Here is a 72,089-nt window from a genome sequence, read left to right on the forward strand (position 1 = left end):
TAGTCAATTTGGTATTGCAATAAAAGGAATGCTAGCAAGTAGCAACACAATCTCTAACACTCTAGTCGTTGTCTCTTTTCAGTTTATTTACAATTTTGTCACTAACGTATATTCTAAGACGATTCTTTAGATTGGCCAACGTAAAAAATAAATTTAACCCTCTTAATTACAAAAACGCCATCGCCTCACATTCTAAGACGATTCCAGATAATTGTCTTAGAATGTGCATCATAAAATCATAGTTTTTTAGTTGTGTTTCGTCGCAAATTACATTTTAACCTGGCCTAAGCTTTTTTGCTTTCTTAGTCCTTGTAAAATTTCACAAAATTATTAAGGTTGTGTTTGGTTCCAAAAAGAAAAAAATAAATTATAAAAAGAAAATGGAATTGGTACAGTTAAATCAATTTTTTGCAACAAAATTATTTTTTTAGACAACAAAATCAATTTTTTAGAAAAAAAAATCATTTTTCTTTGATTTTTAGAAAAAAATCAATTTTTAACCAAAGAATCGATGTTCTAGATAAAAAAATCAATTTTTTTACACAACAAATATTGTTTCTTCCCTCTGTCATCAAACAACACAACATATTATTTTGTTTCTTATTTTTTAAATTATTTATATTTTATTTTTGTCTATTTTATTTCTCACCTTTAAATCAAACACATCCTAAAATTTAGCAAAGAGTTGTCACGTGCGCGCATTCTTGGCTCCCGTTTAGTGACCACCGTCTTTCTTTCTCTTTTTCCAACTCTTACACTGTCCCATACCAGAGCTATCTATTCATCTGGACTCAACAGTTTGGTGGATGGCTTCTTCTTCTTCTTATTCTTTTTCTCTGCTTCGTTCCATTCCCATTTCCTTTCCGCACACCCAATGCGCTCTCAAATCCCAGCGCCTCTCGCTTCGTGCTTCGGCCACTCCGAGCCAGAAGGCTCGGTTCGTCGCTCGCCGCAAGGAGTCCCTTTCGGTTCGGCAACTGCAACGCCCCCTAAGTAATGTTAGAGCGATATTAATTATTTATTTAATTAATTAATGCTTTCCTTTTTCTTTTAATTAATTGATTCAGTTGCTTGTACAATGTTTACGTTTTAGTTCCTACATCCAAAAACTAATTGTTAGTCCTTGCAGTTGCACATACACTTTTAACTCGTTTAGTCCTACACATCCCCCTTTTTGGGTCTATTTGGATGAAAATCTCCATAAGATTTCTAGGAGAAGAAAACAAAAAAGGAAAAATGAAATAAGCTTCTCCGCATGCTAAAATTAGTTTGTGCTAAGTTAAAAAACAACTTTTAGAGAAGCTAATATGAGAGAACTTTTTCTATAAATTTGCTTATCCATAAGTTAATTTTAGCTTATAGAGAAGTTCATTTATTTTTATTTTAATTTTATTTTCTTCTCCTAAAAGTACTTGTAGAGAGGTTTATCCAAACAAACCCTTAATCTGTCTTGGTCTCTGCATTTTTGGATGGCATGGACTAAAACAGATTAAAGGGGGTGTGTATGTATAAGGACTAAAACGGATTAGTTTTTAGGTGGAAGGACTTAAACGTGAAGATTGTACATATAGGAACTACATGAGTAATTAAAGCTTTTCTGATTTTAAACATTTTTACTTGATTTTAAAAAACTGGTAATTTTGTTGTTTTATGATGTGTGTGCAGTTGAGTACATGCGGTTACCGGCGAGTCAGTATTCGGTGTTGGACGCGGAGAGGATTGAGCGGGTAAACGAAAACACGTTTAGGTGTTATGTTTATAGGTTCAAGTTCTTCAACCTTGAGGTTTGTCCTGTGTTGTTGGTGAAAGTGGAAGAGCAACCTGATGGATGTTGCATCAAGCTCTTGTCTTGCAAGGTGTCAAACTCGTGTACTTGTGTTTCTAAATTTGGTTTTTAGTGTACACGTTTGTTTAATTGTTTAGATTTCTTTGTCTGGCTTTTGGGGACAGCTCGAGGGCTCGGCAATGGTTGCTGCACAGAATGACAAGTTTGATGGTGAGTTTTGTTTGACGCGTATTGAATGTGCATAGTTTTAAGTTGTGGTTGTTGTTGTTGCCTTTTGATTAAGAGAATTGTGGGAAAATGCGGCAGATGCTGCTTCAATTGCAGTTGCAAAGGGGTTGTGGAGACCTTAAAATTGCAATATTGCAAGCTTCACTTGTTATTGTGGAGCACAATTTAAAACTGATAAATGATGTCTGATAGAAAGTGATTTTTTTTTTTTTTAATTTTCCTTTTGCAAGTGCGTTGAGAATAAATGATGCTGAATCCTTGTACAACATCTTCATACTTACTAAACGAAGAAAGTATTGAATGGATTATATGTTTTCAAAATATTAAAATCATTAACTTTTATACTCAATGCTTTCTTCATGAAGTAATAGGAGGAGATTGTGGGAGGATATAGGAGAATGCCAGGTTTAACTTGTTTATATGAGCTGTGTTATACACAATTTCTTGGAAACTGTTGTTCATGTCAAATTATTTGCCAAACAAAGCAAAAAATGGAACTACAGTTTGAATTGCTAAACTGGTATGGAAGCGGATCAATGCTTATTCTGCTCAGTACTGCTGTTTATTGTAGCTTATGGCTATTCATTGAAAGCAGTAAATGTGATGATTATGAAACTATTTGTATACTTCTATATTTACTGCAGAAGCCGAGGCAATTTTCTTGTACTCGTCAGTCTCTTGAGAAAAGGAAAATGAAAACATGTAGGGTGTCATGCTGTTTGGTTTATGCTACTTTCAGGAATGCCTTTTCAATACTTCAATATGGTAATGCAGCTCTAATGGTCAACCGGATATCATGTGATAGCAACGCTAACAAGTCATTGATGCAGCAACTCACATCAGACACTATAATTGAGGTAGTACTCTATTTCTATTTCATTTTCTTATGATTCTATATTTGTGGGATTCCAGTTAAAGGTGCCATTGGATTGCCATGTGGAATCCAGGTAAGCATTGAAATACCTTTTCCTTTCCAAGCAATACCAAAGCAAGCAATTGAATCAGCTGGGACTCAAGTCCTTGAACAAATACTCAGGATTATGCTTCCCCGTTTTGTGTCACAGGTTTGTTAAAGCTTACAATATTATATGCAAATTTGATTTTTATGATATGTTTGTCCTTTTTGGATAAAAGAAGAAATTTATTTGAATAAAAAAATTACTAGGAAATGGGAGGACAAAGAGCCCTCTTTAAACATAAGGAAAAAACCATAAAACAAACCAATTGAACAAAGCTGCCCAGCCCTTGACAGTTAGACTCCAAACTTGAAATGCCTAATTTTGTATCCCAAATCAAATGTTGTGTCACAGAAGCCTCCTTAAAAATATGATACTTAAGATCCAACCAAATGCCATTCGTGAAGAATTGTTGCCTCTTAATCAAAGCCATTAAAACTAATCATCATAAACTGATCTAGGGACCTAGGGATGATACATCCATCATTCACCAGAATTTCTGAATAGGAATTTCCATAAAGAAACAGTAGCTGAGCTGTTTAAAGAACAAGTATGGAGCTGATTGTGAGGAAATAACACATAATATACATCTGGGAAAGAAAGAATCTTATGCAGGCTATCAACATGCAACGAGTTGCTAGAATTAACTCTATTAAGAAGCAATGCAGTCCAAATAGTAGACTGTACCTGTGAGGGAGCTTTGGACCTTTGAAGGAGTATATCAAGAAGGAAAGGTGTTCAAAGAATTAGTGAGATTGGAGAAAAAAAAATTATTTCTGCAAAACCATTCCAAAACAGTTTTACATGGTTTGTGGTAAACAGGGGGGTACGTGGTATGAGACTTTTCAAGGTCAGGGGAATGGGGAGTTTACTTATTTGGTTCACTTTTTGGGATTGGAACTCATTTGGAATTGGATTGTTAGGCATTCATCTACTGTACATATATTATATGTAGTAAAAGTTAACAAAATATAAAACAATTTTAAAAATAGCACAATGCTAAAGTACCATTTTTTTACAGAGCTAAATTACTTCCGTTTAATATTTGATTTGATATGATTGAATGTAAAAAGGGAAATTAGGTATATCTTATGTAGGGATCTCTTTTCTGTTTCCTTAATTATCTTTTACCTATGATTATAAATAAATCAGTGTGTATGATAACAACACACAACTTTTGTAAACACTCCTATATGGTACCAGTAGATTAGGGTTTTTCCTTCAATCCCTTTGGCTTCACGGTGAGCAGTGCTGCCCACCCTCTCTGCCACCAATTGGCAGCAACACTGTCACCCCTTTTTCTAGCGAGCGACCTCTGACCATCGTCGCCCTTCTCCGGTGACCATAACCCCCATCAGCATGCCACCATATGCATGCCTCTAGTCTTTAATTAATGTTTTCTTTGTAGGGCAGGGTGGGGGCTTATTGTTTATTGTTTGTTTTTGTTCCTGCTCTTACAGGATCCCTTCCCTATATATCTTTATATCTTGTAGTACCTCTGGTAATTTTTATTAATATAAATTATCTTTGCATTTCAAGAAAAAAAAAAAAAACCATATGCTGCCACATGTGCTCCCACGCATGCTTCTTCTCTGTCTCGTGAGATTCACGCACCCTCCTTTCTGGTGTGTGATGCTGTTTTCCGGTGACCCACTCTCCAGCGACCTCTCCGTCGTGCCCTTTATCCTTTGGCGAACCCGTTTGGTTGTTGTTTGGACCTGTTTGGTTCCGTTTGGGCATTCTTTGGCCCCATTTGGTTGCTGTATTATCGCTGTTTGTTTGACTGGTTTCTTATGGCTTATTCAGATCCCGCCACGACAATGTTTACCAACGCCCCACTTATCCCATGTGAAAAATTAACGGGATTTGCCAATTATACTACCTGGGCAGCTGCTGTCAGCTTTGGTTCACTGAAAACAAACAATGGTGAAGGTTTAATGAATTTGCTAGTTCAATGATGAAATTTCAAATCCAAAAGTTCCAATATCATTTGTTAGTTTAATGATGTGACCAGAATAGTGTTGTCAAATGGCGGTTATGGTGGCACCATGGCGGTATGGTATGGCGGATTTTTGATAAAACGCCACCAAATAGCGGTGGTGTTGCGGGTTTCAAATGGCGGCCACCATAGGTTTAACAGTGGTGGTGGAATGGCGGTTACGGTGGAAGAAACGTTTTTTTTTTTGAAAATTTTCCCAAAATGACAAATTGGGCTGTCTTGGGCTGACCCAGCCCAACCCTAAACCCGGGTTTGGAATCAAAATGAGATGAGCAGCACGCACCAGCACGAGTTCTCTCACGGTGTCACTCGAAGTCGACGACGACAACACGCACCACGTGAGCACCACATACCATGCACGTGAGCAACGGACGACAACACGGCGGCGACCGGAAGGTGACACGATATAAGACAGACCCTGGTTGACTCTTTTTTAATTTTGGTTTTGTTTTTTTTGTTTCTGTTTGACACTCTTCTTTAATTTTTGGTTCTGTTTTTTTTTTTTTAATTGTTCAGCCCTCTTGGAGATTGCTTCAGCCGATATAGTGACTTCTTTAATCTACACACCTTATTTCTTCCAAGCTCTTCCTCAAATCCAGGGGGAAGACTCATAAACACTTCTTCCTCAAGTTCCTCAATCAAAAAAAACATTTTTGATATCAGTGTTGTTAAATGGCGGCGCCATGGCGGATTTTCGTGGCGGATTTTTGAAAACACGCCACCGAATAGCAGTGGCGTGGATAGCCATGGCGGTCGTGGTGGTTATGGCGGAAATGGCGGATTTATTTTGCTTTTTGTCCGCGGTAGAAGTTGGGCTGACCCTACCCAGTAATTCATTCAAAAGCAAGCCCTCCCCTCCCATGCAGCTGTGAATTAGAACGCAGCCTTCCAACTAAAAGCGCACCCAACCGCGACCCTCCCCTGCACCCAGCCGCGTCCCCCCCCCCCGCACCCAGCCGCAGCTGCGACACCCCCTGCACGCAGAACACAGCCAACAACGACTACCTACGGCGGCGACGAGCTCCGGCACGAACGGCGGTGACGCACCGGCACGAACGGTGGCAACAAGCAACCACACGAAGGTCAACATCGCGGGCAAAGTGGTGCGGGCCAACTTTCATTTTTTTTAATTTTGTTTTTGCTGTTTGACACCCTTTTTTTCTGTTCTAGCTTTTTTTTCCTTTTGCTATTTGACACTCCTTTTTACTTTTAACAGTCCCATTTTTTTTATTTTTCTATTTGACACCACAATTTTTTTTTTCTGTTCAGTCCTCTTTTAAATGACTGAACCATCATCCGATGCTGCTATTGCAAGTGCAACGAGGAAAAATAAGGCAGACCCAGGCTGAAAATATTGCCATTCACTAGTGGAAGGAGATACAAACACCATTGTTTGTAATTTCTGTGGAAAAATCACAAAGGGAGGAATAACAAGAGCCAAACAACACCTGGTTGGGAAGTCTGGTAACGTTGCAGCTTGCAAGAAAACTCCACCAAATGTAGTCGAAGAGTTGAAGGAATATATGGCTACCAAAAAAAGTGGGACCACTTACAGTACTTCTGGTAGTGGTAATATGACAAATATAAGAGATTTTGAATTTGGTGAACCAATTGGATGTGATGGAAGTGAAGAAGATGAGTTTGCGGACTCTTGTAATGTTGCTGCAAGTGCAAAGACAAAGTGTGGGACTAAAAAAGGACCAATGGACAAATTTTGTAAGAATCCAAAAAATGCAATCAATCGGAGAAAAATGGAGATGTTGTGGCAAATGAACATAAGAGAGTCAATGGATAAGAATGAAGTATTGAAGGTGCATCAACATATTGCTCGCTTTTGGTACCAAGCAGGCTTGTCATTCAACCTCATTAAATTGAAAAGCTTTGAGAATATGGTTGCAGCCATTGGTCAATATGGGCCACATTTGCCCATTCCTAGCTATCATGACATCAGAGTTCCACTCTTGAAGAAGGAAGTTGAATATACTGAAAATTTGATGAAAGGCCATAGGGAGCAATGGGTCAAGTATGGTTGTACTATTATGTCCGATGCATGGACTGATCGGAAACAAAGATGCATCATTAATTTTTTGATTAACTCTCAAGCTGGTACGATGTTTTTGAAGTCTGTTGATGGCTCTGATTTTGTAAAGACAGGTGAAAAGCTTTTTGAGTTGCTTGATGCCATTGTGGAGGAAGTTGGAGAAGAGAATGTTGTTCAAGTTGTAACCGATAATGGGAGCAACTATGTTTTAGCGGGTAAGTTGTTGGAGGAGAAAAGGAAACATATTTATTGGACTCCTTGTGCAGCTCATTGTATTGATTTGATGCTTGAAGATATTGGGAAGCTTCCCTTGATAAGGAAGACAATTAGAAGGAATTAATCTAGTTGGGTTTATCTATGCCCATTCTAGTACCTTAAGTTTGTTGAGAAATTTTACAAACAAGAGGGAATTGGTGAGACATGCTATTACTAGATTTACCACTTCTTATCTAACCTTGGAAAGGCTTCACAAAGAGAAAGCCAATATTAGAAAGATGTTTACTTCTAATGAATGGACCTTGAACAAGCTATCTAAGGAGCCTAAGGGAAAAGAAGCTGCAAAGGTTGTGCTCATGCCTTCTTTTTGGAATACTGTGGTTTACACTCTTAAAGTCATGGCTCCACTTGTGAAAGTGCTTCGTCTTGTGGATGGTGAAAGGAAACCAGTCATAGGCTATATTTATGAAGCAATGGACAAGGCAAAAGAAACAATTATCAAGTCTTTCAACAACAATGAAAGCAAGTACAAAGATGTGTTTGCAATCATTGATAAAAGATGGAATTGTCAGCTTCATAGGCCACTGCATGCAGCTGCCCACTTCTTAAATCCAGAGTTCTTTTATAACAACACTGACTTGGAGTTTGATTTTGAGGTCACCAATGGTTTGTTTGAGTGCATTAAGAAGTTAATTCCACAATTTGATGTGCAACAGAAAATTCTAACCGAGTTGCATCTTTACAAGATTGGTGCTGACCACTTTGGTTCCGACTTTGCAATGGCTCAAAAGAAAACCCATTCTCCTAGTAAGAAACTTATCATACTTTTTTTTTTATGTATTAGTGTTATAATTCAGAATTCTAAGTTATGCTCTTGGCTGGTAATTTGTATTGCAGCATATTGGTGGCGAATGTTTGGGTCACAAACTCCAAATTTGCAGAAGCTAGCTATTAAAATTTTGAGTTTGACTTGCAGTGCTTCAGGATGTGAAAGAAATTGGAGTGTGTTTGGGCAAGTAATTGTGACAAAACTCTAACTATACTTTTTAATTTTATTTAATTTTGATGATCAAGTTTTATTTGGAGTATATTTGAGATTGAAATCAACATTTATTTGTTATGTTGTAGATTCATTCCAAAAAAAGAAATAGGCTTGAGCACAAGAGGCTCCATGATTTGGTGTTTGTCAAATACAACCAACAATTGAAGCAAAGATATAATGCAAGAGATGAAATTGATCCAATTTCTCTTAATGATATTGATGTGTACAATGAATGGCTCGTGGGAGAGATGGATCAAGATGATGATAATGATGCTGGAAATGATTTGGTATTTGAAGATGATGATGCTCTAAATTTGGCAACTGTGTATCAGGCTTCGGGGGTTGGAGAGTGTAGGAAGTATACTAGGCGGAAAAAGCAAAAAACAAGTGTTGCTGCTGCCCAAACTTCTAAAAAACAGGCAATGGTTGTTGGATCTTCATCAAGGAAGCAAAAAGCAGTCCAAGAAAATGATGAGGATCTAGATTTTGAGGAGAATATTGATGTTGAATTTGAAGAAGAAGAAATCATGGTCAATTTTAAGGCGTCTGATGGGGAAGAGGGAGAGGGAGATGCTCCATTACCATGTGATAACAATGAAGATGATTATGTTGGGATTGGAGAAGATGATTAGAGCCTCAACCTTCACTTTGCACTTTGCATTATGTTTTTATCATTTTCTTATTTTGAACTCTTTAATGAGTTTATTTGGTATTGGTACTTGATTATTATATGAACTCATGAAACTTTTTTAGTTTATTTGAATGCAATCCTTTGTTTTTTTCAATTTCAATGAGTTTATATATATGTATTTTTTTTTTGTCCGCCATGACATCCGTCATTTTCCGCTACGCCATCCGCCATATTTTTATGGCGGATTTTTGACTTTCCACCATGAACCGCCATCCGCCATTAACAACATTGTTTGAAATCCAATTGATGTAAAGGCCAATTGAGATTGGCAGCAAGGAATAGAGTTGTTTCGGAGCATTTGGGGTATCTGACCAGTGGAAGCAAGACGCGGCTAAGTACTTGAATTGTAGTTTGTTGACTCTTCCTTTTGTGTATCTAGGCATACCTATAGGGGCCAATCCGAGGCGACGAAAGATGTGGGATACCATTATCCACAAATGTGAGAGGAAATTGGCAAAGTGAAAACAAAGACACATAAGTGACACTAATACAGGCCGTGCTTACATCAATTCCAATTTATTTTTTATCTTTTTTCAGGGTTCCAAAATCAGTGGTGGACAAGTTACTGAGGTTGCAGCGTAGATTCTTGTGGGGAGGTGGACCAGACCATAACAAGATTGCCTGGATTAAATGGGAGTCAGTATGCTTATCAAAAGAGAAGGGAGGTTTGGGCATTAAGGATATTGACACATTTAACCTTGCATTGCTTGGTAAATGGAAGTGGCACCTAATGCAAGAAAAAGGGGAGTTATGGACCAGAGTATTGGAATCCAAATATGGTGGATGGAGGAATCTTGACGAACCAGGGAGGGCAGGACACCAATCTGTATGGTGAAGGGATCTAAAACAAGCTTTTAATCACTCACACCAGGGAGTGATCATTCAAAATAACATGAGATGGAAGGTTGGAGGTGGGGATAAGATCAAGTTTTGGGAAGACAAGTGGTTTCACCAAGAGGACACACTAGCTGAAAGATATCCTAGACTGTATCTGATATCATCACAGCAGAATCACACTATCAGACAGATGGGATCTCACAAGGATATGGGGTGGGAGTGGAATTTCTTATGGAGAAGACCGTTGTTCGATAATGAAATTGATTCAGCTATCAATTTCCTAAGGGAGGTAGGAGGGAAGGGTATACAACAACAGGGAACTGATGTTTGGGAGTGGTCAGGTGATCCGTCAGGCAATTACTCTACACGCAGTGCTTATAATCTGATATGGGAGGACATTGCAGGAGACCAGCAGGAGGAATGGTGTGAGGAATTATGGAAGACAAAGATCCCTAGCAAAATTGCAGTATTTGCATGGAGACTATTCAGGGACAGATTGCCGACAAAGAAGAATTCACAGGAGACAAATGCAGATCCAGGATATGTTATGTCCTTTTTGTAGAAGTGTTGAGGAGGACGCATCTCACTTATTTATCCATTGCATAAAAATCCAACCAATCTGGTGGGAATCGATGTCATGGATGAATATTAAAGGTCTCTTCCCATTCAGCCCTAAACAGCATTTTCTTCAGCATATTTCTATCCAGATTGAAGGAATAAGGGCCAAGAGGTGGAGGTATTGGTGGCTGGCGGTAACATGGTCTATTTGGAAGCTCTGAAACAGAATTTGATGCTAACCGACTGTTCGAAGATGCTATTTTCTTAATTTGGACTTGGCTTAGACATTTCGAGAAGGATTTCACAACCCATTTTAATCAGTGGTCAAGCAATATCAGACATGGTTTTTTGTTTTTGTAGAGGGTAGTACAAATAGAACAACAATAGAGTACACCACATAAGTAGCTCTTCATTGACTACTTGTGGACTAGATGTAATGCTGTAATATCCCTTGTAAATTAGTACCTCTGGTACTCTATTTCATTTATAATACAATTAATTTTGCTGATAAAAAAAAAGAAGAATCCGTATAGAGTTAAGTTTAGCAACCGGAGCAAAAGTCTGCTGATAATCTACTCCATATGTTTGGGTAAATCCCTTTGCTACCAACCTAGCCTTGTACCTTGCTGCACTTCCATCCGTGTTGCACTTAATGGTAAAAACCCACTTACACCCTACTTGCTTTTTTATCATGGGGCAGGCTTACATTCTCCCAAGCACCATTCTTCTTAAGTGCATCCAGCTCCTCTAAGATTGCTAATTTCCAATTGGGATCATCTAGTGCTTCCTCAATGTTTCTAGGCACAAACAAATTTGTGATTTTACAGGTGAAGGCTTGGTGATTTTGTGAAAGGTTTTGGTAGGAAACATATTTGGAAATGGGATGGTTTGTGCTGGGTTTGGCTGGTTTTATGGGCAAATCAGTATTAGAAGTGGGAATTTCGGTGTTTCCTGGAAGTTCTTGAGGTATTTCTGCTGGGCCGTCTTTTGGGATTTCTGGTTGGCTTGATGCAGAAATGATGAACTGATTTCTGGTCTTTTTATGATACTTTCGAGCATAAACATGAAACTCCTTTTTTGACTGTGGTATTTCTTTCCCTGTTTGGGCTCCTCCTAAGTCTGGAACAGGGTTTCCCTTATCAATTTCAGGATCTGTTTCCACATTTATTTGATCAATTAAAGTTGTATCCTCATTGTGTAAAATAGGAGTGAGTAATGGTTCATGCAAGAAATTGACTTCATTTATGTTCTTCCCCCGAAGTGAATTATTTTGAAACTAATGTTGATGTTCCAAGAAGGTAACATCCATGCTAACATGAAGTTTTTTTGTGATAGGATTGAAACATCTATAACCCTTTTGGGTGGGAGAATAACCAATGAAAATACATTTTTCTGCTGTTAGGTCTAGTTTAGATCGAGATATGGATGGTGTATGCATAAAAATAATAGAACCAAACACTCTAGTTTAGATTAAGATATTGAAAGCTAGGATGTCCTAGTCTACTATGCCAAAGCATTATTTGGTCCCTTACAGAGGTAGAACTAATACCACTAAGACCTTGAGCTACTTTATTCTTGAAAGCATCCTCGAAATAGTAGAGACCATCCATCATTTTAGCACCGCCAATCATCTTCCCCGAAGTCTGGTCCTGAAAAATACAATGAGTGTCAAAAAACTTCACATTACGATTGGAATCCTTGCAAATTTTACTAACAGAGAGAAGGTTATAGGATAATTTTGGTACATGTAGCACATTTTTTAAGTCAATGTGTTTAGATAATGTAATACTCCCTTCTCCTGCAATTGCTGAAAAACTACCATCTACAATTCTAATCTTTTTATTTCCAGAACAAGGAGAATAAGTTTTAAATAAAGAAGAAAGGCTGGTCATGTGATCAGAAGCACCTGAATCAATGATCCATGGTGCACACATATTTGAGGTGCAGTTAAGAGAATTGGAGGTACTAAAATTACCTGTTTATGCCATAGAACCACTAGGAATACTAGATTTTAACAACCTTATGAGTTCATCAACTTGTTCCTTACACAAGGAGGTTTTTTTTTTGCCTCATGAGATGTATAGGACCAGATTTAGGATCTATTTTTTCAGACATATTTCTCGGGTGGGATACTGTTTGTTGCAATAGTCACACCTGAGATTGGAGGAGCTCTTCTAATCGGTTGAACTCTTACAAGCAGTAGCTTCTACAGCCAAAGCATTGGTCTCAAGAGGTGGATCCACTTTCATCTTTCCCATCATCACACTCCTGCGAGTTTCCTCTCTTCTAACTTCTGCAAAAATTTCACCTAGTGAAGGCAAGGTTGCCATCCCAATGATTCTACCACGAACTTCATCTAGCTCCTCATTGAGACCAGCAAGAAACTGAAATGCTCTTCCTTCTTCCACTGTCTGCTGATAGTGTTTGGCATCCTCGGCTGACATCCAGTTGTAATTGTTGAAGAGATCAAGGTCTTGCCACACTCGCTTTAAGGAGTGGAAGTATCTTGTCACATTGTTACCTCGCCGGATTTCTCTAGCTTGCAAGGTGAGCTCATAAATCTGAGATTTATTCCCAAGATCTGAATACATTTCTATGACATGACACTATCCCACAATTCTTTGGCTGTGGAATAGCACATATAATTACTACTGATGTCTTCCTCCATGGAGTTCACCAACCACGTCATCACCATGGAGTTTTCAGCAGCCCTCACAGTGTGTTGTGGGTCAGTAGTGTCGGGCTTGGGTCGCTTACTAGTGAGGTATCCCAAGCTTTCCTCTTCCACGGATATACATCTGGACAGATTGGGACCATTGGAAATAGTTTGACCCATTAAGTTGAAAAGAGGTGATTTGAACAGAATGAGAATCACCAAAAATAACCCTCTGCTCGTGTTTTGGAGGTTGGGAATTTTGATCATCGCCGGTGACTGAGGAACTGTCAGCCATGGCTACAAATCAGAGTGGCACAGAGATCGAGCGCGGATACCAAGTAGAAAATACAGAATATTATTGATTATCAACTGTGCAGGGATTCCTCCTTTTTATAAAGGAGAATTACATTAGGTGATTTCCTAAAATATGGAAACTAAATCCTAAATTAGGGAAAGAAAATATAATAATAATGAATTACCTAAAATATGCTAAATTAAAAAAAGGAAACACAATAATTACTAGGTAAACTGGGAAACAAAATAAGTACAGAATCAAACTTATTTACAGAAATATTTCAAGAAATCAAATAGAGATTTTATCGCCTTTTGACACCCTGTCAACAATATTTGGTGTGTTTGGAAACTCGTTGAGGATGGAAGAATCATGTTTGGGGTGTGGAAGCTCTAACTATTAGCTTCTGAAAATTATATTCTCATCCAAAACGTGGAAAATTACATCTGAAACGTGAAACCAAACATGTTTGATAATTGTGATTCTAAAAATGGAAAATCCTTTGGTATGAACTTTGAAAATTAAAAAGAGAAATTCTTCTTTCATGGATTGTGGAAAACTTTATACAGTTTGAACTTTCTACATAGCATCAATAGCATTGTTCATTTGCTGATTGTAACATGAATTCCTTGAGAATCCTTTTACAACTTAACTTTTGCAGTATAGTTTTTGCCTCTTCTTGCTTTATGTATTTTATATTGCCTATTCCACCTTTGCCCGACCTTACTATTTTTGGTTTGATCATTACGTGTGATTAATACTAATAGGGATCTGGTTAGCACCCCAAGAGTATGGAATTAAAAAAATGTAGTTGTTAATTAGAAATAATAACTATAATTGGAGGCAAGATTACAAAAGTTAGCCTTGGTGGAGGTGGGCCATGTAGCCCTGCCCCATAAGCCACATTTTGGTATCTAAAGCCCAAGTATCATATCATTTCTGTCCAACTTGTCAGTGGAGAGAGGGGCAGCTAGCATCATTGGTGAAAATAAGGGGCTCAACCATGAAAATGTCTTTAAAACCAGCAGGGCTGCTAGATCTAATCATGGCTGATATTGGGTAACCGAGCAGATGACCATACAGTTGTCGAAAAAGGCTCCAAGGGAGGGGAGAGATCTCAACAGATGTCAGTTCATCTGTTCAAGATCTAGGGGAAGATTTGGCGATAGGAGAATTGGGTGAGCAACACAGTACAATAGACAGTGCTTGTAAAGGATGCTCCAAGCACGACTGAGGCCTCAATGATGATGGAGTAGATTTGACTAAAGATAGTGTGTGTGGGCATGTGTGCCAAAGTTTGGCCTTAGGGTACCAGGTGAAGGCTGAGTGGGAGAGGCTGATCCAAATCTAGGTGTCCCGCGTTGAAAAAGACCATCAGCTGGCTAATAGAAGTGAAAATGCTACCAGAAAGATGCCACTATAGAAGTCCAGAAACCAAAGGAAAATGCAGTCTACAAGTTTTTTTTTAATCAAGTGGCGGTGGTGAACTGTGAGGAGGATAAATTCTTGTTAGGTTGTAGATACCATGTTAAGGGAAAAGAGAAAAAGAGGTGTATGATAAAATATGCGATCCACTAGACCACATAGAGTGAACAATATATGCAAAAAAATTATAAGTACTGAGTAAGTTTAAAAAGTTACTCTCAATCTGAACCTTTTATTTTAAGCCAATGGCTCAGATTTAATCTCTAAAGGTCCACACGTGACTTCTTCTCAAATCTACGAGGTGTTTCTTCGCTCTCTGTCTCAATTCTTTTTGTTGTGTTATTTCTCTCTCGCGAACAGATCAGTAACTCTGTTCAATGCCATCATCTCCATGTTCATTGCGTTGCCGTCACATCTCAGTCTGAGATGCTTCCACCCAGTCAGTTGTTCCGCCACTGCCATCCAGTCCGAGACACCACGAATAGAGAACCACAATCTGAATTGTTGCAGTTCATAGTCATTCCTTCTCCTACTTAGATCCTCCCCTGTTGATGGTCGGTCTGCTCATTAGAAGATCCATTTCAGATTTGACGTCTTAATGTATATCGGCTCTAATTGGAATGGCGATTCGATTTTTAATTGTGTTATTTGGTTCTGTGTAAGAATCCCAATAGATTCCGTTCAACTACACATGAATTGCTTGTTATAAAACCCAAATGTCGATTCATGACTATTTTCACTTTTTGGATATGAAATTAATAGCTTCCATTGTGTTCGACTATTCCTATCAGATTCATCTCCGGCATATTTTCTTGTCAATTCAAACCATAACTTGTAGTTTTGAGTCAAGTGCAAAGGACCTAATTTACAGGTGTCATCGAGCAATTGGACTTCTCTTTTTCTTTTCTCATTTTGGCATCACCCTTAATGCTATCTACTTTTCGGTGGTGAAGAACTGGCAAGAATAAGATAGAGCATTAGTGGATAATTGGGAAGAGAGGTCACATGTGGATCTTTAGGGATTTAATCTGAACTATCGGTTTAAAATAAAATAAGGGGTTCAAAATGAGAGTAACTTCTTAAACTTACTCTTGGAGTAAGTGAATTCCCTTCCATACATATGATCGACATAACAAAAACTTAAATTAATAATTAAGATTTTTATATTCATCTTAAAACAAGTTGTTAAGCTTTATAATTTTCATATGATAATAAGCTTCACATAGAAGGTAATAAGAGGTATAATATTTCACAATGCAAAGAATCTAAGAATAAAACTTGTTAAGTTCTTTAATAAAGAATCTCACACAAAAATATATATACTAAAAGAAATCATCATTGAAAAGAAAAATCCAAAATAATAACTTGCTAATATTAATTTATTTAAGTCCTTCCCCTTCCTTTTTGGTCATCATCATTAACTCTAGTTCATCAAGAATAAATTAACAATTTTAAGAATTTTATTCTCATCAAGTGATCCAAATTCATCTCCTACAATGTCCTACATTTTAGTTTCCTCTTGATGGTATTGTAGGAAATTTCTTGAAAGGAGACGAAGATTGTTATAAACAAATACTAGATCCTTTGTCCAATGAGGTGTCACCTTATTTCTTTTTATAGAATGAATGAAAGAATATGTGCTCCAATTTTTTTCACAACTTGAAGATGATCATGGTTGTCCAAGTAGCTTAAGAGCAATCTTTTGAAGTATTGGTGTACGAGCACCATGAACTAGCCACCAAGATTTTGCACTCATTAGATCTCTATCCCTTAAAGAGTCAACATCATCAAAGCCTTATCTTTCATTGGAAAAATTTGCAAACTCCACATTCACTTGACTCCTTACATTCACATCAACAAAGAACATTTTAAAGCATTTCTTTCTTTCAAGAGTAAGTTCCATATCTTGATGTGGGGAAAGTCTATGTGAATCTTCACTAAGCCATTCATGACTATAATATAAAAAAGACATTAATAATTAATAAATTATGTTTAAGGATATGATGTATAACCTTGTATTTAAAGAATAAGCTAAACAATGAAGAGGTGTGCTACTCTTAATCTAACAGTCAATTAATTTGAGTGCACCACCTCATAATAGGTTGATTTTTCACTTTATACTTTTCTTTCATATTGATGTATGGTTTTTCTCACTTTTTCATACCAAGTGAAGAAAAGTCACATCCACAACTGTTTTTCTAAGAACATCAGTAGTGAAAGAATGTTTATAATCAACATTGTGTCACCAAATCCAACAATATTTCTTTCACAAATTTTGCCTTTCCAACATCCTCCTCCTTGTTAGAAGACCATTGCTCACTAATAACCATTTGTTGGAGTCCTTTTTTCTAATTTCTAAACTTCTTGAGCATTATTATGGTGGAAGCAAATCTTGTAGGAACAAGAGAAAACAACTTCAGTGAGTGGAATAAATTGACCATTTATAATCGCAGAGTGATCCAGGATAAAGTTTTTAATATACCCGACAGCTTCTGCAATTTTTGTGATCTAAGAACATTCTTGATAAACTTTTTTTTTTCCGTGTTCTTAGCTGCACATATGTTTTCTTATGTTAGATTCAATAGATAGCAATGAAATCCTTGTCTTTTACCTCGTCAGAAAAATCTAATGCCTTTAGAAACATCGCTCCACTTTCTATGACAACCATGAAAGAAGTCTGCTGTGAGTACAGAAAAAACAATGTTGTTTACCAATAATGTTCTTGAATCACAAAAATTGTAGAAGATACCGCATATATTAAAAACTTTATCATGGGTCACTCTATGAGATTATCAATGTTCAACTTATTCAACTCATTGAAGTTATTTTCTCTTGCTCCTACAAGATTTGCTTCCAGTAATGCTTGAGATTTAGAAATTTGGAAAAAGACTCCAACATATGGTTATTAGCATGGTAGTTAGTATCATAAGAATCGCACGAGTCGTATCTCGATACGTGACGAAATAGAGCCTCAATGATACAAATCGCTTGATGTATCGTTTTGAAGCTTGAATCAACATCCAAATCTAGATTCGTGATTTTGGAACTGCCTCTCACGATTCAAGTTTGTGGGTCACACTTGACAATCGGGTCGGGTTTGCGTGACTAGTTTCTGATAACGTCCTTTTGGGTAGAGTTTCCCTCCAAATTTTATTTTAGAAAGAGCGGGAGACTACCAAAAATTAGTTCTACATGAGCGCCTCTTCAAATTATAAGTGCCCAAATTCTCTTTATATTTGCACAAACAAAAACGAAGCAGCTACAGTGCTTCTTCTATTTCACCTTCTACAATAACCGGCTAATGTGATCCACAACACTGTAGTTTTTTCCTTTTGAATATTTAATTGCTTTTGATCTGCAGCTTGTGGTCCCTCTGTAGCGTCACTTTTTTTGGTTTGTCACTGCAGTTTTTTCCTTTTGAATATTTAATTAGTTTCCTTTGTTTTGTCAGTTTGTGCTTTGTGGACCACTTTTGTCTTATTTGCCATATCTCTTCTTTCCTTTTTCTATTGTTGAATGAAAGCATGAGACTAGGGTGTACGTAGGAAGTAGAAAATAAAAATTTCAAATTTGCATTTTGCCATCATATTTGTTTTTAGGGGTTGACGACTTTTACTTTTTGTAGCCACTACTTTATGTTATTTTTCTTTATGACTTTGATCTTGGATTATTTTGCTTCATGATATATTATTGTCTTTTTTTGCATAAGTCACTTATTTTTACTTTAAAATGCTTTGTATTTTATTGATCTTGTATCTTACTGTTCATAAAAGGATGCAATTCGTGATTTGTAAAACAACTCTTCCGACTTACTATTCCAATCTTGATTCGATAACCATGGTTATTAATAAGCAATGTTCTTCTTACAAGGAAGATGTTACTGGAAAGGAAAAATTTGTGAAGAGACATTGTTGGATATTTGGTGGTATAAGGTTGATTATATACTTTCTTTTGTTATTTCTATCTATGGTGTTCTTGGAAAAACAAATGTGACTTCTCTTCACTTGGTAATTGGTATATGAAATGTGAGATTTAGTGATGGAAAAAGTGAGAAAAACCATATATCAATATGAAAAAAAGGTAGAAAGTTAAGAATTAACCTTTTATGAGGCAGTGTACTCAATATTAATTGACTGTTAGACTAAGAGTAGCACACATCTTCATTGTTTTGCTCATTTTTTAAACCCAATGTTATACATTATATCCTTAAACATAATTCATTAATTTTCAATGTCTATTTTTTTTCAAACATTTCTATAGGTTATATTAATTTATGATCATATCTTTTTTATATTATAGTCATAAATGCCTAAGTGAAGATTCACACAGACTTTCTCCACATCAAGATATGAAACTTGAAAGAAAGAAATGTTTTAAAAGGTTCTTTGTTGATGCGGATGTAAGGAGATAAGAGAATATCGAGTTTGTAAATTTTTTCAATGGAAGAGAAGACTTTGATGATGTTGACTCTTTAAAGGATAGAGGTCAAATGCATGAAAAATCTTGGTGACTAGTTCATGCTGCTGATACACCAATACTTCAAAAGGTTGCCCTTAAGCTACTTGAGCAATCTTAGTCTCCTTTCAAGAAATTCTCTACAATACCATCGAGAGGAAACTAAAATGTAAGACATTGCAGGAGATAAATTTCGATCACTTGATGAGAATTAAATTCTTGAAGTTGTTAATTATTCTCTTGATAAACCAGAGTTAGAAGTTGTGTTTTACAAATGATGACCAAAAAGGAAGGGGAAGGGCTTAGATAGATTGACATTAGCAAGTTGTAATTTTTTTTCAATGATTGTTTCTCTTAGTATTTTTTTTAGACCTTTTATTAAAGAACTTAACAAGTTGTTTTCTTATATTCTTTGCATTGTGGAATATGATGCCTGTTAGTATCTTTTTTGTGAGGCTTATTATCATATTAAAAATTATAAAGCTTAACAATTTGTTTTAAGATGGATATATAAATCTTAGTTATCAATTTAAATTTGTCATGTTGATCATATATATAGGACATGTCCTATGTTTTAGACTTTAGCTATGTCCTGGTGTCCATGTTAGAGTTGGACCTAACAGCCCCAAAACTTAGAGCTCATAAGGTGAGGATTGTCCTTATCTTTAGCCGATGTGAAACTTAAGTTTTTTTCAATACACCTCTCACACCTAGCACTTTTTAGGCTCTGATACCATATTAGAATGTGGATTTAAGCCTAACATAACTCCAAAAACTAACTCGTAGGGTGAGGATTGCCCTTCACTTAAATACTATATCTTGACCTTACCTTTAGCTGATGTGGGACTTGGTTTTTACCAATATGTTATATGCGGGCTTAAGGGTTCTTTTGCTCAATGATGATGAGTGTTTCTTTGCTTTCAATGTTGTCATTTGTTTAACGTCATATATTGCTTTATGTCTTTCTAGGCTGAGCTTCTCATAGATGAAATTATCAGTTTGCACTTGGCAGATTTGTGTAAAATTGCGATGGGCTTCTGGACTTGTGACTAACATTGATACAACTTATGAGGCATTAAATTAATAGTATTAGTATGAAGCACATTTCAAATTGACTTCTATTTTAAGTTTGGGTTCAGGTTTGGCCCAACATGTGACCAACCCAAAATATTTGTGGTGACCTGACTTGAATGTTTCATTGGGATTGTATGCTGGAAAGGAAGGACTGATCCAATGGGTTGCAGAGGGCTGTAAATCTTTCGCACATTTAGCTTGATTGTTTTAGGATTAGGGTTTGAGAGGCTACTAGTATTTGTGTTTTGATTATTTTGTGTTTCTCTATTTTGGCTGATGGACATGAGCCTATTGTTCTGTTCTGTTGTGTTTCTTTGTCTACTTATCTTCTCCCCGTTCTCTGTTGTGCACCTGGTTATAACAACACGTAAAATCTGGTTGTTTATTTTAATAATACAGAATTAAGAAATAGATTGTCTGTCATAGGCATTGCTTTCGCAAAACTGAATTCGTATTTCACATATTGTCTCTTAAATGGTGCTATTAGCAACCTATCATATCATACATTCTTCTTTTTCTTTCCTAAGTAGTCTACTGCTGTATTGAAACAAGACCTAAAGTTGCTTACAAAAAGCATGACATTCCATACCTCATTCTTAAACTTTTTTTTGTCCTTCCTCTTATTTATTTCTATATGCATTTGAAGTTGAGATATTTTGACCAGATTTTCATATTTTATTTCTTTCATTGTCCGATTTTACTTTCTTATTACTCGTCTCTCATCGGCTGAGATAGTATCACAATAGAGTATATAAGTGGGGGACAACTCTCACTACAAATTAGCTTGTGTAGTTGAGTTAGGTTCAAACTCACATTCTAAGACTAATCATTTATGGTGTTAGTGTTATATATAACCAAGTTGTGTTTTCGACATTGAAAGAAACTTTTTAAGGATTACTTTTTATTGATTTCATTTTGGTCTGTTGGTTCAAATGAGACTGGCTTGTTAAAGAGGTAGCAGTAGCTATAGTTTATGGTTCAATAATGAACTGCTTGCTACATAAAATTTTATTCAGATTTTATATATTGAACAATTTATGAATTTTATTTATTTGTTATATACTTGTCTTAAGCAGCTTGAGAAAGATTATCGAGCTTGGGCCTCTGGAGATACCTCAAGGCAACCTCTTGAGACAGGTGAAATCTGAAATAATACCTCATAGAAATTGCCACTGCGCTGGCCTTAAATTGTTGTGTAGTTAATAGGTTCTAGAAATATCGCTTGTAGTATGTGCATTAATGAATTTTTGGTTTGTTAACTGAATATACATTATTATTAGGCAAAATTGTAAAATTGGTCTCCCACTTTATCTCCAATTACGGATTTGGTCCCCCTATAATTTAATTCACAAATTTGGTTTCCCAGTTTTATAAATCCCTGCAAAATTGGTCCTGGAAGTCCAATTTGGATGTTGACTGCCACATGTCAATGTCATGTGTGACTGTCACGTGTCAATGTCACGTGTCAACGTTTGAGTTGTTTCCTGTAAATGCTTCATTTTTTGTAGGTAAAATTGTACTTTTGGTTCTCCAGTTTTATTCTAATTTCGATTTTGGTCTTGCTATAGTTTAATTCACACATTTAGTCCCTTAGTTTTATAAATCCCTTTATAAATTGTTCCTGCAAAATTGGTCTTTTGAATGGTTTAGCCACTGGTGCTAGAGACATGGTAAGTCTTGATAAATCTCGCACTTCTTTTTCATCACAAGTTTTTCACTCACTTGGAACTCAGAGAAAAATCACTCTTTGTCTCTCTCCCACTTCCAGGGTTGTTCAACTTGGGAAAGTGGCGCATGAATCCCAACCTGGGTCTGAAATTTTCAGATCTCTTACTTTAACAGGTTCTGTAATAACCTCCTATTTTTTTTTTCTTTTTTTGCTCCCCCATGCGGTATTATGTGTATACGATTGCTTAAGTGACCTATGTATGACAATGGTATTTTTGTTTGAAATTTGAAATACAACTTCTCCAGTAATGAAATTTGGCTGAATTTATAAAGGAATTTATAAAACTGAGGGACCAAATGTGCGAATTAAATTATAAGGGGACCAAAATCAAAATTGGAGTAAAATTAGGGGACCAAAAATACAATTTTACCTACAAAAAATGAAGCCTTTGCAGGGAATTACTCAGACGTTGACACGTGGCATTGACACGTGACATTGACATGTGACAGTCACACATGGTAGTCAACGTCTGAGATTAACGGTCAATATCCAAATCTGGCTTCCAGGACCAATTTTACAGGGATTTATAAAATTGGGGGACCAAATTTGTGAATTAAATTATAGGGAGATCAAATACGAAATTGGAGATAAATTGGGGGACCAAAAGTGCAATTTTGCCTTATTATTATTATTATTTTGTGGAAATTTTAAGGAAATTAATGTTACGATATTCCTGTGATGTGGCTATGTATAGGTAATGTAATCTCAATGTTAGAATTAAAAGGAATTTGAATTATTGAAGAATTTTGTATTTGAGTACTTAAAGGGTTTGTTTATTTGTGTTTGAGCAAATTACGACAAATTTTCCTTAGCTTTTGTCAAATTATACATAATCTTACCTTTTTTTTCATACATTTTTAAGTTTAAAAGTATTACACTACAAGAGTCGAACGTCTGAGTTTTACATTATTAATACGACGCTTTAACCAACTAAACTAATAGTCAAATTATGTTATAAAATAAATAATGTTATATATAATAGTAAAATTTCTAATGTATATTTAATGCGCATGTAAATTTAAATAATAATTTTTGTGACAATTAATTTGATATAACTTATATGATTAACTAATTTGTATGTTTTTTTTAATTTATTAATAAATTAATTTTTGAAATAGTAAATGTTTTTTATTTATAAAAAATATACGGATTATATAATTCATATGAGTTATATTAAAATTAATTGTCATAATTTATTATTTAAATTTACATGCGCATTAAATATACATTAAAAATTTTATTATTATATATAACAACATTATTTATTTTATAACATAATTGACCTATGAGCTTAGTTGGTTAGAGTGTCAATTATACGGATCACTTGATTCGTATGAGTTATACAGACTACCTGATCCGTATGAAGGACATTTTGGGAAATTTGTTTTCTATGTTGGGTGCACAAGCAATATGTTTGGTGCATTTACCAACATCCCGAATGTAATGGTTAAAACAGTAGGGAATGCTTGAGTAATTACACTCTTTCAACATTTCCTTAAATTTTACACTAAAACCTTTTACAAGGAATGTGTGCCTAATGGTTAAAAAAGCAGAGGATGCTTGTGTAATTACATAAAATTTAAGGAAGTGTTGTTTTAATTTGTTTTGTGTTCTTATTTCTTGTTTTTGATTTCTATTTTTACATTTTAATTAAAAATCTGGTACTTTGTTTTTAATTTGTTTTGTTTACTCTAAATAGACACAACTAAACCCTTAATTATGAAAATCAAATTGTTATGGCAAATGAGAGAATAAATGAATAGAGTAAATTACACTAATAACTCTCTAGGGTTCAGGATATTACATTAATTTTTACTACTTTTTAACATTTATAATAACTAACCTTATAAACGAACACAGGTAATAATTAAGAGAGTTACTGTAATGTATAATGGGTGCCAATGCATATTTTTCAAATAATTGAGGGGAGATAGTGTATGAATAGAAAAAGTAAGTAAAAATTGTGTAATCTCACCAAATTTTAGGATTGATTAGTGTAGTTTACTTCATAAAAAAATAAAAATAAAATGGTTTGGCTAATTTTAATATACCTACTTAGTTGTAAAAAAGATTTTATTTCTTTTTAGATAATGAGTACAAAGAGTCTCAAAACTTGTTAAATGAACATCTCTTTATATCCTAACCTACAAGATAAATAAACGGTTCATAATCTAATGAAGTACAAAAAAAATAGGTTGTCCATATCACAGTCAGGGCTCTACCCCTACATTCCAAAATGATGGGAGTTATTATTGGTCCCATGCAAATTGCTCTTGGCTCTTACCAAGGGATTGATAATTTTTTTAATTTCAAAATTATCCTTCCCATGGAACTAGATTCCGTTGAATAAAATGTATAACAAAATCATAATTTCATTATTATACTGTTTTTGCACCCCCCCCCCCCCCTTATTACGATAGAATCGTGATTCCGTTATAAACATATACAATGTATATTTTTTTCCTCCCCAGTTTTAATATTTTTTGGAAACTCCCTTAACACAATGAAATCAAGATTTCGTTACGTAACGTTTTCACATTACAATGTTGTGATAAAAAATAATAATAATGAAATCATCTACCTCTGCTACCCTTGCCACCATCCTTGGCCTTGGCAGCTTTCTTCCTTTTCCTCTTCGAGCTACACCTAGCTTCGAATCCCTCCTGCTACAATTGTAGAGCTTGTTGTATGATTTGATGATGACTCATGCCCTTTGACACAACTCTGAGGTCCAACAAGCTTTGCATAGTGCCTGATGCCATCTAGAATTGATCTTGCAAGAACAATTATAAATAGTAAGTACTTTTGAAGTGATAATTTAGGGAAAGATATTAACAAATCCAATTTGAATTACTTGGCAAGAGTAGTCTCCACCTGGTACATAGTCTACTAATGCTTGCCCAAGCGGTAATTGTATTGCGATGGGCGGTAAACTTAAAGGAGCACATGGTGGTTGTCCCTCCAATGAAATGGCATAAGGGTGAGAAACCTTGTAAAACCAAGGTAGATAGTCAAAAGTGCAAGCCTAAGGACCCCAAGTGGCACAACATCACCAAGAGGAATAACATGTTGTTGCCACTCAGCCTACGTCATATCACAAAGTTGATACATAGGATGGGGAGGTGGATGGCGTGGAATGCTCTGTACATGACCAAACTGCCTCAGCACCCTCTTCGTAAGATAAGGTCACATGTTAGTCTTGCATCTGATGAAGCCAGAGAAAATGGCCTCTTGTGCGAAAGGCCTGACACCCTTGTGGCGCTCATAAGGACACTAGATGACAACATCCATCTACAAGTCATCCAGCTTGTCCTTGATCAGAAGAGCATACATGTAACCTCTCACTGACTTCCATCTACTAACTATTGAGTCATCCAAAGCATTAGTTGCTCTGAATAGCCAACACTGGGCAAATGGGCAAACACCTATGACTTAAAATATTAAAAAAAATAACTATAGTAATAAAGAAAATAATAATAAAAATAATCACAATACTAGAATAATTTACATACCATGAGTAACATCGTATAACCTCCAACTTCTTATTAGTCTATTGGCTCGTAGAGGAGAGAAGGTTGTATAGGTATGACAGTGTAGTCACTCCCCATGCGTAATCATGGCAAGCATCCAAGTTATTGAGGTAGAGGAGGTAAGCGACATGAATGTGAGTTGAGGACTTGTCAGCAAGTATCATACTATCGACCAAGGGCAAAAGATAAGTCGTGGCAGCCCACATGCATGACCCTAACGCGACGTTCCACTGATGCAACTCTGCCAGCCACGTCAACTTCACCCTGGCACCTGCGATTGTTGCCTCTATAGTCTCTTCCTCAGTTGGAATGCCAAGGCGAGTCATCAACAGAATCTTCATCATGACTCTGTCAAAGGTGGAAAGGACATCATTAATGAGCTTGCTTGTCATAGGCAAATGCAACAAATAAGACACATCATCTAGAGTGATATACATCTCTCCGATAAGCAGGTGGAATGAAGACGCCTCCTAGTGCCACCTCTCCACAAAGGCATTCATGAAGCCATTGTTTGTGGTAGGATATTGCATCATAACTAGGCCTGCTAACCCTAACCAGTCCATGTAAGCCATCACTGTCGACTTAATAGGGAGTGGTAGCACCTAAGCACCGTGCCTGACAAGCTTCAACTATAACTGTGCCTCACAGATCCATACATGACTTACATAGTAGTCCTTGTAAGATCAAAGCAAGGACAAATCAACTGGACCTCCTCCAAATGGAGGTCCAATGATCCTATCAACAAATGGACTTGCCTATGCCTATGGCTCTACCTCTGGCTGGGCCTCTATTGGTTGTTGTCGTTAGTCACTACAGACGCAATTAGTCTCTAACACCTCTCTGTAGCGTCATCCCCTTCATGCGAGGTTCCCTTATAGGAGGGGTCACATCCAACAATGTATGTTGTTCGCTTCATGCGAACCATTAAAAGTCTGAAATAAAACTCAAAACATTAAATTAGTAATAAAAATATGATAATGAAAAGGAAAAAAATATTAAACTATTAATAAAAATAATAACAAAAAGAAAAAACATTAATTAATAAAAATAGCAACAAAAAGAAAAACATTAAACTATTAATGAAAATAAAAAAATTTAAAACATTAAACTCTCAATAAAACTAAGAAAATGAAATAAAAACATTAAGACCACAACAAAATTACAATTTCGTTATGTGTCTTGCCAAAACACAACGGAATTGTGAGTTCGTCGTGTGTTATACCAAAACACACAACGAAATCATGATTTTATTGTGTTTTGGCAAGAGATTCCATAGTGTGTTATGCCAAAACACATAACAGAATCACAATTTTGTTATGTGTCTTGCTAAAACACATAACAAAATTGATGAAACAAACAATAGAGGGTTGGGAAGAGTTTTTTAGGGATGGGGTTAGAGAAGGAGGAAGGAGGAACTTGAAGAAGAAAGAAGGAGGAAGGGGAAGGAGGGTGCCAAGAAGGGGAAGGGGCGTGGGCAGGAGGGAGGGAGAAAAGACTTTTCCTCTCTAGGTAGGGCCCAAGAGCAAATTATACAGGGGCCAATAGTAATCCTCCAAAATGATTAGCCTCGACCTTGTACTTTTACTATAGACTTCAATATTTACCTTAAATTTTGAGTCCCAATTGGTGAAACTTTTTAACAACCCATTTTATTCTTTTAATTTCAAACTATTATTAATCTTTTTATTAATTTCTAAGTTTCATTATTATTTTAATATTGTGGTCATTTTATTAGAAAAACTTGAATTTTGGTTAAAAATAGTTTCAGTGGTTGATTAAGAAAAGTACAATAAATGAAAAATAATTAAATTTATTTAATCAATTTAATTAACTACTATGTTTATTATGTTTGTTAGTTTAGATTAATCAACACACATAATGTTGGTGTCTTCATCGGATCACATACCTTGCGAGAAGGAAATTAAGTAGCAAATTCTCTAGCTAATCATGGTTTGATGTTGAATGGTCAATTACATATTTTTTATTTTGTTTCTGATTTTTTATGTAACATTATTGTAATGGATGTAAGTTGTATTGCGTTTCTCTGCAGTTTTTAATGTTATCTTGTTGGTGGTGTTCCCACTCCTATATATATATATATATACAAACAAGGCCCTGACTACTTTTTCTCTGTCCTGTTGACACCTGTCCAGTTGTAGGCCTTCTTTTGCTCATCTTTTGCTCATTGCCGTGTTTAATGCTTCTTCTTTCCTCATTCTTGTGTGTTGCCACCTGTCCTGTTGATTGCTCACTTCAGTGCACGTGTGTTGTCTCTTTGTTTATGTTCGTCCTCTTTGTTTATGTTCGTCCGTCCTGTCCCTTTTCTGCTTTCCATTTTTTTTCCCATTTCTTCTTTTCGCATTTTCTGTGCTCACTCCGTTCACTATTTCTCTCCTTTGCACTTGCTTTCTGAACTTTTGGTTTGTGTTGCATTTGCTTTTTTTTTTTTTCGGTTATGTGTTCATTGTCAGTTTAGCTTTTTTAGTTTCCTTTGGACTAAAGTGCTGAGAACATGCGTGAGCTTTGCCTGATTCTGATTTACATTGCTACTGTTTATGCCTTTCTGTTTGTTTTGATGCCTACAACTGTTTCTATTTTGTTTTTTTTAAACAGGTTTGCATGCATATGTTTGTTTTGGCCTTTATGTTCGTTTGCATGCATGTTTTCAAAAACATTTACCTTTGTGTTTGTTTTTTATGTGTATTGTTTTGGACTCTTCATTTTCCTTCATGTTTAAAGCTTTGCCTTTGTAGTTGGGTTTTTTTGTGTATATTTGCTTTGTACTGAAAAAAAAAATATATACTTGAGCTTTTTGTCTCATTTTTATTGTCATTTAGTTTCGTTGTATTTGGTTGTATATTGTTTAGGAATGAAAACAAATGTTGTCTCATTTTGGTTTTTGCTTTGGACTAAAAATAAATGTAACCTTTGTCTCATTGTCATTCTCATTTTGATTAGTACTGTTTGACTTCTTCTATATCCAATCGTGAAGCTGTCATTTGATTCTTCTTTTTCCAGGTTTGTGTATGGTTATTGAGTTTCTGTCCGTTTTCATTGTTGTGTTAAAATCTTTTATTACTTTTGTATTTGTTTTTTTTTATTTCCTCTGTTTTTGTCCATTTTTTTTCCCTGTTACCCTTTACTTTTTTGTTGGGCTTTACTGACGTGTGTTGCTATTTTCTTCTGTTATATGCAGGTTTCTATTTTCGTCCAACTTTTTTTGCCGGATTGCTCCTGTTTGCTGCTGTTTGCAAAACCAAAAAGGTTTGCTAATGTATGCTGTTGTTTTGTTCTTACCACGTTTTGAGTTATGCATTTCTGTTTGGTTGGGTTTTTTGCAATGACAAAAAGGTTTTTAATGTTGGTATTGTCCCAACTATTTGTTCCTGTTGAATGTGATTCCTATTTTCCTTGTATTAGTCTCTCTTTTTGTGATTCGTAATGGTCTTGATTATCTGTGTTGTAGTGATGTCTCGCAAAGAAAATCTGATATCTGAGTTACACACCATAAAAGGAACATGGAAAATAGATGTGCGTATCACTGATCTTTGGCAAGCTCGAAAGCAAAATAGTAAACAAACAATTGAGATGGTGTTGATGGACCAAACGGTTATTGTTTTGTTCTTCCTGATTGTTGTTATTACTAATTTATATTGTATGTCATGTCACTTCATTTTATGATTTAAGTGTTTCAGGGTTCAAAAATTGGAGTTACTCTCTGGCAAGAACTCTTCACTGAATTGCGGGACAAGTTACAGTGTGGTTCTTCTTATTTGATTCAGAACCTGAGGATTGTTGACAACCAATCTGAATACAGAGTCAGCCCAGCTCCATATTTGGTTTATTTCCTAAAAACTACATCTGTCAAGGAAATTCACCGTCCAGAAATTCCTTCTAATGTTTATCTCATAACTCCTTTTACTGATATAATCTCTGGCCTCGCACCACGCCATACTTTAGTGGGTCTATTTGTTTAGTTTTTTGTTTAGCCAACAATTTTATATGCATCTTTGTGTCAGACTAACATTTGTCTTGCCTGACTATGTTTGACAAGATATTGTTGGTGTCATTGCTGATCTGATCGATGTTAAGACAGTTAATCCCCCTCACAGGATGATAGTCAGACTCAGGGATAACAGGTTTTCAAATCTACTAATTTTACATATACATGTCCTTATTATTTTATATGATGATATATGATATGATGAATGGGTTAGCAACAACTAACATACTGATTGTGATTGTTTGGTCATAGTAACTGCGACATTCTAATAACTGTTTGGGAGGACTATGCTATTAAGCTACATGATGCTATTGACAGAAACCTTCTGCTTCAGGAACCATTGGTTGTTATGTTGACCTTAGGTAAAATCAAAGATGCTACAGGTGTGTCTGGTGTTGGTTAGTCTTTATTATATAGATTGATTTACTCTGGGTAATAAATATGTATGTTGTTGATGGATATCATTCCAGACAAGTATCCCCTAAGGGTGCGGAATATCAAATTTGGATCTAAATTGTATGTCAACGCTAATATTACAGAGATACACGAATTTCGTCAAAGGTTTGTCATTAAATTTGCATTTTAACAGTATTGGTATACTGCAGCGTTTATGCTTTTTAGTTCCTTTACATTTTTTATACGCCTTAATGGTTGAACTCTAATTTTTTATATTGTTGTCCATTCAATTTGTCTGTGCCATTTTATTCTGGTGGGATGATCAATGATAAAGATGGTTCTCAGTCCCAATCTAGCCAGAGTAATGTGGTGGAAAAATTTCTGCAGAATGCTCAAGTGGTCAGTATAGGTGAAATCAACAATCTCAGACAGGTTAATAGTTGAACAATGCTTTTGTTAATATGGCCTCTACCACATGTTTGTTTCCTCATCTATTATTCACCGTGTTATAGGATTGTTACTGCTTAACTGTTGGAACAGTTGACGAAATCATTATTGATGCTCCATGGAGTTATGACAGTTGTCCTAACTGTACAACGACATTTGATCCATCAAAAGGTGGTTCAGATTTCCGTTCTTGCCATACCAGTGTGGTCGACACAGTTCCATGGTTAGCCATGATCATTTTTTGTACTGACTATTTATTTACACGCTTTGCTGTTTTAGCAAATTTCCCTGAAATTTCTATGGATGTCAAGGGATAAATTAAATGTTAGGATGGAGCATAATGGGGACAAAGGAAACTTCCTTCTCTGGGATGCAACATGTATCAAGCTGTTTGGTAAAACTGTTGGAGAATGTCGAGATGAGTTGATAGCGGTATCTTCTACACAATTGAACCATAGGTTAAATAATGATTCTGTGATTTTTCATTGATACCATATATTTCACCTGTCTAGGCTGGGGATGATATTAAGGTATTTCCAGCGTGTGCTGATGAAATCCTGTTGAAAACTTGGGCTGTCAGATTTAAGTTTCGTTCACAATTACGCCAATCATCTATGTTGGATGTGAGTGAAGAACTCCATCATATTCAATCATTGATAGCCACCCTTGGGTTGAAGGTAATAACTAAATAAGTTTATCACAGTATAAGGTTAACAACAATAAATGGTGTTTCTCCTGTGTTAATATTTTTCATGCAGGAACAATCAAGTAAGGGAAAAGGAATAGCTGTTGAGCCAAAAAGTTCACCACCAATTTTTGTTCCCACGGTGGGTCTTTTGTTTCAATATTGCATCATGTCAAATATTTACTTATGATATTGTTCTTAATATATATATTGGTAAATGTGTTCATAGCCATCGTTGTCACAGTCTTCTGATTACGATCCTGGAAACTCTACATGTTTAACTCCAACCAAAAGGATTAGTTGTCAGCAAACCAGTTCTGATTTTGATTCTGATGAGCATGCACAGTATCAGTTATCAACTAACAAACATATTCAGGCTGAGTAATTGGGACTTTGACAATCCTGTGGCTTCAGCTTCTATGTTTTGTTTAACATCAATTTGATCATATTTAATCTGCTCACTGAGTAGATATGACAATATATTTTGTGCAGTCCACCATCATTTCATAGCAAATGATGTATAAACAATCAAATATCGAATATATATGATATATGATAATTTTTTATTAAACTTAAACTTTTCATTGGTATTCATCCGTGTTATACTCTTTACCATTGTGAATACCATGACAATTTCACAATTATTAATTAAATGAATAACATACAACTATATCAATTAACTATTCAAATTGCGATACCATAGCATATAAATCGATTGGATTTGCTTTATTTGCATATTACTAAGTCAAGTTTGATTGTATGACGAACAAAATACTTGGTTTCATACAATAAACTGCTGTTGTATTTTATCAATTAGCTTTTAAACATCTATGAGGAGCAATCAACTTTAAATTCTTACAATCAATCAATTAATTTTAAGATTTTAAACATGAAACAAAAAAATTTAACTTATGTCATTTAATGGTTTAATTTATTTATTCTTATATTTATATTTATTTATGTTTTTATATAAAATTATATACAACAGGCAAGGGATAACACTTATAACAGTGTTTCGTTCCTTTTTCAAGCATATGGCAGGGTTTGTTTTTTGCTTTCAAATATGTTGCCATATTACACTGGAATCAGTATTATTATATATTTATATATGGTTTTAAATTTTAATTCAATTAGTATTAGTATTACTATTAATATTATTATTATTACTATTTTAATAATTATAATAAATAATAAATTATACTGATAATATAATAATAATAATAATAATAATAATAATAATAATTTTAAAAAAATTTAACCCATGCTTAGCGTATGCCAGACTTCCATAATTTATTATTATTTATATACTATTATTCATATATGCAATATTCAATGCACTGATTTTTTTAATACTTTACAATTATTATTATTTTGTTACTGACCTCATTATCTGCAAATGCATTTAATGTGTGCAGCTATGAAAATATATAGTATCATTGTTCTATGTTTTATAGGCGGCTATTTTTTGGAATGCCACACTCAATGCCTCGATGCATTTAATGGAACACACATAGATACACGTTTACCGGCAACACTGACTAAGCTTCACAGGTTAGCTGGATTCACCAACTCCACCAACTTATTTCCCTCATTCGACGGCCTTTGTCAATTCCCCATTGATGTCCATCAATCAATATCAATATCAATATCAATATTAATGCTATGCAAACAATTGTTAAAAAACTTTTCTTACTTCCGATTCATCTGGCAATGCCCCATTTATTTTCCAACATTTTGTTTCCTCCCTCATCAAAAATTACATGTTTACAACTTCAATAAGAAAAACGATGATCATAAATATTCACATGACAGATGATTTGCAAACCTAACATTTTAGAGCAGCAAATCATTCGTGCTGCACTAAACCATTGAGTATGAAATTTAATGCGTCTGAATACAAATTTTTCTATTGTTTTATTCTATTATGCTTTTTCTATTGCAAATACATATCCCTTTACTCGGTGAAGCAAATGCAAATAACTATAATGTTGGTATCATTTTAAAGTCAGCCTACTACAGCAACTTATTTAACTCAATTTCAACATTTGATTTTCCTATTGTTTGGCAATTATAAGGCAGTTGTTGCAGAAATCAATTACTCATGGACATATATGTTGAACGAAGGAAGCGTAGGAAAACTATTTTGCAAGAACAAAAAAGACAACATTCAGCTATTAATGGTGATACTTAATACAGATTTGTAATTTGTAATTTGCAATTCATTTATAGATTATTATTATTCTTCATATCATCACATTAATATTATATTATACTTACAAAAACTATTGTTATAGACAACTTGCAATGTATCTCACAATGTAGTCCAACTATTAACCATAATAATAACCCTGCTACAAGCTTCCAATCTACACCACCATCGCACGAGACTTTATCTATAGATGATTCTGAACGATGCTCAAAAAGACATGCAATCAATGTTTCTTCCATCCAGAGAAATTTGATGTCATCTTATGACAATCAAAAAAATATAACAACTGCTTCTACATCCACATTCCAAGCCAGTAATGCTTATTCCAATATAACACAATTAGACATTCACAGAGGTAATTTTTATTCTTAAGCTATTATCAAATATCTACATGCACACATTTTATTTATTATTACATTCTTTTCAGATTTTGTTCTACAGTCAACTTATATATAGAATGCCAAATTGGCTGTTTATTATCCAGATGAACATCAGAGACCAACTGACACTACACAACATGATCAATTTGTCGGCTATGACAGCTCAGATTTCAATGATGATGATGTCAATATGACACAGGAAAACATTGATATAGGTATTTATCCATCATTTATATTTTTTTATATTCTGTTCTTTGATGATCAAATAAATAAATCGAATATTTTCGGCTGATGTGTGTTATACCATATCAATATGCATAGAATACTCATTGAATGACCCAACAATAGATGATTTTGATGATTATGATGAACAGACCTTTCTATCTGCCTCATCTACATACCAAAATACAGGTTTGATCTTCCAACTATAAAATTTATTCAAATGTGTTTGATATATTTAATTATTATTCATACCTTATTTATAGGTGGTACTTACATTGATATCGGAGATCCTGTATGGGAATGCCCACATTGTAAGGCTATGATGTGGTATGATGAGAGGATAAATAAAGACAAACAAACAAACAAACCAAGGTTTTCATTATGTTGTTCTGATGGAAAAATACAATTACCTCTGTTGCATGAACCACCCCATCCATTAAATCACTTACTTTTCAATAACCAAGATCCTAAAGCTAAGAATTTCCAGCAATACATACGAATATATAATCTAATGTTTGCCTTTACATCTCCCGGTATCAAATTTGACAAATCCTATACCACTGGAAAAGGACCTCCAACTTTCCGTATACATGGACAAACACATCATCTTATTGGAAGCCTCCTCCCTATGCCTAATAACCCACCTAAGTTTGCACAACTATATATTTATGATACAGATAATGAGGTCATCAACAGACTTTCGCAAAACCCGTTAGTATTCATACTTATGTCACACATGTAAAAAATTACATATTCAAATAGTTGTGTATGCTGTTCTGGCTAATTTTTTATTTACAGGATGCATGATATGCTTGATGAACAGATTATCATTGCAATCAAAGATATGCTTGATCATCACAATCACTATGCTCAAAAGTTTCGAATGGCAAGGGACAAATTGCATTCTGCTGCAGTTCCAGACCTGAAGATGAAACTCATTAGTCAAAGACAAACAGACGGAAGGTTGTATAACTTACCAACTACCACTGAAGTTGCTGCCTTGATTGTTGGTGATGAACACTCAGCTTATAAAAGAGATATTATAATAGAAAAACAGTCCGGACTTCTGAAGAGAATACATGAACTTCATCCTGCATATTTGCCTTTGCAATATCCACTTTTATATCCAAAAGGAGAAGATGGTTACAGACTAAATATACCTCACAAAGATCATGCCAATATAGATGCTGCAAAGAGGAAACAAGTCACATTGCGGGAATATTTTGCTTACCGCCTACAGTCAAGAACTGATGAAGCACAGACTATACTTCATTCCAGAAGATTATTTCAGCAATGGATTGTTGATGGATATTGTATGATTGAGTCTCAAAAACTAAACTATGTCAGACAACATCAACAACAACTCAGGGTTGACAAATACATCAATTTAACTGGCTCTAATGATCATCCTGAAACACTTGGTAGGGACATAGGAAAGAGAATCATACTGCCAAGTAGTTTTGTTGGTGGTCAAAGATATATGGAGCAACTGTATTTTGATGGTATGGCAATTTGTGGACATCTTGGATTTCCAGACTTATTCTTAACAATGACATGTAATCCAACATGGCCAGAAATACAATGCAAGGTCACACAATCCAATCTGACCCCCAATAATTGCCCTGATATTATCACACGAGTTTTCAAAATAAAACTCAATCAATTAATGAATGACTTAAAACATGGCAATATCTTTGGCAACATTATTGGATGTAAGTAAAAAAAATTCTATGACTTTTTCCCTACTTTCTAAGTTGATGTTTATAATATCACCGATGTAAGTTTATTACAGATATTTATACAATTGAGTGGCAAAAAAGAGGATTGCCACATGCCCACATTTTAATTTTTCTGCACCCTTCAAACAAGTTACCAAACCCACACGATATTGATGAAATGATTTCAGCAGAAATACCTGACAAACAGAGCCAGGCACAATTATTTGAAATTGTGTCCAACCATATGATGCATGGACCATGTGGGTTTGCAAATAAAAAATCACCATGTATGGTCAATGGAAAGTGCATTAGATGTTTTCCAAAAAAATTCCATGGAGCAACAATTGTTGACCAGGATGGATTCCCAGTTTATAGGAGAAGAAATTATGGTCGTACAGTCATGAAAAATGGAATTGATCTAGATAACAGATTTGTTGTACCATACAATCCACAACTCTTATTAAAGTATAAAACACACTTAAACGTGGAATGGTGTAATCAAAGTACATCCATTAAATATCTGTTCAAATACATCAACAAAGGTTCTGACCGTATCACAACTTCTCTTGGAAATCAAGATGAAATTAAGCAATATCTTGATTGCAGGTATCCTTGTATTCTCACCTGATTTGATTAACGAAATCATTTAACATAAATTAATTTATTTGATGTTATATGTTTAACTCAAACTTAGCAACATATGATTCTATCTTCAACAATATATGTGTGCTGCTTGAATCAATAGATATGTATCTCCCCCAGAAGCATGTTGGAAAATTTTTGCATTCCCAATGCATGCGCGTTCCCTGGCAGTGGAGCGGCTATATTTCCACCTTGAAAATCAACAACATGTTTACTGGACAGATGATCAACAAATAGGTGAAGTTCTATCAAAAAACACAATAAAAGAATCCATGTTCACAGCTTGGATGCATTCTAACAAAATATATTCTTATGGATGGGATCTTACATATCATCAATATATCTCAAGATTTGTTTATGTTGCCCGCAAAAGATGTTGGCAACCAAGAAAACAAGGGAATACAATAGGCAGACTCATGTGGGTCCCACCTTCAGCTGGTGAACTGTTTTACCTTAGAATGATGCTATCCACTGCCAAAGGTGCACAGTCTTACAGTGACATTAGAACAGTCAACGGTCTGGTATATCATACATTTAGGGAAGCATGTTTTGCAAAAGGCTTCCTAGGTAGTGATCAAGAATTTATTAGTGCTTTACAGGAAGCTAATAATTGGGGTATTGCACACTACCTAAGAAAATTATTTGTCAAGCTTTTATTTATGAACACCATGGACAAACCATAATATGTTTGGCAACAGACATGGCAATGGATGGCAGATGATATCATATTCAATCATAGAAAACAAGGTGATTTTATATATTATAAATAAATATTGTTTACTCATAATCATTATGTTTATTATTTTGCTAATCACAGGTATTCGCCTTACTGAAAAGGAAACAATTCATTTATGCTTAACTGAGATTGAGAATATGCTACAAGCGAACAGAAGAAGCTTGCGAGATTTTCTATCCATCCCATACCCAATTGGATATGCACGAAACCAACATCATAATAATCTGATCCATAATGAAATGGCATATGACAAAGAAATGTTAGCAAAACAATACAACACGGCATACCAATTGCTGACAGGTACTTACAAATTATGACACGTTTGATATAGGAACTCCTTAATCACAATAGTATATATTACTATTTGTTAATATGTGAATATATAATTACAGATGAGCAAAAAACTATTGTCGATACCATTATGTCTGTGGTTAACACTCAATCAGCTGCAATTTACTTTCTCTATGGATATGGTGGAACTGGCAAAACATTTGTTTGGACAACTTTATCATCTGGTATACGCTCCAATGGTGGAATTGTTTGTACAATTTCTTCAAGTGGAATTGCTTCATTACTATTGCCTGTTGGTCAGACTGCACATTCCAAATTTGCTATACCAGTCCCTGCAACAAAAAATTCAACATGCAATATTCATCAAGGCCGTGAGTTAGCTGAATTATTAAAGGTTACAAAACTAATAGTCTGGGATGAAGCTCCAATGTGTCACAAATTTGCATTTGAGGCACTAGATAAAAGTCTTAAAGACATCATGCAAAACAATCTGCCTTTCGGAGGGAAAATTATGGTTTTTGGGGGAGATTTCCGACAGATCTTGCCAATTGTTCCAAAAGGTAATCGCTCAGACATCGTCCATATAACTATAAATGCATCATACATTTGGGACCATTGCCAAATTCTTAAACTTACAAAAAACATGAGATTGCTATCAAATGCTCCCCGACAGCCCAACAATGAAGAACTCAAACAATTTTCACATTGGCTACTTGACATAGGAGATGGAAAAATTGGACAATATAATGACAGATTTTCATAAATCACTATTCCAGATGAGTTTCTCATAAAAATTATGATGATCCTATCCATGCTATTGTTGAAGCCACCTATCCCAGCTTGATAGATAACTACAGTGACACAGATTACTTGCAAAATAGAGTTGTTCTTGCCTCTAAAAAAGAAATTGTTGACAAAATAAATGATTATGTCCTATCACTTATACCCAATCACGAACAAGAGTATTGCAACGCAGATAGTATTGATAAATCAGATGAATTGCTCAATCCTGTTTTTGCATTATTGCCACCTGAATTCCTATATTCATTGCAAACATCAGGTATACCTAATCATAAATTAAAACTTAAGGTTGGAACTCCAATCATGCTATTACGAAATCTCGACCAGACTGATGGCCTGTGCAATGGAACTAGGCTCATTATCACCAAACTCGGATCTAATGTGATTGAGGCTGAAGTAATTACTGGGCCTAATTTAGGAAATAGGACATACATACCCAGAATAAATATGTCTCCTTCTGAATCTCCATGGCCATTCAAACTTATAAGGAGGCAGTTTCCATTCATAGTTTCTTATGCTATGACTATAAACAAATCTTAGGGACAATCATTACACCACATAGGACTGTATTTGCCACACCCAGTTTTTAGTCATGGCCAACTATATGTTGCACTCTCAAGGGTCAAAAGCAAAGATGAACTTCATATTCTCATACATGACAATGATGGTAATCCAAAAAATATTACCACTAATGTTGTTTACAACGAAGTCTTTGCCAATTTATAAACAGGTATCCTTCCATCATACAATACAATTATGTTGTCGCATTAATTACACCTTTCTGTTTGTTTGTTTTATTCAGTCTGACATATAACACATGCATTATGTATGTTGTTGCATTCCAAAATTGTTATAGTCACTTCGGGGAATTCAATGCAACTTCAACTAATTTATTTAATTCTACATTATATTCTCTTTTACTCCTTTTGTTCAGTTTGACATATAACACATATACCATGTATGTTGTTGCATTCCAAAATTCCTATACTGACTTCGGGGAATTCAATCCAACTTCAACAAATTTATTTAATGCTGCAAATGTTATCTGAAAATTTATATTACATGGTCAATATCAAATTGTTTATTTCATGGTAATTTATTTATATAACTACAAATCATACAATAATTTACGAAATACACGTACAAATCCATATTATGGTTAATTAAATTGAAATCCTTTTTTATTTAATGTGATTTAACGAAAATGTTTTCCAACTACCTGGACCACCCCTGCACATTTTGTATTCGTGCTTACACTCCTATACAATTGGTTTTTACACTTCCACTTAGTCTACAAATAAATCCAACTTCAATCCTTTAATATTTAATATGATATGATATGATGAATATGAATGATATCATATGATTTAATTTGATGAAAATGTTTTCGAAGTCCCTGGGGTGCTGGAACAACCATCCACAGTTTGTATTCATGCTTTCAGTCCTATACCATAACCTTTTGAACATCCACTTACTCTACAAATAAATTCAACTTATATTCACTGCCAAATTAAAATTACACCAACGAATCCGTATTCCTAATAAATACACTGCACAACTGCTGCTCAACCCTTACTTTTCCCGATACGTACACGCTTCATACACGCTTCATATCCCCGCTTACTCTGCTATCAGATTGCCTTCTGAACTTTCACTTTGTTTACAAAAAAAACTGCTTTCCCATCCCACATAAAACTTACACCACTAAGGCACTATCGTAATAAATGCACTAAGACAATTACTGCAGTTGTATCTCCCTATACTACATCAGATGTAATCATTATCGAGAGACGTCAGTGCTGTATAGGGTTGTGACTCTTCACAACTCTTTTTTGCATCGTTCAACAACAAAGAGTCACCATTTAATTTAATTTCTTAATTAAATCAATCATTATATCGATATAACACCACCGCCACTTACAACACTTCTATACACATATATCTACGTATAGTACACATCCTCTTCATCTTCTTCGCATTCTGCCAAACCAAACTTAACTCCCTATTCATCTTCTTTGCATCCAAGAGTCACCATTTAATTTGTTAATTAAATCAGTCATTATATCGATATAACACCACCAACACTTACAACACTTCTATACACATATATATACCTATACTGCACTTCGTATTCATCCTCTTCGCATCCTGCCAAACCAAACTAGACTCCCTATTCATCTTCATTGCATTCTTATGGCCACTTCCGCATCACGCTCCACTATTGTAATTTATTTCTTCTTCTTCTCATTTTCATCTTTCTTATATCTGTTTCCTCTATTCCTTTGATTACTTAATATTTTCACATTTTTCGTATAGTTCCCACGCAATCCAATGGACAACATAAGATTCACCGCACCTTTCAGAGTTCAAAAGGTAACATTGCACATAAATAACGTTTTCTACTTAACTGCATTTCCATTTTTTTTCAACTGTCTGGCCTTACTTTCTTTGCCTGCAGTTGCTTCTCCAAGTTCCTTTCACCTATCACAGGCAATGGCTGCGCAACTACCCCAAATACGTTTTATTCCACTACGATGGCGAGATACATTTCATTAGGGTAAGAACACTCGGTACTAAATGCTTTTTTGCTAATGGCTTGAATGATTTTAGAAGGGCACACAACCTCCACGAAAGCGTGATTCTACGTTTGGTCGCCAGTGACAAGAACACCACTTTCACCGTTCATATTGACAGACTTGCACACCACCACTCTAGCCCAAAACCCATCATTTATAGAAGGAGATACATCTTTACTGTTGATATCACAGATGATATGCTACAGCAGAACCTACCTTTAGTGCGTTATACTACACTTTTTTCAGTCTATCATACTTTGTGGTTTCCTCATCAATTTTTTTAACCATTCTTTCTTTTGATGATACAGACACTTCCTGCAGCAGCTTCCAAATTTGTGTATGGCTCCAAAAAAAAGTATTACCATCCACCACGGACTTTCAAAATCCACCAAATGGCCACTCACCATCCACCAGGACATCCCTGCCATTACACAACCATGGTTCAACCTGATTCATGAAAAAAATTTAAGACCCGAAGATGAGGTAGTCTTTTACTACCGTTTTCATGACCATGCATGGGAGCTGCTCATAAGGAAAGCCATCAAATGGAACAACAGCAACACCGACCTCGACTTTGATGATTAAGTTTTTTTATATTCATCTTTTTTTTTAAAAAAAAGTTTAATATTTTATGTTTCCTGCTACCACCACCAGACAATTTGCTCGCTTCAATATTGCAAATATTTATGTTTCGTTAATTTTTCTCAGCGCTTTGTTTGTCGTTTGATTTTTATATTGATTTTGCGAACTACGTCGAAGCGATAGGTCAATATTGTTGGTATTTAAACGAAAACAGAGATAGGTCAATATTGGCTTCTAAATTAGATTAAATGATGAAATCAAATGAACATTTAAGTTAGATTATAGTATTCCATAAAAATATAATGGTTCGAATTTCTGTTTCAAATAAATGGTTGCAATTAGTAAAACTGTTTTGATCAAAAGTGTAGCCGCAGGATTAAACCTTCTATTTGTATGCTGCTGCCATTCGTTGTGTCTTTACCTTTTCCGGTTTCCTTTGCACTGAAATACTAAAAACATGTGTCAGCTTTGTCTGATTTCGTTCTCATACACATTGCTGTTTCTATTATGTTTTTTTACCCACGTCTGTGTGTAGTCCGTTTTCGGCTTTATACAAAAAAACCACATAGCTCAATACTGCCACCACCTGTAACAGATAACTACAAATTTGAATTTTTTTTGCTGAATTAAATTAAAATTTATTTAGGATCAGAATTAAATACTATTATTTATAGAGATAACAAAATTATTTAACATCACAACAAATTATTTGTATAGACTGAAACATTTTTTAAAACAAAGACTAAAACATAGTTTTTTTATGAGTCTAAATTATCTTTTATAATCAAAATATTATTTTCATATGCTCACTAAACATTTTTACAAAATTATTTTTAAAATTTAGTCCCTCTTCACAATTAAATACATCTAAAATAATTTCTTTCCATAAAAAAAAATATTTTTAATTTATTTCCCATGTTTCTTTTATATAATTTAAATCAACTCTAAAATATTTTCAACACAATCAAGTCTTCATGCAAATTATCTTTATGTTATATACAAACAGCATCCTGACAGATAGTATTTATATCACTTACAGTAAAAATATACAAACAGCACCCTGAAAAATATTATTTTTTCACTTACAGTCTAATGATACAAACAGCACCCTGACAAATAGTATTTATTTCGCTTACAGTAAAATATCGACCCGCGCATCGCACGGGTACTCCACTAGTTAAATAAAAAGTTTAACTTAATGTTATATATATCCTAAACAATTGCAAGACCAATAGGTTGAGTAACACGAATGTTCGTGACACAACGGGACCAAATTGTGTAACGTTAAGGCGCAACGTTAGAGTGCCATTCAATTTATTTAAGCCATATTGGATTATAAGAGTAAATCAGATTTTGATACATGAAACAATATTTACTTTGAAGTGGAAATTTTGTTTTCTTTTTTGTCAAGAAAGCTTCACCACCTCCACTATTAGTCTTCAAGAACGATGGTCATTCTCCAAGAAAAAGGAAAGAAGAAGGACCATCAACAAAACGTGAGAGCACAAGCTAAATATTATTTTAAAGTGCTGAATTTTGGATAAAATATTTCAATCCAATTATTTCTGTCACTTTTCATACAACAACATTGAAGGACTAGTTGGGTCGGTGGGATTAGTTTTTCACATCTACCAGCAGGGGCACCGCATCGGGGTTGGCAGCAGAAGGGACTGAGTTTTTGGATCAAGCAGCAGGTTGCCACTATGTTGGAGTTAGGATTCCGAATCCAACAATAGTGTCGGGGTGGGTTGGCAGCAACATGAGCTTTCTCTCGGATCCATCTGCATGTTGCTTTCGGCTCTACCAGCAGCGATGCTGCTATGTTGGGGTCGAAGTTGTTTGCTTGCAGAGGGTGGAGCGCGACACTGGTGAAATCACCCACCTTCCCAACAAAGAAGTTAATTATTGTTGGGTTCAGAGTAGGGAGTAGGGAGGAAATGTAAGTTAAAACAATAGAGTTAAAATTTAAATTAAAGCTTTCAATTACACGTCAAAATCTAATAGAAAGTATTAATCTAATAGCTCACATAATATGAAGACACTCTAACATTCGTGTCTTAACGTTGGATAATCCGGATCCATGACACAATAGGTGCAACACAGCAAATGCTAACACACTACTACAAAAATGCTTTTCTATGACATGGGATCAAAGATGGTTCTATAAAAATGATGCCTTAAAAAACATAGTGACATTTTTTAAAATAATTGTAACTTTTCAAACAAAATCTTCTTTGAAACATCTGTTCAAAGATGATTTTTGTTAAAACTGTTGTTGAAATAACACACTCAACATTGGTTTTATAATAAAACCATCGTTGTCGTCAAAGCTAACATACTCAACATCAGTTTTATAATAAAACCGTTGTCGTTGTCAAAGTTATTTCTTCTTGTTTTCTTCCACCGATAGAAAACCACATTTTTTCTTCTATGACTGATAGAGACCGAGTGTGCAACAAGAGATCTCGTTCGTGTTCACTTGATAGAAGCCACTCTCACCACGCACGCTCCCTCCCTCCCAGTGAATGCTCCCAACGCAACAAGAGTTTTTTTTGTTGGGTGTTCTTGTTTAGATCTTTGGTTGTTTTGGGTGGGTCAGAGGAATATGCTTCTGGGTAGATTAAAGTTTCAAATTTTGGTTTTAGATTTTGGCAGTCGCTTGCTTTCACCCCAACCCACCTTTCTTCCTTTAGTTTCTTATTAAGGTTATTGGAATACCAAGTTGTTGTTGTCTTGGATAGGATTAGTTATGGATCTAACCTTTGTTGGTAAAATTTCTATTAACACGTTTTATGGGGACGTTGCTTAGCTTTGTATCTTTAGGGGTTCAGAACTAGGGTTGTTTGGAAGCTCTGTTTCAAAATTTGAGGTTTAATCATTTTTCTTTATTCTCTGTGAATAATAAATTATAAATTGAAAGGCTTATATTACGTTGTCTTATTTTGCAGGATTTTGGACATCATGTGTAGTGATTCGAAAAGTAAACTTTCTTCCCTAACCCTCGTCATCATGGAGAGTAGTAACATTTAGAAGCAAAATCTAGATGGTTTCTACAACTCAATTTTGCTTGAATTGTCTGCTTTTGATGATTATGAAGATTTTAGAGGAGAGGTGGATGAAAAGGGATTAGATGTGAACGAGGTAGGCTTATGGTATGATAGAAGTTGGGTCAAAGAAGATGGGATCAGAAACAAGGACCTTTTTAATGATTGCTTCTTTGTTTTGGAAGCATTAAGGTGCTCAATTATATTCTTCTTGAGAAAGGAGGAGGTGTTGATGTGAATAGGGTCTGGGGTTCTGATAGAGCCATTGCTCTCCATTGTGCTATTGCTGGTGGCCCCAAATCCTCACTTGAGATTGTCAAGCTCTTGCTTGATGTTGGGGCTAATGCTGAGTGCCTTGATGCAAGTGACAACAAGTCGGTTAATCTGATTGCTTTTGCCTTTGATTCTTTGTTGAAATTGTGAAAGAAGGTTATGGAGATGTTCCTTTGCGGTGGTGGGGGAAAAAATGAACTCATGAGCCAGTATTCTTTGAATGTTGAAAGCATTCTTAGAGAGAAAGGCAACAGGAAAACACAACCTTGTGATGTCTTTAGTAGTGAGGTTGGGGTCTATAGCAGGAGGACCTTGATGTTGAATGTGATCAAGGTGGATACGAGATGAAGGTGCTTTATGATCTTCATGCTGATCGTCATCATCCATATCAACGGTGGACTTTGTTCGCTTCTTCTTTCTAAGACGTATATTCTCAGTTCATGGAAGGCTTCGTTCAAACTATTGAACAGTTCAAGTCTACTGACAAACTGGTTGAATATCAGCTGGAGGAGGGTCGTTGGTAGCATCATCGTGAATGGAGGATTGCTTATCCTCTAGACGCTTTGGTCTCTAGGCTCCTTTCTTTTCCCGTTTGTTTCCCGTTTGGTTGTACGAGGTTGAGTAGGAGGAAGGGGAGCCTGATGTAGCTCCATGTGGAGCTTGTAGGCCTTGGATCTTCTTCATCAATGGAGTCCTTTGCTTCTTGAAGATCAATGGCAGTAGAATGGAGAAGGAGAAAAGGTGATTGGAGACTCCACTTCAAGGAGAAGAGGAGTCAAGAACAAGCTCACCACCATAAGAAGCCATGGATAAGAGCTTGAAGGTAGGAAAAGATGAGTGGAGGGAAAGGGAGAGGGAGAGAAGGGGCATGAAATTTATGCCTTAAATGAGGTTTGAACTTTGAAGTGTAATTTCTCAAATGATCAAAGTTGAAAAATGCACACACAAGGCCTCTATTTATAGGCTAAGTGTTACACAAAATTGGAGGGAAATTTGAATTTCTATTCAAATTTCACTTGAATTTGAATTTGAATTTGTGGAGCCAAATTTGGAGCCAAAATTTCACTAATTACGATTAGTGAATTTCAGCTATGGTTCAGCCCACTAATCCAAGATCAAGTCCAAGATTCTCCACTAAGTGTGCTTAGGTGTCATGAGACATGTAAAGCATGAAGGACATCATATAATCACACTTAATGCATGTGAAATTACAAAACTATCCCTAATACAAAAACTAGTCTAGGTGCCCTAAAATACAAGGGCTGAAAAATCCTACATTACTAGGGTACCCTCCATACATTATGAAGCCCTAAATACAAGGCCCAAAAATAATGAAACCCTAATCTAATATGTACAAAGATAAGTGGGCTCATACTTAGCTCATGGGTCCAAAATCTACCCTAAAGCTTATGAGAACCCTAGGGTGTTCTCTTGTATCTCTGGCCCAATCTTCTTAGAGTCTTCTATCCAATCTTCTTGTTGTGTTGGTTTCCCCTTCTCACTTGAGTCATAGAGGTCTCATCTGAAGGTGGTGCAACTTTTCGTTTCCTGAAGACCAAAGGCCTATCATCCTCACTCTTAGTCTCATTGATTGCCCTTAGGCATTGAGCAGTAGATGAAGGCTTTTGTTGTTGCTTTTTAAGTGCAAGCCTCTTGGTGACATTTTCCATGACACTTGTTGCTTTAGGAGCAATGAGAGTAGGAGGTGGATGGTGTTGAGTAGGTGCAGCCTTGGACAAAGGTTCGTCCATCTTTTTCTTTGTCCTTTACTCAGCTTGAGCAACTTTTTCTTCTGCGTCCACCCTTTCTTCTTCAGTACCCTTCTCCCACGCCATGTCCAACTAATCATTTCGTCCAATGTTGAGTCCAAACTTATGTTGAAGTTCAGCAAGTATGGAGTCATCCACCTGGGGGACTTGTTGGATAGATCCGTCATCAACGAGCCTCATCTTGGAAATGTTCTCTTGGCTAAAGGCTTTTTGTTTTGGTAGAAACACCTCGTCCAGGTAGATTTTGTCTTACACATTTACAGGTGTCATATAGAAATTTTCTAATAACTCCATCGATCTAAAATACCTTAGTGAGAACAACATTATGGTATATATCCTTCCCAATGCTCTTGTCCTTCGTCACTTTAGTAACAAAGCAGTTTAAGAGAATCTGGGGCATGTCAAAAGGAGTCCCCTCCATGAGGTGATATAGGATGAACTTATGGGCATTGGACAAAAAGTCCTTTTATCCTTGCTTATGAATGATAGTTTTGTTGACTATCTGCTAGAAGATTTTTGCCTTGCTAAACAATGTTCCATAGCGTCTAGGAGTCTTAGCCCAATTGGGTCCCCACAAGGAGGGCCCGATGTGATCTTCCAATTCATCTCCCCAGCTATTCATGAGCTTGGTTCTTCAATTCTCTCAACCAATGGCTTGGCGATAGTCTCAATTGATAGCTTCACTTGTATCCCAAGTACTTTTCTAGCAAAGTATCCTCCAACATCTTCATTTCTGTACACTTTTGTAGTCCTCCAGAACTCGTGAATAAGTTCAGGCACCACCACCTTAGGGTCTTCAAAGAAAGGGTGGATGCCACACAGTAGAAGATGGGCTTTGAAAATTATTAGGGTTTCATTTCACATTAGATTCAACTTATAGGTGGCGAAGTGTAACCCAATCATGATGTAGTAACTAAACTATCGTCCAAGTCGTCTCCCAAAGGAATAAAGGAGAGATTTCATGTAATTATTTAACTAAGAACTATTTTTTTGTATTTTTGTTTTGTGATTGTCATGAAATAAATAACATAAAATAAATTGCAATAAAAGTTAAATGACAATAAAATAAAGCAAAGATAGAAATACTAGACTTGAATGGTGATGCGTTAGTCGTCTTATACGAATAACTTTTGTATAGAAAGTATTTTCTAAAACTTGTATAGTTTCCCCAATTTATAGTTATTTCGTATGGATTTGTAAATAAATCTTGATTTATTGTTATAGCTGTCTCTAGAGTATCTCCCATGTGATTTAATGATAAAATTTTCACAATTTCAGGTCAAAAGTGGCTAAAATCTTGAGGTGCTAAAGGGAGTAGTTGCGCTCAGCTCACCATTTGGGCTCAACGTGTATCCAATGCTAAGCGCAGCTTCAGCTCACTTAGCGCGATAGAAGAATCTGGCAAAGCATAAATATCAAGGCCGCGCGCTAAATGCGAGATCTGCTCGCTAAGCACAATGGTTGTCTTTAGCCAGGCTCAGTGCATGACTGACACTAAGCTCAAATCCACTAACTCACGCTAAGTGCGAGGGTAGCGCTAAGCGCGACGTCGCAATTTCAGAGCTTATTTAAGCCTGAATTGTTAGAATTAGGGTACGAGTGTGAGAGACCAGAGCTGCATATTTTGGCACAGACTTTGAGAATAATGCTCTGGAGGCAGCAAGGGGAGCAACTTTGCAAAGAAGCCTAGGGTTCTTCAATTAGAGAGAGATTAGTGAGCTGTAGAGTGATTGTGAGGTGCTAAGAAGAGGAGGAGGGATTCCCCTTCTTGTGTAAGGAACAATTATTCTATACTCTCAACCTCATTTGTGTTAGGGTTTTTCTGTAATGGCTGGCTAAACACCCTTGTTGGGGATTTCTAAGGAACAACTGATGTAATTACTTTAATATCTAATTAATTGTGTTTTATGTGTTCAATGCTTCTTTCAATGCTTAATTCCTACATGCTCTTGGTCTGATCACCTATTTGTGTGTATAGTTAGGTGACTTTAGCATTGGGAAATGTACTATTGCCTTAGAACTTGATAGAAGCAGGACTGAATAACCACATTACTAGAGATGGATTATTGGGGTTTTGGTTTTCTGAATATGCTGTTACGATAATGCTATTTAAGTTAAGCCTAGTCTTACAAGAGGGATCTGTGGACGAAGCTTAGGTTAAATTAGTCTAAACTTACGAGGGATCGAGGTTTAGTATTTTAGGCTACAACATAGAACACAAAGGCATGGTTGATTAGAGAAATATCTTCATATGCATCAGCTTGTTTGTTAGAAAGACCCAACACTTTTTACCTATTGTTGTCAACTTTTACTTACTTGAATCTATTGTTTTTACCATAGAAGTAGTTTATTTCTGTTTTAACCATCCATTATCAATGTTATTCCAACAATGCCTTATTTCTGAATAAAACTCTGTCTAATAAGCAAGTTCCCTGAGTTCGATACTCGGATCACTCCATTTTAATTTTAAATACTTGACGACCCGGTGCGCTTTCCGGTGTTTCATTTCCCTTGAATATAATTGTTGAAAATTGGAGAAAAAGTAGCTGCATGGGAAATTTGAACATGATGTCGATCTTGATGAATGAATGCCTAGGTTTAGACTTCGAATTCGCTCAATCCACCGTAACTTCACAATTCTCTACTCATCTCTCTTGCTCATCCCCAATTCACTAATGTATGGTACCCCAGCTCCCACATGGTTGCAGATTCTAAACTACTTGCTCGGTACTCAATCCCTTGGACATACCGATACAAACAATCAACATTCTGAGAATTAGTGAGGCTTAACCAAGATTATTCCATCCCTAGAGATAATCTCAATTAAGTACTTCATTCATGTTCGGGTTTCAACATGGCTCATCAAAGTGCAAGTCAATTCCTGAATTCGTCTATAAGATGACAAATCAAATAAAAGCATTAAGTACGAAAACAAATAAACTTAAGATGAGGTATTGAATTGATAGAATTAACGTGAAACAAGGTTCATCATTTCCTCTCCTAGGTGGAAGGAATTGCACTGATAAAAATAATACAATGAAACCTAGAGTGTCTAATGGAATAATGGAGGCATCTAGTAGCTGAAAATCTAAAATATAATTCTAAGAACTGCTCAGGATTTCTACACTGTTACCATGAATGCATAGCCTTCTAACGAGGCAATCACAAGAAATTACAAACAAATAATATCTCTAATTAATTCAAGTAATTATTTTCTTCTTCAGCTGATTTATCCATGAAAAATATGTGGCTCTTAATTTTCCTAGATTTTATCTTCAATTTTCGCAATTTCTCCTTCTAGAACTTTCTGCTGATTTGGGTCTCTGCAACTCTTACCAGAATGATTTTTTTTCACTGAAAAACTATCAAAAAATTCATTAAAAATAACTAAAACATAAAATTCTACCTAAGACAGTAAAAACTGAATTTAAAGCTAATTTGATTCAAAACAATGCCTATAGTTAACTAAAATGTCAAATAAATGTCATAAAATACATATGAAAATCCAATAAATTTGACATTTATCAATACTCCAAACTTAGAACATTGATTGTCCTCAAGCAAGACTAACTAAAACAGTAAAAACTACTTAAAAAAAATTAAGGACTCAAAAACAAAATTAAACTAAGACTAAAAAACATGACAAATTAAAACTAAAGACTAAGGATGACAAGTTACATAACACTCTTCTTGCATTCCCTTTTATTCAACAAGTTTTTTGTTCATGTGCTTCAATCAACTAAGTATGGTGCCCGCATTCAACTTTTTAGCTCAACCAAACCAAATGCAAGGTTAGAAATATGCAACAAATAGCAACTTGTCCTCACAATAAGTGTTTCACTCTTAAGCTTTTGACATAACTTTGGGTAAGTGTTTCACTCAATTCAAAACTTAAGACACCATAATTAAACTTTGACTTTCATCTCAAGTTAATCAACACATCAAATGCATGCAAAGATCACTAAGGTCTTTCTTGGCTTGTAATGGGTTTCACTAAAAAGGAAAATTGGTTTTTCTAGACATTCAAAAGTAACTCAAAGGAAGGAAAGAATTTAGTCTATTCATTTGATTTTCATTCACTTTCTACTAATACTTGGTACCCTTAATTTTTCAATTTCATATATACTTTGCTTTAGCCGCAATTTTTTTATTTTTTCTTCTCTCTTGTTTTTCTTTATTTTCTATTTTTCATATTTTTCCTTTTTCAATACTTTACATGAGAGAATAAGGATAATACTTTCAACCTTTGTTCACGTGATAACTTGTTGGTACCCTTTATTTTGTTCCCTTTGAGTGGAGCATTGCCACTCCAAACTTAAGGACTTTCTCAATTCCTAGACCTTTGCTCTCTAACCTTTAAGTTAAGGGTAGTAGTAGATATAACATATATTTCAAGGTTAAGGGATTAGAAAAGAGTATAAACAACACAGGCTCAAAGTTGGGTGCAAGGGATTAACAATATAGGGTTGGCTTTTTTGGCTTTAGGCTAAACTTGCATGCATGGCCTTGATCGCTTCAATGCATAAAATTGCAATCAATATACAAGAGATTCAGTCAAAGTTTACAGTGAGTGAAATAAGAGTGCTCTCAATATGTGTATGAATATAAGGTTCACTCACTCACCGGGCTAGGTCTATAAGTTGCTTTGTTTGCTTTCAATTTTCATGCCAAACTCATTACTCATTTCAATCAAACAAAATCAATGGTTTTCACTTTTAGCATTTGAGTTCAACCACAAAAAGAGTTAAGCACAAAAATTTGTTTTATTTTATAGTGGGTTTGCAAGAAAATGGTGATGCTTCTTAATCAATTGTGTTTTCTTATCTTCCTAATAATAAACATATTCCTAAACTACCACTTATACTAAACGACTAAACTAATAAACCAAAAATAACAAAAATTAAAAAAGAGGGGTAGAGAAGGCTTTACTTAGGGCTGAAAAGCTCTCCACATCTCCTCTTATCCATTGCAACCTCACCACCTCCCTGGACAATGAGTACGTGGTCCTCCAAATGAGCTAGCAGTTAATAAGGATGCACATGATGAATAAAACTAAAAAAATTCAAGTTAGTGCTATGTTACCGAGTGATAAAATTTTCTTTTTTTGAACTCCAAACTTAAAGCTAAAAACTATCCTAAATGAATGTAATGTAAAAAGTAAGAGTTAGAAAGCTGGGTTGCCTTCCAATAAGCGCTTCTTTAACACCAATAGCTTGATGTATGACATGTGGATTGTTAAGGTGTTGTTGGTGAGCCGATTCATTGGGAAAATCTTCAATGCCTTGAATGTAGTAGAACATTTGTTTCTTGCCTTCTCTAAGTGTGTAGACTCCTTTACAAACATCTTCAATTCCTAGAATGATTGGAACTTGTTGGTCCTCCTCTATATCCATGACAAAAGAATGTATTACAAATGTTAAATGATTTACCTTTATTGACACATTTACCGCTTCCCACAGTGCTTTCTTTTAAAACCATCGGTTCCACTTCTAAACTAATTTCCAAGTCCTTAAGCATTTGTAGGTGGTCTGTCATCCAAGGAAAGCAGACAAAATAAGAATTTTTATTTGGACATCGCCTATACCCCTTGGATTAAATGTAATATTGATGGGGCAGTGATAGGATGCCCAGGTATGGTCGGGAGTGGTGATATTTCTCTAAATTATGATATAATGTTTATTAAAGCTTTTGTTGTCAACATTGGCAATCATTTTTTTGTTTATGGTAGAGATTATGGTTGCCATAATTGCAATTAAGAAAACAACTGAAGAATATTGGGCCTGGTTGTGGCTCGAAGCTGATTCCAAGCTATTGGCTCTTGCTTTCACTAACCTGAGTTTTATGCCTTGGTATACATTTGCTCGTTGGATGAATTGTATAAAGTTAGCTAATTGTTGCAAATTTAAGGTAGTGTACATCAAATTTCAAGAATATACACATCCAAGTACCACTATTCATGATTTTGACAATAAAAGGGCAAGGTTCCAAGTACAATTTATTTTGATGTTCCAGCAAAATAAGTTTATCAAATGCACTATGTCTCATACCTTTGTCACATCTATTTATTCAGAAATCCCATAGCTCTTGCAATTGTCATCATCAAGATTCAAGGAACAAGTCTTTAAGGTAGTCTACATCAAATTCCAAGAATATACACTTCCATGAATCACTATTTATGATTTTTACAATATAAGTTCAAGGTTCCAAGTACAATTTATTTTGATGTTCCAACAAACTAAGTTTATCAAATGCACTATGTCTCATACCTTTGCCTTATCTATATATTCAAAAATCCCATAGTTCTAGAAATTGTTATCATCAAGATTCAAGGAAGGAGTCTTTAAGGTAGTCTACATCAAATTCCAAGAATATACAATTCCAAGAACCACTATTCATGATTTTGATAATATAAGTGCATGGTTCCAAGTACAATTTATTTTGATGTTCCAAAAAACTAAGTTTATCAAATGCACTATGTCTCATACCTTTGCCACGTCTAATTATTCAAGTAATAACAATAGAACCAAACCCAAATTTTACACCATGAATACAAATTCATGGCTGCAATTTGTTAATTCCATCTAAGGTGCTCAACAACTGAATTTTACACTATGATTTTAGTTCATATAAAAATGCATTCATTGCCATTATATCATACCTACCATCTAGGTGAAATTAAAAATACAATTTATATTATAGCTTTCATTAGGGTCATGAAAGCATTTTTGATGTATTCCTACCCTCTAAGAGCATTGGATAGAAGGCTCCAAGAAGATTGAGCCAGAGATGCAAGAGAAGGCCCTAGGGTTCTTGTGAGTCTTAGGGTATATTTTGGGCCCATGGGCTAAGTATGAGCCTAGTTATCTTTGTACATATTAGATTAAGGTTTCATTATTTTTAGGCCTCGTATTTAGGGCTCGATAATGTAGGTAGGGTACCCTAGAAATATTGGATTTTTTAACCCTTGTATTTTAGGGCACCTAGACTCGTTTTTGTATTAGGGGTAGTTTTTGTAATTTCACATGCATTAATTGAATAATTGGTGTGTGTGTTGGGAAATAAATTTAATTGAATTGGGAGAAGCCCAGTCCAATTAAATTTTAGAGGTGGAGGTGAGCATTTGCTTGCTACACCCCATTGCCACATTTTATAGTCACACTTTGTGCACGTCCTTCATGCTTTACATGCCTCATGACACCTAAGCACACTTAGTGGAGAATCTTGGACTTGATCTTGGATTAGTGGGCTAAACCATAGCTAAAATTCACTAATCATAATTAGTGAAATTTTGGCTCCACAAATTCAATTTCAAATTCAAGTAAAATTTGAATAGAAATTCAAATTTCCCTCCAATTTTGTGTGACACTTATAAATAGAGGCCATGTGTGTGCATTTTTTCAACTTTGATCATTTGAGAATTACACTTCAATGTTCATATCTCATTTGAGGCACAAAATTTCGTGCTCCTTCTCTCCCTCTCCCTCCACTCATCTTCTCCTACCTTCAAGCTCTTATCCATTTCTTGACTCATCTTCTCTTTGAAGTGGCATCTCCAATCATCTTTCTTCCTTCTCCATTCCGCTTCCATTGTACTTCAAAAAGCAAAGGACTTCATTGATTAAGAAGATCCAAGGCCTACAAGCTCCACATGGAGCTACGTCATGTGGTATCAAGAGCATCTTCGTTAGGTGAAGTTCTTTTGCTTCCTTTATCTTTTTGTTCGGTGTTCACTTTAGTTCCTTGTTCTTTATCTTATTCTTCATGTATATCCTCCATTGTCTTGTGGTTTGGTGCTTTTTAGAGTAGATTCAATAAAATAAACCGATTAAATCTTAGATCTACACTTGTTCTTGCATTTCTATGGTTCAAATTTTATAGATCTACTCTTGAATCATGTTTTTGTGTTGATTTTAGGTTCTATAATTTTTGAGTCATAATCTTCTTGTTCTGAACCTTTAGATCTAAATTTTCTTCCAAAATATTGATTAGAAAAAAAACACAAAAATCTAAGTGTAAATCACTTAATACATGTTGTCTTAGAGTCATGTTTAGTCATAATAATTGTCACATTATGTTCTAAGTTTGTGTTGAATTTTGATTTTGTTGATTGAATTCAAGATACATTTGTTCATGTATTCTTATCATTCTTAGCCTATCTTTTGAATTTTGAGTCTAATTCATGCATGTTATTAAGTTCATAACATGTTCTAAATCAATTCCTAGAAGTAGTCTTGTTGAACTTTTTCTTGTTTTCTAAGTTTCCTACATGATGCCTATGAAGAAATTGAGTTGTAGTGCTGAGTTGTGGCTGGATTTGTGAATCAAAATAAGTCATAAGCTCTCTTGAATTGTTTTATTCAAGACATTTGAGCATAAGCAAAGACAAATTGTAATTATCCAAGCCTTAAGCAACATAAACACTACTCTTGATCTCTAGGTTGAAATCGCTAGTGTTGGCAGCTTGAACATCCGAACTTGTAAAACTTACTGGGAATTGGACACTGCAAATTTTGAGCTGAAATTTTTAATGAATTTTCTAGACATCTGGAGAAAACTTAGAAAACAAGAACTAAGTGATTTGGATAAAAGGAAAAAAATACTAAAAATCACAAAAGTTGGCAAGAAAATCAGTGCCAAGAAAAAGAAAAGTGAAAGGGAAGTGTGCTTGTTGTTTTGGCTCGAAATTTGTTCTATAATTGGTGCCTATTTTATACCAATCTTAGTTCTGAAATTTCAATTGAAAATTAGTGTGAAAACAAGTGCCAAAACTAGATGTTTCTTGAGTCTTATTTTTTTAGTTTTTTTTTACTCTACTCTAGAGCCATTCTAGGTTTCTCTTTGAGTCCTGGCTTGTTTTTATGTGCTTTTCATTGCTTTAATTGTTGAATAATCCTTGAAAATTTGTCTTGTTAAAATTCTATTGGTTTAGATTTCATTTCATTTTTTGGTCTTTGTTTATTGCTTGTCTCTTTGTTTCCTTGTTTGTGAGTTGCCATATAGGGAATTGAAAGGAGGATTGGTGCCATCCCTTGAAGAATGACTCAAGAAGCAAGGGACCAACCACCTTAAGAGCTATTGGACTAAGATACACTCCAAATTGAGTGAATCACCAAAGAGATAAAAACCACCAAAATTGAGGACCGTTTCGTAATTTTGTAATTGGTAATTTACTTACATTCATTGCTTTCAAATTTTGTAACAAAAAGGCCTTTCATTGGAAGTGTGTTGGGAGCCTCCAATAGGTTACCAAAATTCCATTTGTGTGTAATAATTTTAGGTAATTTTCCCTTAGGATAGTGAGTTTTTTGTTGGGAAACTTAAATGTGGTTGTGACATCCTGAAAATTTCTACCCGGAATTTTGTAAGCGTTATATTTTAAATAATTATATATATATATGTATTATTCAGTGTATATATATATATATATATATATATATATATACACTCCTGGTAGAAGTATGTACATTGGGGGAAAGATACGCGGGTTAGGTTAATTAACGAAGAGTAATCCATAACTAGACAGTTATAGATTAATTCTCAATTAATTAGTCTAAAAATTATCGTTTTGTGTGCAACTTAAAATTTAACAAAACCAACCTCTGAACCACGCTCAGGGTTTCATTCTGAGCATTTTGATATATATTGCCCACTTTCGAAAACGGGCCCCGACGGGTGCAGAGAAACGCGAGGAACTGGAACCAGAGAAGCGACACGCAAACCGAGGCAAGATTTTAGCATTCAAAAAGGTCAAATTTTTCTCTCCTTGTGGCTGAGTATGAAGTCACATCAAGAGAAAAAGTGGGCCCCTTTTTGTTCCACTCAAAATGGGACAAGTGGCAAGTGCTTTAAAAAAATAAAATAATAGGAAAAAGAAAATAATTTTTTTTCTTAAAAAGCCACATTCTCTCTCTTCACTCAGCATATTTTCAGAAGCTTTTTCCTCATCTCCCACGTTGCTTTTCTTCTCCCTTTCTCCTCCACCATTGTTGCCCATTAAAGCTCCAAACTTTGCTCATCATTTCTACTCCAAATTGCAAAGGGAATCCATTTTCGGAGTCGTGAAGCACACCTCTACGTTGTGGGACTTCGAATTTCAGGTATGGGTGGACTTCTTCTCACATGAAATTCGTGGGTGATGGGTTTTTGGGAGATATGATGGGTAGTTTTACTAGGTTAATGCCTTATGGTAGTTATTTGTTGAAAGCATGCTAAACTTGACATGTTTGATGTGAGCCAAATTTACCCATTCTATTTTAGGGTTTTATGATGATGCGTTGTGATGTTTGTGTGCTGAAATTGTTGATAGAAAGCTGGTAGAGATGATGGGGAGAGTTAACCTAGGGTTAAATGTGAGAATGGTAGTGATGTGAGTGGAAAAGTGTGAGGTTTTGAGGGTTTAAAAGGCTAAATTTGGGGTTAGTGGTAATTGGAGGCTAAAGTGAGTTGATCCTAGTTTAAAATGTCAATTAGGACTTGTAGGAAAGCTTGGGTAGAGAAAATGAGAAAAAAATGAGTGATAAATGTGAAAGCAAGAGTCATTTCTAGGGTAAATTGAGTGTTGAGGGGTCAAATCTTGAATCGGTGGAGTTTTCGCCTTAAAATCAGTTTGAGCAAGTCTAAATTAATGTTATAGACTTGTTTGAGATGAGAGTTTACTCCAAGATTACCCCATTCTCATTTTTTTTACTTCTCAAACCTTGAAAATTCACTCAATTAATGGGTTTTGGATACCTAGATTTGGATTTACCTTGACCTGAAGCTTGTTTTTGGTTTAAATACGATTTATACATGATTTAGGACTTGTAGGATCCAATTTGAGCAAAATTGGATGTGGGCAAGAGGGATTTCGAAATCTGCCCTATTATGCAAAAAATTGCTGTTGAATTGTGCAACAGAATTTTTGTTCTTGTGCAGAAAATGCTTGTGCATTGCTAGTTATGGGAGAGGTAGTACATATTGGGTTCTGGACATTTCCTAGCAGATCCCAACGGTCAAAATGTAGACTTATGTACTAGGAACCTCTAGTAAAAGCTTCGAGTCGATTCAACGGTTGACGAATCTGAACGAATAGAATGTTACTGGGGTATTTGAGTAGGGAAAGCTATGGTATTGGAATGTGTTTTGGGCAGAGTTTTCTGCCTCTGCCCTGTTTTCTTGGTTTAGGGTAGTTCATGATATTTGGAAATTGAATTTCTTGGATATTATGGAAGCTTGGAGGGGTTGATGGGGACCCGGTGTTGAGAGGAACGAGGATAAGGGCTACGTAGGAGTACGTGAGCTCAGTTGAAGGTGGGCAACTGGGGATGGTGGGTTCATGTTTGATTTGTGGAAGTGGGAGAGTTGATTTGCACCATCGCCCGAACGCCACCTAGTACCACATATGACGGGTACCCCATAATCCAACAAGCTTGATGTGAGAAAGCGTGGAAGAGTCAGTCTTCCTACTTTTGTTTGTTGACCACAGAGTGGTACCTAGAGATATGTCGCGGGGGTCAGGAGACCTTGGGGACGTCAGGTGGGGTGCTATTTCCCAAAACCAAGCATGACCAATCCCGACCCAACCCGGGCATAGTCAGTCAGTGAGAACTTGTGACGTACCTAAACAGGTGAGCTCCTGGCAGTCAACCAATAAAAGAACAAAGACCACGAAGCAAGGAGGCTTGTGTGGCGGCTGGTCAGCTATGAATCTTGAGTGGTATTTGGAAATTGGCCTCTGGTAATTGATTACCAAGGGTGTGTAATCGATTACAGGGCTTAGAAATGGAAACAGGAAGTTAAAATGGCCTCTGGTAATCGATTACCAAGGGGGTGTAATCGATTACAGGGCTTAAAAATAGAGACAGGATGTTAAGATGGCCTCTGGTAATCGATTACCCATGGTGTGTAATCGATTACATAGAGTAATAGGGCACTGGTAATCGATTACCAGTTAGGTGTAATCGATTACACAGTGTAATTTGTAGGTTTCCATGTGCAGAAGCTGTGTAACTCGAGTTTTGGGCACTGGTAATCGATTACATACTTTGGTAATCGATTACCAGAGAGGAAATCCCTTGAGAAGGATATTTTGACTATGCGTAACCATTATGGGACGCATTGTATTGTCGCCTGAGTTAGATTTCTTGTGAAAGAGTCTACCCTTTTTCTTTTATTTCTTGTAGATCGCGATGGCAGTGCAGTTAATCCATGATCACGTGGTGATGGAGTGCCTAGGGGGAGTTTGGGAGACCCTCGAAGGAAATGAGAGGTGCCGATTCCGTGGCACGATTCGACTCACTGCTACTTCATTGGTACATCCATAGGAACGCGCACGCACGCTTCAGCAGCCGGTGGAGTGGATACTACCTACACCTACTCCATATCGACTAGTGGAGCCAGTTCAAGTGATAGAGGTGTCATCCTCTAAAGAAGATCATGAGGAGGACCCAAAGGAGTTACCTCCTGAGCCTACTATGGATGCTCTTGACTTACCTGAGGATGATGAAGACCTACTCCTTGATGTTGATTTTCTAGAGGAGATCATGTCAGCATTTGAGGCAGACTCTACAGAGGAGAGCGGCCCTGGAGGGACAGCGAATAGTGAAGACTCTTCATCATAGCAGACGACTCCTTAGACTAGGTTTACATACTTTTTGTGGGTGGGTGTATCTAGTACAGACTGCTAGGTTTACTCTTTTGATTTTTGGGTGGGTAGACCTATTGTATAGAAAATTTGATGATTGTATATATGTGGCTGAAGCCACCACAGTTGATACCTTTGCTCTGGATGTCACTATGTATTTTGCAAACTCCCACATTTTGGACAGTTTTAGATGATGAATGTAATTATGTTTAATCTTGTTATTTGAAAAGGAAGTGTTAACAAACTTTATTGAAAAGATTTTGTCGACCGTATTTTATTATTTTTCACATGACGACCTAAAATGATGGCTTGTATATTTTTCTTTTTGAAAGAGCAAAATAGTTTAGAGGTTATGAGTGATCAGAAAGAAATGACTCCGAATAGAGTTGTGAACTAGCCATTCAGGACTCTATAGTGATAATTTTCCTTCTGAATTTAATTACCGTGAAAAGAGAGAGAAAAGAAGAGAAGAAAAAAAATTTCCCATGGTTTCTGTTATTTAAATTATTACTATTAAACCAGTCATTATTTAGGGACGCCACAGTGGTCATCCATACTCTCCTAGGATCCACCTAGTTTACATTTCTTGCACTTTAATTTCTTGCTTACTTTCATAGCTTATTTTCTTTACTAGTCACACCTAGTTTATCTTGTAATTACATAATACTTTCTTCTTGCTTATCACGCTTATCTTGAGTTCTTTTGAACCCTAACTTTTACCTTATACAAACCCCCAACAAGAAAGAACCGCAACTTAGGAACCAACATGAGTCATCATTCATCTAGTGTTAATGGTGAGGGTACTAGTCAAAAGGACCCTCTATCTAGAATCTTAGATGAGTTGAGTTCCCTCAACTTATGGAAAGAAAAACTAGAAAGAAAAGAAAAAAGAGGGTAGAAATAAATCAAGATGAGAGAGAACAAATAAGAAAGGAAGAAAGAAGAAAAATAATGAAAGAAATGAAAAGAGAAAAACATGCCTCCTATAGTAGTCATGACTCTTGCAAGAGTTTAAGTGAAGAACTTAGCAACTATTATAGAGGGCGCCATAGTTCACATACTAAACATCATTCCCAATGAAGAGAAACGGGTAGAAGGCCTCAAGAGGTTAACATTAGCCTTCCATATTTCCATGGAAAAGACAATGTTGAGGCCTACTTAGATTGGGAAATGAAGGTTGAACAACTCTTTGCTAGCCATCATATTAGCGAAGAGAGAAAAGTTCCATTGGCTACCCTTAGCTTTCAAGGGTATGCCCTCTATTGGTGGAATTCCCTTGTTAGGGAACAAAGGATTCATAGGGATCCTATAGTAGAGTATTGGAATGATGTTAAGAGTGCCGTTAGGAAGAGGCACATTCCCTCCTACTATGAAAGAGAGCTTATGGAAAAGCTCCAAAGGCTTAGACAATGGAGTATGAGTGTTTAAGAATATAGACAACAAATGGAACTACTCCTTTTAAGAGCTGGACTTAGGGAGGAGGAAAGAACAAGCATAGTTAGGTTCCTTAGTGGGCTTAATATGGAAGTAAGGGACAAAGTTGAACTCCTTCCATATAGGGACCTAGATGAGCTAGTCCAACTTTGTATAAGAGTGGAGCAACAACTTAAAAGAAAGCCTTCTTCAAAATCCCCAGGAAATGGGTTTTTAGAATTTACCTTATTGCAACATACCAAACACCACTAATATATATGTTTTTATTCTTTTTACAAGTGTTGAGGGAAGAAGCCCAGAGTTTCAAGAACCTCTGGATTTTAGGTCAAATCCTTTTCAAGGGGGAGGGAATGATGCAATCCTACTCTCCAAGGGCATTGGATAGATGACTCCAAGAAGATTGGGCCAGAGATGCAAGAGAAGGCCCTAGGGTTCTCATAAGCCTAAGGGTAGATTTTGGGCCCATGGGCTAAGTATGAGCCCACTTATCTTTGTACATATTAGATTAAGATTTCATTATTTTTAGGCCTTGTATTTAGGGCTCCATAATGTAGGTAAGGTACCCTAGAAATGTAAGATTTTTCAGCCATTGTATTTTAGGGCACCTAGACTAGTTTTTGTATTAGGGGTAGTTTTGTAATTTCACACGCATTAAGTGAATACTTTATATGTGTGTTGGGAAATAAATTTCATTTAATTAGGAGAAGCCCAGTCCAATTAAGTTTTAGAGGGGGAGGCGAGCATTTTCTTGCTACACCCCATTGCCACATCATATAGTCACACTTTGTGCACGTTCTTCATGCTTGACATGCCTCATGACACCTAAGCACACTTAGTGGAGAATCTTGGACTTGATCTTGGATTAGTGGGCTGAACCATAGCTAAAATTCACTAATCATAATTAGTGAAATTTTGGCTCGACAAATTCAATTTCAAATTCAAGTAAAATTTGAATAGAAATTCAAATTTCCCTCCAATTTTGAGTGACTCTTAGGCTATAAATAGAGGCATGTGTGTGCATTTTTTCAACTTTGATCATTTGAGAATTACACTTCAAAGTTCATATCTCATTTGAGGCACAAAATTTCATGCTCCTTCTCTCCCTCTCCCTCCACTCATCTTCTCCTATCTTCAAGCTCTTATCCATGGCTTCCTATGGTGGTGAGCTTCTTCTTGACTCATCTTCTCCTTGAAGTGGCATTGCCAATCATCTTTCTTCCTTCTCCATTCCGCTGCCATTGAACTTCAAGAAGCAAAGGACTCCATTGATGAAGAAGATCCAAGGCGTACAAGCTCCACAGGGAGCTACATCAATTTCTATCTAGATTTAAAATCTTGCAATAAAAAGATTTAAACATGAAGCTTTATTTAGGGTCATTAGGGCTAAAATCAATATATCTGAATGATGAATAAAGAATCCATCTCATACAGAAAGCTGCACTTTTCCATTTTTATGGCCAGGTTCATCTTATAGGGTTTGTATATTTGGATGAATAAAGAATCCATCTCACAGAGGCAACTACACTTTTTCGATTTTAGAATCAGTGTAAACCTTATAGAGTTTACATACCTTTAAACATGCCTTTTGATTTGAAGTCATGCAACAAAGATTTAAACATGAAGCTTGGTTTAGGGTCATTAAGGCTCAAAATTAACATCTCTTTTTAAAATAAAAAATCCATCTCCAAGGGACAATTGCACTTTTCCAAATTCAAGGTCAGGGTCTTCATTATATACCCTAATTTTTAAATGAATAAATAATTCATCTCATAAAGGCAACCACAAATTTTTTGTTTAGAGGGTTAGAGCAACCTTATAGATACCCTAAATTTTCAGATGAATTTAGCTCATAGTGGCAACCACAATTTTCTATTTTCAGGATCAACCGTATAAGATTTATATACCCTAATTTTCAGATGATGTATAAAGAATCCATCACATAGGGGAAAATGCACTTATTCGTTTCATCATGGTCAAGGTCAACCATATAGGGTTTATATACCCTAATTTTGCTCATGATGAATAAATAATTCATCTCATAGAGGCAACCACAATTTTTCTTTTGTATGGTCAAGGCCCTTATTTTGTTCATGATGAATGAAGAATCATCTCATAGAGGCAACCACACTTTTCTGATTACTGGGTAGAGGTCAACCTTGTAGGATTTATATACCCAAATTATGCCAATGAATGAATAAAGAATCCATCTCAGAGAGGCAACCACACTTTTTCATTACATGGTCAAGGTCAACCTTATAGGGTTCATATACCCTAATTTTGCTCATGATGAATAAAGAATTCATCTTATAAAGGCAACCACAATTTTCCTTTTATAGGATCAAGGCCTTAATTTTGTTCATGATGAATGAAGAATCCATCTCATAGAGGAAACCATACTTTTCCGATTACAGGATCAAGATCAACCTTGTAGGATTTATGTACCCAAATTTATGCAAATGAATGAATAAAGAATCCATCTCATAGAGGCAACCACACTTTTCCATTACATAGTTAGGGTCAACCTTATAGGGTTAATATACCCAAATTTTGCAGATAATTAATAAAGAATCCAACTCAGAAGCAACCATAATTTTTCAATTTTAAGGTTAGGGTCATTCTTATATACCGATAATATGTAAATGATGAATAAAGAATTCATCTCGTAGAGGCATCCACACTTTTCTCATTACAAGGCCAGGGTCATTCTTATATAGGGTTTGCAAACCCCAATTTTGCAGATGATGGAAAAAAGAAATCATCTCATAGAGGAAACCACACTTTCTTTTATTTCAAGGTTAGGGTCATTCTTGGATACCAAAAATTTGCAAATGATGAATATAGAATTTCATCTCATAACGGAAACTGCATTTTTCCAATTTCAGGGACAAGGTCATCCTTGTATACCGAAATTTTGCATATTATGAATATAGAATTTCATTTGCTATAAGATCACTATAATATGAATCGAAGTCATCAATCGAATTAATCTGTTTAACATGCAACCTTTAGTCACAATTGATGCAAATGGCCTAAATGATTCTTTAAAAACTACTCCAAGTCTTTATAAGTGATTATATTGAAAATGAATGTACGAAGATAAAAGTAGATAAACAAAACATTTTATACTTAAAATAATATTCAATTAATTAATTTCTTAAAAAATCAATTCATAGAACTGACCAACTCTGTCTTCTATTTTTTATATGTTTCACTTGTAATGAATTTACATGCTATCACAATCTTTTGTATTTGCATTGTTTACTATATATTGCTATATTTTATAATAGTAAAAAAAGCTATATAATCAATCAAGGTTAACCTCAGAGGTCGATTTAAACTTTATATGAATTATGTATAAAATTGACAATACATGCAACAAAACATATTTCTATCTACATAAATAAAAATTTAAAAGAAATCTAACTTCATTGAAGCTCCACTTACTACAAGTAAATTTTGTTCTAGGCCCACTTCCCGCCCACACGTCCAACCTCACCAATACAATTTACTATTACAAACCTCCCATTTCTTTTTTTAAAAACACATGGTCCAAATGGCCCAATTCATCTAACATTTCAAACTGCACAAAAATGAAACACCACTCCAAACCTAAGATTCCAAAAAAAAAAATAGCATGGCCCAATTTAGCCACTGTGCTTTCATCATTAGGGACAATAGCATCTTTCCAGAAGGGTCAAAGGGGTAGAGTCCTGAGAGTGGTTCCAACTAGGGATGTCAATGGGGCGAGGTGGCGTGGGGAGTACTTCCCCACTCCCTGTCCCTGCCCCCTAGCTACCCCCCGTCCCCGATACCTGTCGGGGGAAATATTTTCCCCCATCCTTGTCCCCGCAGTCCCTATGGGGCCCCAATTTTTTTTAAAGAAAATATTAGTTTTAAATTCTAATATAAATAAATTTCAAAAAGACTTAAAAAGTCTTACCAACATAATATTCAAACTCGAATAATCCATATACTGTTAAACTCAAATAAATAAACATGGACAACAAGTTTAATTGGAGATAATACAAATGGTTCAAACTACAAATACCTTTTTGCAATATTTTGAACCACTACCACTACCACTAGGAATCATACTCTTATGAGTTTTATCCCTTGTTTGATATTCATTAACTAAACTTTGATGTAATTTCATCACTCTTTCCAGTTCCTTAGGAGCATCCTCTTCATACATAAGAGGGAAGAAATAATTCAGCAATGCCATTTTATGTCTAGGATCCAAAACATCCCTTATTGCCATCACTCCATTTATCGAACCCCAGTACTTGTCAAACTTTATTATCATATTTTTTTCCTTACCTTGGATGACATCACACGTAGAAGTTAGCTAACTTCTTAAAGCCAATCTTATTTCAAAAACTTTTGGAAAATAAATATTTGATGTTGGATACTGAGTACCCGAGAACAACTCAAAGACACTGATGAGAATCATGAAACTGGCCAAATACAGGCTAAAGGCCCAAGTGGAGAAGGACGAAGGCCCAAGTGGAGAAGGACAAAGCCCCCGAGTGGAGAAGGATGAAGGCCCAAGTGGAGAAGGATGAAGGCCCAGAGGCAGAGACACTATCAAGACTATTAATTGTTGCTGAAGGCCCAAACTAATTTGAAGGCCCAAGTTAAATAAGTTTTTAGTTATAATTTATTTTTATTGTAATTTTGGCCCAAACTGTTTAAAAGGCCCATGTCTATTTTTATCTTTTTGTTTAGCTACACTATAAGTATGGGTTTTTGTTTTGAAAAAAAAAACTTTTGGCATTTTGATAAAATTTGGTGAGAGTTTATCTCCGGGTTCCTTGTTGAACCAATTATCAGACTTATCAAGGTAATCCTTGTGGCGTCTACCCTGACTTATCTTCCTTCATTGGAAGTGGCGTCTACCCAGACTTATCTTCCTTCACCGGGAAGTGGCGTCATCCAAACCATCGTAGCCTGTATCAAACGATCCACTCCTACTCAGGTTCACATCATCTGGTATCAGAGCTTCGGCTCTTGATACAGGTTCTATCCTATCCTATCCTATTTTTTTTCTTTGTAATTTGTCTAGGTTCGTGTTTTTGTCCTTGTTCTGTTATTTGCGTTCTTGTTTACATCTTGTTTCGTTTTTGTTTACGTCTTGTGTTCTGTTATTTGCGTTCTTGTTCTTGTCACGTCCTTGTTCTTGTTTCTTGTGTCTTTCACACTGTGTCAAAAAAAAATTGCAAAAAAAATTTGAAAAAAAAAGTGGGTGTTTGATCTTTGAACACGAAATTGAGGCATTTAGAGGTGTTTTTTTTTAAAGAAAATCGTGGAACAAATCCCCTTATCTAGATTCTCCTCTGAATTCTGAGCGTTTTGATATATAGTGGGCCTCAAACAGACAACCGTAGCAAAAGTTATGAGCATTTGAAGTTTAGTTGTCATATCTGTTATCTTATCTGTTATCCTATCTGTTATCTTATTTGTTATCATATCTGTTATCCAAATTAAATCTAATTTGTTATCCCAAATCTGATCTATTATCCAAATCAAATCAAATCAAATCAAAAAAATTTATCCAAATCAGATTTGTTATCCAAATCTAATCTGTTATCCAAATCAAATCCAATCTGCTATCCAAATCAAGTCCAAGTTGTTATCCCAAATCAAATCTGTTACTCTGATAATTCTATTGTCTTTCCTTTTATTTTATATTACCTTGTGTGTCTAATTCGGTCTATCTAGGAACTTAAGAGGGAGTGAGTGGTAAAAGGCAAGAGTGAAAACATCACACAAAAGCCTATATTTAGAGCATCAAACACGAGTGAACTACCATTAAAGAGAGAAACACGTGAGAAGAGTGTGGTGAGGTCCTGAATTTTTTTTAATTTACTGCAAAATTCTTTGTTCCTTAATCATGGCAAGAGCTGGTGACAATGGTGGTGTATATCATCAACTGGACGAATCTCAACGCTTATTTCTGGACGCATGGACTACACAAATGCAACGTTTGTTGAACCGTAACAAAGAAAAGCCCTACAGACGAATAGCCAAATCTTCCTCGTTTACTCTTAAACCTCTATCCCCTAGAGAAGTGTGTGATGACCAAATCAGAATGAGAGAAAAGAGAGAACAAGAGAAAGAAAATAGTGAGGCACCACAAAGGAATATGAAAAAGAGTGATACACCCGAGGAAAAGAGTGATACACATGAGAGAAAATTTAATTATTTTGCAGAGGCGAGTGAAGTGAGGAAAGTGTTACCTGCTCATGAACCACTCAATCTACAGTATTGCAAAGACAGTAAAATTTCTACTGATAATTCTAATGAGTTTACTATTTCTATTTCTCCTAGTGTTCAACCATTATTGCAGGAATTTAAAAATGTCTTTCCTAAGGAGATTCCTCATGGACTACCACCTTCAAGAGGCATAGAACATCAAGTTGATGTCCTCCCCGGAGCTTCATTGCCTAACAGGCCAACTTACAAAAGCAATCCCCAAGAGACTCAACGTAAGGATGCACATGCCAAAGTTGAGTATGTGAAAAGATTGTATGACCAAGTGAAGGTGCAAATTGCAAAGAAGAATGAAAGCTATGTCAAGCAAGCCCACAAGAAAAGGAAGGAAGTGGTACTTGAACCCGGTGATGATCCTGAACATTTGAGGACAAATGTTTTCCAAGAAGGAGGGAATGATGAGAATCATGAAACTGGCCAAATACAGGCTAAAGGCCCAAGTGGAGAAGGACGAAGGCCCGAGTGGAGAAGGACAAAGCCCCCGAGTGGAGAAGGATGAAGGCCCAAGTGGAGAAGGATGAAGGCCCAGAGGCAGAGACACTATCAAGACTATTAATTGTTGCTGAAGGCCCAAACTAATTTGAAGGCCCAAGTTAAATAAGTTTTTAGTTATAATTTATTTTTATTGTAATTTTGGCCCAAACTGTTTAAAAGGCCCATGTCTATTTTTATCTTTTTGTTTAGCTACACTATAAGTATGGGTTTTTGTTTTGAAAAAAAAAACTTTTGGCATTTTGATAAAATTTGGTGAGAGTTTATCTCCGGGTTCCTTGTTGAACCAATTATTAGACTTATCAAGGTAATCCTTGTGGCGTCTACCCTGACTTATCTTCCTTCATTGGAAGTGGCGTCTACCCAGTCTTATCTTCCTTCACCGGGAAGTGGCGTCATCCAAACCTTCGTAGCCTGTATCAAACGATCCGCCCCGTAAGATTCACATCAGACACTGAAAAAAATTTCCAACTTGTCACAAATTTCATCTGCGAATTCCCAATCTTCTTCACTTGGAAAACATTTATATTGAGGGTCACATTGCTTTAAATGTTTAAAAGCTTCTTGGTAGGGTAATGCAAAAACAAGCCTTAAAAAAGTTGAGTTCCATCTAGTTATACATTCAAGTGCAAGTTTCTTCCCATAAATAATGCTCAATTGAGTACAAGTATCTTTAAATTTCTCCTCTCTTTTCGGTGTTGCAACCCAAAAAGTAACACTGTCCCTAGTCTTTTCAATAGATTTAGAAATTGTTAACAAGCCATTTTTTGTAGACAACTTTCTATGAACATTCCAGTCCAACAAACACTCTACTAAAACATCACAAATAATCTCAGCAGAATGTGGTGTAGGCACATAAATGAACTTAAAATAATTAAAAATAAATATAACTTATCATCAATCATAACATTTACAAATCCAAGAAAAAAAAGTATATTTAGAATAAAGTTGTTAAAAATGACTTACCCAAGGATGCAATTTTGCAAAGTCCAGTTATCATCAATGTAATAGGTTGTAACATACATATATCTTTTATTCTGATTGCTAGAAGTCCACATATAAGTTGTTACCGCAATAGGACTTTTATTCTTTGCAAGTAACTTCATTTGCTTTGACTTCTCACTTTGATATAACTTCATCATATCACTCTTGATCTATTGCGAGAAACTATTTTGAACAAAGGTTGAAGAGCTTTGTTATATCTTCTAAAACTGATATGTTCAACCATCATGATGGGATATTCATGCAATATAATCATTCTCACTAGTTCTTTCATAGAATCATCTTGATTAAATGAGTAGTTTCCAACTACAACTGATTCAGGTGTATTTCCCGTAGAACTTGTTGATTGCTCCATAGTTTTCAGTATGGATTGCCTTGGACCCCTCACAGTGTGAAGTTTACATGACCTGATATGGCCATGTAAATGCTTGGTACCTTGTTTGGTTTCACCAACAAGTTTCTTATCATAGTACTTGCATATTGCCTTCCATTTCTCATCTATCTTTTGGCTTTTAAAATGAATCCAAGCTTTTGAAGTTAATCCTCTTTTGTTAGGACTTACACATTCCGCCTTCACTGGTTGATCATGAGTTTCTAACTTTTCTTCAATTCCCCGTGTCTCTCTTGATGAACTTGAATGAGGTGTGGGAGTGGGTGGAACTTTAGTATTTGTAGGATTATTAGATGATTGAGCTTCAATCATTTTTAGACAAACTCTAGCAATAAAAATATATATATCTAGTTAATTTATTTATTTTAGATCCTCTAACTAAATTTCCCTTGCCTAATTTCTATCAGTTTATCACCTAAGAAATAAACAATGCATCTATGACCAACATTATGTAGATCCCACAATAGATTCAATCAAGTCTCTATGGCCAGCATTACAGTTACATGAAAATGGAAAAAAGGCATTTAGAAGCATGAGCGAAATACACCTACAAAGACACATCTGGAATACATAATTTAACAAACCAAGTAAGACATATGGATCTATACTATTCCAAAACAATATGATTTGATGGAAGATAAGTATCAGCCAAGAAAACAAAATAAGATTTGTTTGCCTTCTCCTTCTCGGCCCCTAGAAAACCAACCTTCTACAAATACTTCATGAATATAGCTTCCAAAACACAACAAGAAGAAAAATAGAGACAAACAAAACAAATATCTTGCGCTTGCAAAAGAAAACACCCCATTAAATTCAAACTATAATTTTGTGTAACACTTTTTATGCCTATCCATAAGTTTTACAAAAAAACGCATATTGGATTAAGGTACATTAGATTAAATTCCAATACATCCTAGAGCTATTATCTTTTTATGCCTATTCATAAGTTTTATAGAAAAACAAATATTGGATTAAGGTACATTAGATTAGATTCCAATACATCCTAGAGCTATTAAAAATATGGATTCATTTAAAATAAGCCTACATGAGTCTAAAGTTGTTGCAATTAGTCAACCAGGAATCATGATATATAATGCCTTGATCAACCAGTCAACAATATAAATATAAGAGTAGCATAAATATCAAACTGAAATAGATAAAATCAGATAACGAATATATAAAACGCCAGTTGAAAAATATATAAAAAGATTAAAGTGAATTACTAAAAGTCAGATTGACCAAGAGTGTTTGGATTTTTAGTAACTAAAATATCTTATTTATATTATTTGGTAAAAATAATTTAAGAACTTAGTCTAAAGAACATGGTCTAACTTATTCATGGCTAGGAGCCAAGATGTAAGTTAGTTTGAATGTGCTAGGAAATCTTTGGGTGTAATTCATGTAATGATCAAATATACTAGAACTTTTAAGTTACCTATTACAAAGAATATTTGTTGAATTACTAATAACCCTTTCCTCAAAGAATCAAGAATGATTAGTGGAATGTGCAATTTAGAAATTTTTTAGAAGTTATGAAGAAAATGCGCATCGACCTCCCATTTGTAGAGGCTATCTCACATATGTCATCTTATGCCAAACATTTAAAATAAATTTTATCAAAAAAAGGAAAATTGGAAAATTTTGGTATTGTGGGCCTAAATGGAGAGTGTTCCACTATGGTCCTTAGGAAAATTCCCCCTAAGATGAAAGACCCTAATAGATTCACCATTCACTATTTAATAGGAGGCTCTTATTTTGATTAAAGTCTATGCAATTTATGGGCAAGTATAAATTTGATTCCCTATTCTATCTTGTTGATCATTTAGTTGTGTATCCTAAAGGGGTGATTGAAGATGTGTTGGTTAAGGTGGACCATTTTCCTAGTCGATTTTGTAATTTTAATCATGGAGGCAGATAAGGATGTCCCTATTATATTTGGGCGACCTTTCCTTAGTACTTGTGACTCACTTGTTAAGGTAAGGCTTGGTAGACCTACCCTTAGATTAGGGGAGGAGAGAGTGATTTTTAAATTGTCTGATACAATAAAACCACCTGCCTTGTTTTCTTTTTTCAATTTTATTGAGACTACTGATACACTAGATAACTATTAGAGGGTGTATTCCCAAGTGTGGGGAAACAAGACCCTCCAAGCATGAAAATGATTCCAAATGACCCTGGATGGAATAAGAAAAAAGGAGATAGCAACACCATTCAAGCTCTTGGCTATGGAGTGGATGATTATACTAGAGGATCAGTGAAAAAAAGGGAAATCACCTTGTTCGAGGTTTGTTGATTTTCTTCCCTTTTTCATCTGCCAGGCTTGTGACGTTAAAAAAATGGTATCTAGGAGGGAACCCATGACCTGTATCCATTTATTTCCTTTTTTACATTATTTCCTTTCATTTATTAAGTCAAATTGTCTGTTAGTATGAGGGCCATGATCATTTTACCATGACCAATGTATGTTAGCATCAGAATTAACCACGACCGTGATCATTTGACCATGGCCTATGCATTTATCATCAGAATAAAGTATGACTGTGGTAAAATGACCATGGCCCTAGTAGTTAGCATCAGTGTCGGGCACAACCGTAGTAAATTTACCACAACTATGGTAAAAAAAATATTTTTCTTCTTTTCTTTTCTTTTTCTATTGCTTCTTGGCACCACGACTATCATCATCTCATTACAGGCGTGGTGGATTTTCCATAGCTTTGTCATGCAAATGGCTTTTGTCAGGCTGCTGGAGGACCACTTCTTCCACCTCTATCTTAGGGAAGTTTTTTTTTTTCTATTTTCCTTTATTTTTTTAGTTTCATGTTAGGTTGTCTTTTCTTGATTTTTTAGTTTCACGTTAGGCTCTTTTGTTTTTAGTATTTCATTTTTGTTTTCAGCATTTTATTTTAGGTTGTCTTTTATTTTGTTTTATGCATTAAGGGAACTGCATGTATAAAGTGTGGGGAGGGGTATCATCTTTCCCCAACTCCGAGCTTATATGATATATGTGATTTCTTGTATTATTTTGATTCCATCATTGTGTGAAAAATATTCTTAGGTTTAGAATTTGGCATTTCTAGTTATTCCCTTATAAGAAAAATTGGGATTTTCTTCAAGGAACATTAGCATGCATGACTGTGTGTAACACCTTGAATTTTCCTTTTTAATTTATTTTGCTACACTATGCAAAGTTACATTGAGATAGGCTAGACAGTGAAAATTTGTGTTAAGTAATTAATTTTGTATCTATTTGATTTAATTTATTCTATGTATAATCTTAAGTATATAATTTTTGTGCTATATAGATATATGTTTTTTTTGTATAAATAATTTTTTTAGCTTAGCTGGCAAAGATATGGAAACTACATGAATGAAAGTTCCATCTGTGACAAGATTGCATAGTAGACTGAGTGGTAGTGTAATTTAGCTCTGTGTGAGGTTTACTCTGGTTAAGCGTAATCCTAGGAAGATTAGCACCATAATCAAAGCATTTAGAATATAATTTACTACTTTTGGTATAAATTAAGAATAGCCATTTTTGGCAAAACTCTACTTAACCTTTTTTGAGAAAAAAAGTTTAAAAGTGAAGCAC

At 35.4% G+C, this 72,089-nt stretch overlaps 5 protein-coding genes across 10 annotated transcripts; 4 read left to right on the forward strand and 1 right to left on the reverse strand.

The window, feature by feature from the left end:
* The first annotated feature begins 688 nt into the window (after positions 1–688).
* On the forward strand, positions 689–22,750 carry LOC114371890 (uncharacterized protein SYNPCC7002_A1590). 4 transcript variants are annotated; one of them, XR_003658082.1, is made up of 7 exons: positions 689–993; positions 1,666–1,856; positions 1,951–1,996; positions 2,789–2,871; positions 2,962–3,078; positions 19,027–19,351; positions 21,333–22,750. XR_003658082.1 is itself a non-coding variant. In XM_028329198.1 (6 exons), exons 1-6 carry the CDS (start codon positions 807–809, stop codon positions 21,402–21,404), a joined length of 699 nt encoding a protein of 232 aa, XP_028184999.1. In that variant the 5' UTR covers positions 689–806; the 3' UTR covers positions 21,405–22,750. The 4 variants fall into 4 exon arrangements, 2 of the variants coding, with proteins under 2 accessions (XP_028184999.1, XP_028185000.1); XR_003658081.1 differs by lacking the exon at positions 19,027–19,351 and having other exon boundaries at positions 21,330–21,926; positions 22,025–22,750; XM_028329198.1 differs by lacking the exon at positions 19,027–19,351 and having other exon boundaries at positions 21,330–22,750.
* Positions 7,476–9,059, forward strand: LOC114371889. Its single transcript, XM_028329197.1, has 3 exons — positions 7,476–8,033; positions 8,124–8,242; positions 8,355–9,059. Exons 1-3 carry the CDS (start codon positions 7,505–7,507, stop codon positions 8,898–8,900), a joined length of 1,194 nt encoding a protein of 397 aa, XP_028184998.1. The 5' UTR covers positions 7,476–7,504; the 3' UTR covers positions 8,901–9,059.
* A 2,785-nt stretch (positions 22,751–25,535) lies between the features above and the next one.
* On the reverse strand, positions 25,536–25,952 carry LOC114371518. The gene has a single exon (XM_028328933.1). The coding sequence runs from the start codon at positions 25,950–25,952 to the stop codon at positions 25,536–25,538; it is 417 nt and encodes a 138-aa protein (XP_028184734.1).
* A 703-nt stretch (positions 25,953–26,655) lies between these two features.
* LOC114370869 lies at positions 26,656–31,526 on the forward strand. 3 transcript variants are annotated; one of them, XM_028328270.1, is made up of 11 exons: positions 26,656–28,533; positions 28,712–28,789; positions 28,982–29,654; positions 29,771–29,901; positions 29,989–30,079; positions 30,249–30,346; positions 30,427–30,584; positions 30,673–30,793; positions 30,874–31,038; positions 31,120–31,188; positions 31,276–31,526. In XM_028328270.1, the coding sequence occupies exons 5-11, from the start codon at positions 30,037–30,039 to the stop codon at positions 31,429–31,431; spliced, it is 810 nt and encodes a 269-aa protein (XP_028184071.1). In that variant the 5' UTR covers positions 26,656–28,533; positions 28,712–28,789; positions 28,982–29,654; positions 29,771–29,901; positions 29,989–30,036; the 3' UTR covers positions 31,432–31,526. The 3 variants fall into 3 exon arrangements, with proteins under 3 accessions (XP_028184071.1, XP_028184073.1, XP_028184072.1); XM_028328272.1 differs by lacking the exon at positions 26,656–28,533 and having other exon boundaries at positions 28,563–28,789; positions 30,691–30,793; XM_028328271.1 differs by lacking the exon at positions 26,656–28,533 and having other exon boundaries at positions 28,565–28,779.
* On the forward strand, positions 28,028–29,921 carry LOC114371519. Its single transcript, XM_028328934.1, has 6 exons — positions 28,028–28,080; positions 28,712–28,779; positions 28,982–29,124; positions 29,211–29,478; positions 29,570–29,654; positions 29,771–29,921. The coding sequence occupies exons 1-6, from the start codon at positions 28,028–28,030 to the stop codon at positions 29,919–29,921; spliced, it is 768 nt and encodes a 255-aa protein (XP_028184735.1).
* Positions 31,527–72,089: the final 40,563 nt, after the last annotated feature.

The sequence above is a fragment of the Glycine soja genome, chromosome 10 (assembly GCF_004193775.1).
Source record: "Glycine soja cultivar W05 chromosome 10, ASM419377v2, whole genome shotgun sequence".
NCBI classification, from domain to species: Eukaryota; Viridiplantae; Streptophyta; class Magnoliopsida; order Fabales; family Fabaceae; genus Glycine; species Glycine soja.

Excerpts from the sequence above, each read along its gene's own strand:
- LOC114371890 (XM_028329198.1), top strand. The coding sequence starts at position 807 with ATGGCTTCTTCTTCTTCTTATTCTTTTTCTCTGCTTCGTTCCATTCCC. Across the intron at positions 994-1,665 it reads GCAACTGCAACGCCCCCTAA|TTGAGTACATGCGGTTACCG; the intron begins GTAATGTTAGAG and ends ATGTGTGTGCAG. Across the intron at positions 3,079-21,329 it reads TTCCCCGTTTTGTGTCACAG|CAGCTTGAGAAAGATTATCG; the intron begins GTTTGTTAAAGC and ends ACTTGTCTTAAG.
- LOC114371889 (XM_028329197.1), top strand. The coding sequence starts at position 7,505 with ATGTTTACTTCTAATGAATGGACCTTGAACAAGCTATCTAAGGAGCCT. Across the intron at positions 8,034-8,123 it reads AAAGAAAACCCATTCTCCTA|CATATTGGTGGCGAATGTTT; the intron begins GTAAGAAACTTA and ends TTTGTATTGCAG. Across the intron at positions 8,243-8,354 it reads ATTGGAGTGTGTTTGGGCAA|ATTCATTCCAAAAAAAGAAA; the intron begins GTAATTGTGACA and ends GTTATGTTGTAG.
- LOC114371518 (XM_028328933.1), bottom strand. The coding sequence starts at position 25,952 with ATGTATATCACTCTAGATGATGTGTCTTATTTGTTGCATTTGCCTATG.
- LOC114371519 (XM_028328934.1), top strand. The coding sequence starts at position 28,028 with ATGCGTGAGCTTTGCCTGATTCTGATTTACATTGCTACTGTTTATGCC. Across the intron at positions 28,081-28,711 it reads GCTACTGTTTATGCCTTTCT|GTTTCTATTTTCGTCCAACT; the intron begins GTTTGTTTTGAT and ends TGTTATATGCAG. Across the intron at positions 28,780-28,981 it reads CTGTTTGCAAAACCAAAAAG|TGATGTCTCGCAAAGAAAAT; the intron begins GTTTGCTAATGT and ends TCTGTGTTGTAG.
- LOC114370869 (XM_028328270.1), top strand. The coding sequence starts at position 30,037 with ATGTCAACGCTAATATTACAGAGATACACGAATTTCGTCAAAG. Across the intron at positions 30,347-30,426 it reads AAATCAACAATCTCAGACAG|GATTGTTACTGCTTAACTGT; the intron begins GTTAATAGTTGA and ends ACCGTGTTATAG. Across the intron at positions 30,585-30,672 it reads GTGGTCGACACAGTTCCATG|GGATAAATTAAATGTTAGGA; the intron begins GTTAGCCATGAT and ends ATGGATGTCAAG.